General features: G+C 37.6%; 1 protein-coding gene across 5 annotated transcripts; it reads left to right on the top strand.

Annotated features, from left to right (window-relative positions):
- Positions 1-10,713: 10,713 nt before the first annotated feature.
- Positions 10,714-60,709, top strand: LOC122749652 (OX-2 membrane glycoprotein-like). 5 transcript variants are annotated; one of them, XM_043996115.1, is made up of 7 exons: positions 10,714-10,732; positions 21,074-21,155; positions 24,134-24,460; positions 36,030-36,308; positions 38,412-38,519; positions 43,876-43,926; positions 57,377-60,709. In XM_043996115.1, exons 2-6 carry the CDS (start codon positions 21,125-21,127, stop codon positions 43,881-43,883), a joined length of 753 nt encoding a protein of 250 aa, XP_043852050.1. In that variant the 5' UTR covers positions 10,714-10,732; positions 21,074-21,124; the 3' UTR covers positions 43,884-43,926; positions 57,377-60,709. The 5 variants fall into 5 exon arrangements, with proteins under 5 accessions (XP_043852050.1, XP_043852047.1, XP_043852049.1 ...); XM_043996112.1 differs by lacking the exon at positions 10,714-10,732 and adding an exon at positions 11,054-11,155; XM_043996114.1 differs by lacking the exons at positions 10,714-10,732; positions 57,377-60,709 and adding exons at positions 11,054-11,155; positions 44,525-44,591.
- Positions 60,710-60,948: the final 239 nt, after the last annotated feature.

The raw sequence follows: 60,948 nt of genomic DNA on the forward strand, positions 1-60,948 counted from the left end.
AAGACAATCTAGAAGAACAGAAGCAAAAAATAAGAACATTAAAAGAAAATGACACAGGGCTTAGGACAGGATAAACATATCAAGGAGTCAAGTGACTATTAAAGTTTAAACTGGCTAACTAGATATCAGGATGAACACACCTAAGAAGCAAGGGGAAATAAAATTCTATAGCAGGAAAATCAGTTAGGCAGGGATACTACCAGAGCTAGGAGACAGAGAAAATTCCAGAGGTCAGGATTATCATTCCCTGCTAAGAAGGTAAGTCTATGGTTTCCTTAATAGACACAGGGGTGACCTCTGTCACTCTCTCATTCAGGTCCCACTATTCTATCAAAGCAGTAGGTTGTGGGGAGAGGGGGAAGACCCCTTAAATGTAGTCCCACACTGCCTTTAATGTGTATGCATGAGGATCACAAATTCCATTATCCCTTCCTGGTTTTACCATCTTCACTTTGGCCCTTATTGGCCAAATGGAAAAGGAGTTGCAAAAGCTGAATGGGGAAAATATTTTAAGAATCAGGTTTGGGCAGATGGAAGCTAATGACTCAATGAGACAAGAGAAAGAAGTAAAGCAGAATCAAAAGAATACAAAAGAAAAAGAAAACATAAAATACCTCTTCAGAAAAACAACAGACCTGGAAAATAGATCCAGGAGGGACAATCTAAGGATAATTGGACTACCTGAGGACCATGATCCAAAAAAGAGCCTAGACAGCATATTTCATGACAGCATATTTCAAGAAGAACTGCCCCAATGCCTTAGAACCAGAGGAAAAGTAGTCATTGAAAGAATCCACCTATCACCTCCTAAAAGAGACCCCACAAGAAAAACTCCAAGGAATATTGTAGCCAAATTCCAGAATTATCAAATAAAGGAGAAAATACTACAAGCAGTCAGAAAGAAACCATTTAAATATCAAGGAATAACAACCAGGGTTACACAGGACCTGACAGCTTCAACATTAAAGGATCAGAGGGCTTGGAATATAATATTCTGGAAGGCAAAGGACCTGAAATTACAACCAAGAATGTACTTCTCAACAAAATTAAGCATAATCTTTCAGGGGAAGAGAAGGGCATTCATTTCCTAATGAAAAGCCCAGAAGTGAACAGAAAATTCAGTCTACAAATACAAGACTCAAGAGAAGCATGAAAAGGTAAAATGAGGAAAAAACAAAAGATGTTATTTAATAAGGTTAAAATGTTTACATCCCTACATGGGAAGAAGATATTTTTAACTCTTGAAAAATATGATTTATTAAGGCAGATAAGAGGAGTACACACAGAAAGAAAGTATGGGTATAAGTTGATTCTGATATGATGATATATATAAAAACATTAATGGGTAACAAAGGGAATTATACTGGGAGAAGAGGAAAGGTAAGTCAAAATGGGGTAAATCACATCACATGAAGAGGCACAAAAGACCTATTATAATACAGGGAAAGAAGGGAGGGTTGAGCAGTATTTCAACCTTACTTTCATCTGATTTGGTTCAAAGATTATACAACATACACACTTATTTGGGTATAAAATGTTATCTTACTCTGTAAAGAAAAGGGGAAAAAAGAGAATGGGTTACTGATAGATGGGAGGATAAAACTAGGAGGCGAAATAGGGAAGGGCAAAAGGGAGTTGGGACTGATAAAAGGGAGGGTACACTGAGGGAGAAGGTGGTCAGAAGCAAAATAGTGAGAAGGGAAAGGGGGGATGTAAAGAGAAGAGCATAAACAAGGGGAAAAATAGGATGCGAGGAAATACAGTTGGTAATTATAACTGAATGTGAATGGGATGAACTCTCCCATAAAACTGAAGTGAATAGCAGAGTGTATTAAAAATCAGAATCCTACAATATGTTGCTGAAAAGAAACACAATTGAAGCAGAAACACACACACAGAGTAAAGGTAAAAGGTTGGAGCAGAATATTATTATGCTTTAGCTGACATCAAAAAAGCAGACCTTATCTCAGACAAGGCAAAAGCAAAAATTGACCTAATTCAAAGAGATAAGGAAGGAAACTACATCTTGTAGTTTCTTGTAGGCACCATAGATAATGAAGTAATATGAATATTAAACATATATGCATCACATAGTACAGCATCCAAATTCTTAGAGAAGTTAAGTGAGTTACAGGAAGAAATAAACAGCAAAACTGTATTAGTGGGGAACCTCACCATCCCCCTCTCAGAACTAGATATATCTAACCACAAAATAAATAAGAAAGAAGTTAAGGAGATGAATAGAATTTTAGAAAAATTAAATATGATAGACCTCTGTAGAAAACTGAATGGGGATAGAAAAGAACATGCCTTTTTTTCAGTGGTACATGGTATGTACACAAAAAATTGACTTTGTATTAGGGTATTAACACCTCACAGTCAAATGCAGAAAGGCAGAAATAGTAAATGCACCCTTTTTAGATCATGATGCAATAAAAATTACATGTAATAAAGAGCCATGGAAAGATAGACTGAAAATTAATTGTAAAATAAATGATCTCATCCTAAAGAATGAGTGGGTCAAACAACATATCATTAAAAAAATCAGTAATTTCATCCAAGAGAATGACAAGGATACCCCTTATTACCACTCTTATTCAATATTGTACTAGAAATGTTAGTCTTATTAATGAGGAGGAAAAGAAATTAATTGTAGGAATTAGGATAGGCAAGGAAGAAACAAAACTATCACTTTTTGCAGATGATATGATGATATATTTAGAGAATGCTAAAGAATCAACTAAAAAACTACTTGAAACAATTAACAACCATGTCCAAAAGGCTATAAAGGTGTGCATATCCTTTGTCCCAGCAATACCACTACTAGGTCTATATCCCAAAGAGATCATAAAAAAGGGAGAAGGACCCACATATTGAAAAATATTTATAAATGCTCTTTTCGTGGTGTCAAAGAATTAGAAATTGGGGGGATGCCCATCAATTGAAGAATGGCTAAACAAGTTGTGGTATATAAATGTAATAGAATACTATTGTGCTATAAGAAATGATGAGCAGATGGATTTCAGAAAAACCTGGCAAGACTTGCATGAATTGATGCTGAGTGAAATGAACTGAACCAAGAGAACATTGTACACAGTATCAAAAACACTGTGTGATGATCAACAGTGATAGACTCTTCTCAGCAGTATAGTGATCTAAGACAGTATCAAAAGACTCATGATAGAAAATGCTCTCCACATTCAGAAAAAGAACTGTGGAGTCTGGATGCAGATTGAAGCATATTATTTTCATTTTGTTGTTGTTTATTATATTTTGTGTTTTTTCCCCTTTTGTTCTGATTCTTCTCTTAAATATGACTAATTTGAAAATATGTTTAATATGATTGTAATGTATAACCTATATAAGATTGATTGCTGGCTTTGGGAAGAAGGGAGAGAAGGAAGGATGGGAGAAAAGTTGGAACTCTAAATCTTACAAAAAATGAATGTTGAAAAATATCTTTGCATGTAATTGGAAAAAATTTAAATGAGAATGAAAAACAGTCATTGTCTACAGGGATGAGTTGGATTGGAGCTCCCTTTTTCCATACACCTTGTCCCTATTAGGTCTTCTTAAGGACTTATTTTCTACACATTGTGAAGGACTTTAAAAGCAGCCACAGACTGTTTTTCTCTTTCCTGTCTACTCTATAGCACTTCTATCTATGATATTTGAGCTAAATTCCTTTCTTTTTCAGAATAAAACTGATTTCCCTTTTGCTTCCATTGTTGATCTTTCAGAATCAATGGTAAAAATGGAATTTTCCTAGCATATTTCAAAGTCTTCTGATGAGAAATGGAAGGTTTCCTCTCAAGTTTTGTTTTTTTGTGTGTGTGTTTTTTAACCCAGAGGACAGAGCTATTATATTGTACTCCTTAAATAGTTTTCCATATTCCTTTTGCTGGTTAGGTTTTTTTTTTAATCTTTTTATGCTTCTCCCAAGGCATATATTTAAAAGTCAAATTTTCTATTCAATTTTTGTCTTTTCATCAAGAATGTCCAAAAGTCCTCTCTTTCATTGAATGCCCATTTTTTCCTCAGAAAGATTATACTTTGCTGGGTAGGTGGTTCTTTGTTGTAATCCCAGTTCCTTTGCCCTTTGGAATATCATATTCCAAGCCCTCAAATCATTTAATGTGGAAGCTGCTAAATCCTGTGTTATCCTGACTTTGGCTTCGTAATACTTGATTTTTTTTTTCCTTTCTGGCTGCATTCAATATTTTCTCCTTTGCCTGGGAGCTCTGTAATTTGGCTATGATGTTCCTGGGAGTTTTCATTTGGGGATCTCTTTCAGGAGGTGATTGGCGGACTCTTTCAATTTCTATTTTACCCTCTAGTTCTAGAATATCAGAGCAGTTTTCCTTGATAATTTTTTGAAAGACAATGTTTAGGCTATTTTTCTGATCAAATGGCATTTAGGTAGTCAATTAAATTTAAAATTACCTCACCTGGATCTATTTTCCAGGTCCATTGTTTTTCCAATGAGGTATTTCAAATTGTCTTCTACTTTTTCATTCTTCTGGTTTTTTTTTATTTCTTGATTTCTTATAAAGTCATTAGCTTCCATTTGCTCAATTCTAATTTTTAAAGAATTATTTTATTTAGTGAGTAAATTTTGTACCTCCTTTTCCATTTGGCAATTTTACATTTTAAGGAGCCTTTTTCTTTATTCAATTTTTGTGCATCATTTTTCATTTGACCAATTCTACTTTTTAAAGTTTTTTTTCTTCAATGAATTTTTGTGTCTCCTTTACCAAGCTATTGACTCTTTTTTTTCATGATTGTTTGCATCACTCTCACTTCTCATCCCAATTTTTCCTCTATCTCTCTTACTTGATTTTTTTTTTTGTGGGGAAATGAGTGTTAAATGACTTGCCCAAGGTCACACAACTAGTAAGTGTCAAGTGTCTGAGGTCATATCCGAACTCAGGTCCTCCTGAATCCATGGCTGCTGCTTTATCCACTGTGCCACCTAGCTGCCCCCTACTTGATTTTCAAAATCCTTTTTGAGCTTCTCCATGTCCTGAGATCAATTCATATTTTTCTTGGATACTTTGGAGGTAGGAACTTTGACTTTGCCTTGTTATCTTCTTCTGAAGGTATGTTTTGATCTTCTTTAGTAACTTTCTTTGGTCAGATTTTTTTCTGTCATTTGTTCATTTCCCTAGCCTATTTCTTGACTTTTAACTCTTTGCTAAAGTGGGTCTCTGCTTCCTGGGTGGAGGCCACATTGTCCCAAGCTTCAGGGATTTTGTGAAAAGTTTTCAGTTCTTCCAAGATGGTATAATCTAAGAAGACATGTGTTTACTACTCTCCTGTCCTGTGCTCTGGTCTGTGAGAGACCAAAAATACTCTTTTTTGCACTGGAATTGTGAGGAGGGTCCCTGCTCCACTGTGGCCACAAGCTCTGATATGCTAGTGCTCTTCCTCACTCTGGGATTCCCCCCAGGATTGCAGCCTGTATATGAGTATGGACAAAGCAACAGAGTACTTCCTCATTGCCAGCAAAGAGACCCCTGTAATATCCTGACCTGTTGTTTGTCCCCCTTATCATCTGTGGGCTGAGAGCTCTAAAAGGAGCCACTGCAGATTCAGAAGTTTCCAAGACCTGTTCCTGATTTGCTGGGGACCAGTCTATGCTGGCCCAGGCTATGCTGGAATGTCCTCCCTTCTCACCCAGGTACAACAGGCTTTTCTTGCCATCCTTCTAAGTTGTCTTTGGATGGAAAAGCATTTCACCCAGTCCTTCTGTGGGTTCTGCTTCTCCAGAAATTTCCTTTAGGCATTATTTAAAGGTATTTGGAGGGCTTTTGCAGAAAACTCAGGCAAGTAGCTTCTTTTCCTCTGCCATCTTGCCTCTACCCCTCCCCTTTCTAAGCTTTTTAATGTTTTTCAAAGGAATGAGCCTTGTTTGTCAAAGGCTTTTTCTGCTCCTATTGAGATAATCATATTATTTTTGTTGTTTTTGTTATTGATATGGTTGATTGTGATTACAGTTTTCCTATTGCTGAACCAGCACTGAATTCTTGATATAAATCCCAACTGGTCATAGTGTATGATCTTTTTTAGATGATATATTGCTGTAGTTTTCTTGCTGGTATTTATTTAAAATTTTTGAATCAATATTCATTAGGGAAATTGGTCTAAGTTTACTTTCTCTGTTTTTCTCTTTCTGGTTTAGGTGTCAGAACCATATCTGTGTCATAAAATTAATTTGGTAGGATTTCTTCTTTGCCGATTTTTCCAAATAGTTTATAGAGTATTGCAACTAATTATTCATAAAATATTTTGTAGAATTCACTTATCCTGTGGATTTTTTCTTAGGGAGCTCATTTATGACTTGTCCAATTCCTTTTTTCTAAAAAATAGATTTAGTTAACCATTTTTATTTCATTTGCTCATCTAGGAAATTTACGTTTTTATAAATACTCCTTCATTTCACTTAGGTTGTCAATTTTTCTTTGTCATATAGTTGGACAAAATAGCTTCTAGTAATTGTTTTTATTTCATCTTCATTGGTGTGAATTAACCTCTACATTTTTTATATTGGTAATTTGGTTTTCCTCTTTCTTTTTTAAAAATTAAATTAGTCAATGTTTTGTCTATTTTATTGTTATTTTTAATGTAATTTCTAGTTTTGTCTATTAGTTCAATTATTGCTGTTTTACTTTCAGTTTTATTGGTTCTCATTGTTTTTCAGTATTTCTATTTTGATATCTTATAGGGGGGTTGGTTTTTAGTTTTCTTTTTAGTAGCATGCCCAATTCATTAATTTGCTCTTATTATTATTATTTGTTTTTACTAATGTAAGCATTTAGATATATAAAATTTCCCCTGACTACTGCTTTGGATGCATCCCACAAAGGTAGGTGTGTTATCTCATTGTTCTCATTGGCTTTAATGAAATTTTTGTTTGTTTCTATGATTTTTTCTTTGACCTACTCATTTTTTTTTTAAGTGAGGCAATTGGGGTTAAGTGACTTGCCCAGGGTCACACAGCTAGTAAGTGTTAAGTGTTTGAGGCCGGATTTGAACTCAGGTACTCCTGACTTCAGGGCTGGTGCTCTATCCACTGTGCCACCTAGCTGCCCTGACCCACTCATTCTTTAGAATTAATTTATTTAGCTTCCAATTAATTTTTTTTTAGAAACTTTTTTTTTTATTTTAGTGAGGCAATTGGGGTTAAGTGACTTGCCCAGGGTCACACAGCCAGTAAGTGTTAAGTGTCTGAGGCCGGATCCGAACTCAGGTACTCCTGACTCCAGGGCCGGTGCTCTATCCACTGCGCCATCTAGCTGCCCCCCAATTAATTTTTAATCTGTGCTTTCAATGACCTTTTATTAGGGTCTGAAAAGAGTGCATTTAATATTTCTGCTTTCCTATATTGTTGTGTGAATTTTTAATGCCTTAATGCAAGGTCATTATTTATGAATATGCCAATACAACTGAGAATAAGTATGTTACTTTCTATTTCTATTTAATATTCTTCAGAGGTCTATCTTATGTTACTTTTAAAAAATTATATATATATGTATCTCTTTAAAATTTTTCTTCTTTATTTTATGTCTAGATTTCTGAGGTAGGAAAATTGAGTTTCTTCCACGATTATTTAATATTTTGTTTCCTCCTGTAACTCATTTAGCTTTTCCTTCAAAAATTTGGATACTGTGCCATTTGGTATATGCATAATTAGTATTGATATTAATTCATTTTCCATGATTTTTGTTTAGTTTTGTGACTCTTTGTGACCTTTTTTGGAGTTTTCTTGACAAAGATACTGGATTCATTTGCCATTTCATTCTCCAGCTCATTTTATAGATGAGGAACTGAGGTAAATGGGGTTAGGTCACTTGTCCAGAGTCACACAGCTAGTAAGGTCAGATTTGAACTCACAAAGATGAAACTTCCTGACTTCAGGTCTGGCACTCTATCCATTGTACCACTTAGTTGCCCTATTGTCTATAATACCTTGTATTACAATTTGGTTCGCCTATATTTTTGCTTTTTCTTTGTCTGAGATCGTAATGGTTACCCCTGCCTTTTTTTTTTTAACTTAAGCTGAAACATAATAGATTCTACTCTAGTCACTTCTTTTTTTTGGGGGGGGGGGCAATGAGGGTTAAGTGACTTGCCCAAGGTCACAGAGCTAGTATCAAGTGTCTGAGGCTGGATTTGAACTCAGGTTCTCCTGAATCCAGGGCCAGTACTCCATCCACTGTGTCACCTAGCTGCCCCCTCTAGTCGCTTCTTTTAAATTAGGGTATATCTTTCTCTTTCAAGGGTGTTTCTTCTAAGCAACATGCTATTGGATTCTAGTTTCTAATTCATTCTATGATCCTCTTCCCATTTTATGGGTGAGTTCATCATTGGTAACTTTTTTTTTTTTTTTTAGTGAGGCAATTGGAGTTAAGTGACTTGCCCAGGGTCACACAGCTAGTAAGTGTTAAGTGTCTGAGGTCAGATTTGAACTCAGGTCCTCCTGACTCCAGGGCTGGTGCTCTATCCACTGCACCACCTAGCTGCCCCTATTGGTAACTCTTAAGAAAAAAAAATCTACTTGATTTATTAAGCAGCTGACTAGAGCCTCCCACTCTACCTCTGAATTGACTACAATCAGTACTAGGCAAAGATTACACAAAACTAGGGCAGTTCATTAAAGCAAAGGAAAATCCCTATAAACTGGTCATATAGGTAATGATCCAGAAGCTAACACAACCAGGTCATCAGGAAGACTTGATGATGGTTAATAATTGATTGAGGTGGTACCTTGCAGCTTTTTAAAATTTGCATGTCTTTAATATTAGTGATTTCGAACATTTTTTCATTGACCATTGATAGCTTTATTTCCTTCCTCTGAAAACTGACGAACTGACAATTTTCTTTTTTTGAATCATAAAAGTATTCTCTTATTTTCCAGTTACGTGTAAAGACAGTTTTCAAAATTTGTTTTCATAAAATTTTTAGTTCGGAATTTTTTTCCCTCCCTCCCTTCCCTTCCCCCTCCCCAAGACAGAGAGCAATATGATATAGGTTATATATGTACAATCACATCAAACATATTTCTGCATTAGTCATGTTGTGAAAGAAGAATCAGAACAAAAGGGAAGAACCTCAAAAAAGATAAAAACAAAAACAAAAGTAGAAATAGTAATGGTTTAATCTGCATTCAGGATCCACAGTTCTTTTTTCTGGATGTGGAGAGCATTTTCCATCATGAGGAACTGATAATTTTCAAAAGAAGAAACGCATACTATTGACAACCATATGAAAGACTGCTCTAAATTATTTCTGATAATAGAAATTCAAATGAAAACAACTCTGGGGGTCACTTTATACCCATTAGTTTGGCAAAGATGACCAAAAGGAAAAAAAAATGATAAAAATCCAATAAGGCTTTTCTAGAAATGCCTCCTTCCCCCAACACACACACCCAAAACCTTGCATGTGTGAGCAGGTTAACAAAACATCTGAACTTTATCTGTTCCACCTGAGCTATAAATTGAATGGAGTTGCTTCCCCTGAGTTTGACAGCTCCCAAGTACTTGGAGTTTCAAGAGCCTAGAAAATGCAGGGCTTCTGACCCCTGGCTGAAGGAGGAACAGGTAAGGAAGGGATGAAGCAGAGACAGTTTAGGGGAAGAGGGCACATTACTGGGAGAGGGCACTGGAGATCTTGGAACTTCTCTAGCTTTTCATGGGCATGCTTTCCTAGGATTTAAAGGCAGATCAGTTCCATCTCTTGCCTCTGGATTAATTAATCACGAGGCTAGATGCTTGCTCGCTTCCTGCATTTGACACCTGAGACACTGCTTGGATTTTTACAGTGTGGGGCAGGGAAAGGGTAGGATTAGCTCTGGAGATACTGGGCTGAGGATTGACTCACAGAGCAACACAGCCTTACTTAAATCCAATTCTCCCTTAGGTCAAAACATCACCCCAAGATGTCATTGGTCCTCTTTGAATAGGAAGGGAGGAATAACAACTGGGAATGTTAGACCTGGAGTCAGGTGGGGGAGGGGAGGACCATGAAATTCAGCCAATTCAGCCTTTTTTAAGTTTACATATAAAAAAACTGAGGGTCAGAGAAGAACCAGTGGTTTTCTGTATATCATGGAATTTTTTGACTGGACAGAATGGATAAAATAATACTTGTACTGCCTGCCTCTCATGGAAGTCTTGGGAAACTCAAATAAAATAATGTATGGGAAAGAATTTTGTGGCTCTGATATGTTATATGGGTGACAATAATGCTAAAAAAAAAAGTTAACATTTATATAGCACCTACTATATGCCAAGCACTTCTGATTTTTATCTCCTTTTTTCCGGAGGGAAGTGCTATTATTCTCTCTCTTTATAGATGAGAAAACTGTGGCAAACGGGTGAAGTGATATGTCTAGGGTCACCCTACTAGTAAATATCTGAGGCCAGATTTGAACACAGGAAAATGAATCTCCTTGACTCTAGGCCTGGCACTTTGTCAACTGTACCACATAGCTGTTTGATAGCTACTTTATTGAACAGCTTTTCTAGAAACAACCTTGAGCTTTGTTTTAGAGAATTTCCCTGGATTTGTACTTTAGCATAAGGTTATAAAACAAGTCACAAATTTTGGATAAAAGCCTCAAACCTAGGATTGAGACCAGCCCACATAACTCCAGATTAGGAGTCTTATTCCTTTGTTCCAGGATATGTCCTGAGCCAGAATAACAAAAAAGAGAATTGTATATGAAACTGTAAGTACATTTTAACTTTATTTTTTAATATTTTAACATTTTTACTTAAAGTTTTGAGTTCCAAATTTTATCCCTCCTCCCTCCCCTCTCCTCTTCCTGAGATGGTAAGCTAGTTATTATTTTTTGTTGTTGTTTTTTTTTAATAAACAGGAATGGGTATTGTATTTTGTCAAAAGCTTTTTCTGCATCTATTGAAATATCACTACATATATTAAAACAACTCTTGGATCTTACTTCCCATCCGTTTTTCAAAGAAGACCAACGATGCCCTGGGGTCTTGTTAAACAATGATCTTCTGATGACGCCTATAGCTCCACCCTTTGAAGTTAGAGACCGGTCAGGAGGCTTTGTGTGGAAAAATCCCCGGAGCCGCCAAGACCTGGAGGGCAGAGGGCTTCCCTCCTCTGGCAGATGGAGCGGCAAGTAAGCCCACTTATACAAAGGGATGAAGCAGAGACTGGTGCGGGGAGGGGTTGGGGAGCTGGAAGAGGGGAGTTGGGTTGCGTAGAAAGCTGAGCCAGTTTGGCGTGGATACTTGCTGTGTGAGGCAGAGGAGGGGAAGGGGAGAAGACCGATTATCTCTGGGGACAGTGAGCTGAGGATCCACCCCGACCAAACTGCCTAAAATAGGGAATGCTAGATCTGGGGGAGCAATTTTTATTTCAGAAACCTGGGAGCTAGAAAGGGACGAGGGGCGTTCTCAGCTTTCCCAAAACAGTCTGTGGTAGAGAGCAGGGGCTGTTCTACAGAACAGAATCTCTTGATTTGGATCGAGTGGGTAAAATATATTTTTTGATGAAGCAAATTTCTATTAATGTTTTAGGAAACTTATAAAAGGAAAACATGTACATGAGAAAAAAAATGTACATTGAGTTCATAACCACTATCCTAAACCATCATGATAGTTGAAGATAATTGATTTGCGAGATACCGATTTGCAACTTAATCCAGGAATATAATGAAAACATGGTCAGTAGTACTGCATATATCTGTGTATTTTCTTTTTTACATTTTTTCATTTTATTCTGAAATTAAGAAGTAAAACAAGCATTTCCATAACAGTAGAAAAGAGAAAAAGATGATTTTGCACCAAACTGCAAATCTATTATGTAGCGCTTGCTATTCCTTTTAAATATATAATAGCTATCTTGTAAATTTCTTTTTTCCCCTTTTTTTCTTTCCTCCCCCCAGATGGTTACCATTAGACACAAGTATGTATGTGGGGAGGGGGCAATGCTCTTCTAACCTGTAGAAGTCAGACTGTGACCCCCTCCCCCAGAGCTAAGGGGTTGGGGTAAGGGAGGAATTGGAAATGGGGGAAGGTAGTCCTATTTAAAGATAAGAGGTGCAATTTTTAAAAAGCAGTAAACATGAATGTTTTTATATCTAGTTCTTGCTTTCTGTTAAAAACAATTTGTCTATTTTTGAATAATTAACATTAAGGATAGGACCAGAGTATCCTCCATACCAATCTTAATAGATAATTGCTTAATAAATACTTATAGATTATTGTTTAAAAAGCAGGATTGACACACACAGAACCCTGTACTAGGCTGAAGAAGATATACATATACACATACGCATATGCATATGCATACACATACATATACAATACACAAACAATGCATATACACACATACATTTATATACATATATACATATACACATACACGTACATACACACACACACACATACACATACACATATACATATATAAAATCTCCATAAACACACACAGGGGATATAATGTTGGCCCGACCAGTCATTGCCTCCCAGGAATTTAGCAAACTTACAAATTGTAAATTTGAAACAACAATCAAGAGTTTTATTTTTCTCCTGATTACATGGCTCATTTACATAGTTACTGATAGTACTTTTGAGGTGTTTTGTGTACTTTTTTAAGGGTTCTCTTAAAATATAATTGAGTCAAGAGGGAGCTCCCCCACCCCAGGTCCAATGCAATTTGCTTTCATGTTTAAAAAGTAAATTTATTTTTTAAAAAATTAACTCCCTTTATTTTTTAAGAAATTAGGATTATAAGTAAATATTTGTTTTCTCCTTCCTCTATAACGTGAACATTTCTTCACTGTATATTCCTTTCTGATTACCCCAAAATATTTACCTTCCTTAATTTCTCTTGATTTCTTTGTTTTCAAAGATTGTATTTAGTGTTTGTCTTTTCATCAGAAATGGAAATCCTCTAATTCATTAAAACTCTTTTTTTGTTGCCTGTAGGATTATATTCAGTTTTGCCACATAAATTGTTATTCTTTTAAGTCTTTATCTTTTGCCTTTTGGAATATCATATTCTAAGCTTTTCTGTTCTTTACATTGGTAACTGCCAAATCTTGGATGATTTTGACTATGCTTCCTTGGTATTTGAACTTTTTCTTTCTGTCTTTGCACAATATTTTTAACTTTTTACCTACACAAGCTCTGCATTTGGTCCATAATGTTCCTGAGAGTTTTCATTTGGGGTTTCTTTCAGGAGGTGACTGGTTCTGATGGATGTGGGCAGTTTTTATTTATGATTTCTTGGAACAAAATATCCAGATTTTTTTAGTCTGGTTGTTCTTAGATTAACTCTCTATGATCTGTTTTTCAGGTCAGTTGCTTTTATTAGGAGATACCTAATGTTCTCCTCTTTAAAAATTCTTTTCACTTTGTTTTAGTATTTCTTGTTCTTTTCTGGAGTCATTTATTTCTGTTTGGTCTATCGCCTCTATTCTTTTTATAGGTGTCTCCTGTTTGGCTAAGGTTTTCCAACTTCTGTTCGAAGCCACTCATTCTCATTTTGGGTTTTTCATTGAGAGCGCTAATTTTCCTCATGACCTCTTTCCTTGATTCTTTTACTAGCCCTTCCAGCAATTCTTAGGGTTGTTAATGTATGTTATATCCCCCTTTCTGTGATTCTAGTTATTACAGAATTTTTCTCTACCTTCAGATATTTCTCTTAGCATTTTCTTACCCTATACTGTGTCTTTTATTGCTTTACAAGTTTTCTTTGCTTGTTCATTTCCTAGGTTTCTGCTGGTTTTTCTGTAGGGATTTCTTCCTTTCCTCCTCTGGTAATTATTAATAATGTTTTAATTCCCTTAGTGCACTGCTGGATTATTTAAGGTCAGAAGGGAGAACTTGGTTATACATTTATGCTACTTTTTAACTGCAAGATACAAAACTGTTTTCTCTAGATATGTCTTAGTGTCCCATGCTGAAATATGAGTCTCTGATAAATAGATGTGTTCTCCCATATTAGAATACATTGAGCATCATCATGCCCCCCATCAGTCTGCCTGCTAGATACTAAAAGTACTTGTTGGCTCCATGTAACCTTCAGAATCCTGAATTGTCTTGTTTTAAGGGTAGGCTGGGGTTGGGGCCTGAAAGGGTTGTTACTAAATTGCTCTCTAAATAATATCAGCCTTTCAGACTTCTGGTGTCTACTGGATTTTAGCTTTGTCTCCTGCAGTAGCTGTCTTTCTTCATCATTTTGGTAATGTGCATTTTAAAAGAGGAGCTCATAAAAGCATATAGGACTGGATTGAGACAGCAATGAAAAAGGACCAAGGTTCTTGTGATTTGTATGGCCACATCCATGTGCTTGCTCATTTCACAGTCAATAATCAGCAAATGGAAGATACTCACGGCTTACTGTATGGCAGCTGAGTGACGATGAAAACCACTACTGCTAGTTGATCCCAGAGGGGCTGAGATTTCTTCATGTTGGGCATCTTGATAAATGTCCTGACAGTTATAGAATAGCAAACTCCCATTGTGAGAAAGGGGAAGACAAAACCTATGCAAATTTCCAGGATCTGAACTGATGCCCTAATTGTTGTCCCTAGATGGTATGAGAATATAACCAGGCATCTCTTCTTATTCCCTGTATTAAAAACTAGTTGAGGTATGTTCCACAGTATTTCAGTGAGCCAGATGCTGACACAAATAATCCAATATGATCTTCCAACTCTTTGATGACCTGGGTGTTTAGTTATCTCAGAGTACCTCTATGCTGATGCAGGCCAAAAACTGCATTGCAGAGACAAAGTTTACGGTGAATAAGGCTGAAGTTAGTTTGCACATTGGGTCCTTAGTAGCCATCCATGCACTGTGTTCATTGCTAAAAATTTGCAAAAGCAAATCAGCCACTGCCAGATTCATAATATACACATCAGCCATGGTTTTCTGTTTCTTATAGTAGATATAGACAGCCACCACTGGAATTTCTGCAGTTCCAGCAATAAAAGCTACACTGTGCAAAAGGCAGGCAGGAACACTTTGACAAAATTTCTGACCTCCTCTTTGACAGAGAGTATTCCATACTGACTATAATCCTGAGCACTTAGGCCTTACAACTGGATTTTAGAGTTTATCTAATCCATTGCTCTCACTTTTAGACGAGGAAGTTGAGGTCTGAAGAGACTAGTAAATAGCAGGGAATGCTCTTTGCATCACATCATGAACACATTGGGTGACTATTAATTGTTTGTTTAATGTAATCCTTGAATTGAAGTGACTTGGTGTTGTTCAGTCATTTCAGTCATGTCTGACTCTTCATGACCCCATTTGGTTTTTTCTTCCCAAAGATACTGGAGTGGTTTGCTATTTTCTTCCCCAGCTCATTTCACAGATGAGAAAAGTGAGGCAAATGGGGTCACACAACCAGCTAGTGCTGAGTCCACATCTGAACTCAGGAAAATGAGTCTGAATGCAGGCTCGGCGCTCTATCTACTGCATCACACAGCTAGCCAGGACTTGGTAAATAGATGACAAACATAGGTGGAGAAATCAAGCATGACACAAAGTTTTAGTATCTAGGAAAGAATGATACAACTATGGAAGCAAAGAAGGAACTGATGTTCTTAATTTTAGACATGTTCAAGTTGACGTGATTACTTACCATCTAAGGATAAGAGGGCCTGTGGATTAAATCCTGTGGGAAGCCAGCTTCAGATAGCTCTCAGTTTCTTCAAGGTCACTTCTGACTAGTTGTATCACTGTGTGTATGTGTCCTCACTTTGCTGGGCTTCAGTTTCATGATTTGCAAAATGAAGGTGTTGGACTAGGTAACGTTCAGAGCACTTCCAGCTTTAATGGCCTGTTTGGGAACATGCCAAAGGTGAGGAAAGTAGTCACACATTACTGATATTACAGCTTCTATGCAGGTCCTTAATTGCCTTCCTGAATTGTCTTGTTTTAAGGGTAGGCTGGGGTTGGGGCCTGAAGGGGTTGTTACTAAATTGCTCTCTAAATAATATCAGCCTTTCAGACTTCTGGTAAAAAAAAAAAAGAAAAGAAAATTGAAAATAGTGTGAAATTTCCTGGGGATAAAGTGTCATTGAGAAAGAGTCACTGGGAGAGGGGGGCAGTGAGGGGGAGCCAAGATGGCAGAGGAAAGGCAGTGACTTGCCTGAGTTCTCCCCCAAACCCTTTTAAATACCTTCAAATAATGGCATGGGGCAATTTCTGAAGTAGCAGAACCCACAAAAAAGACAGGATAAATCAGCAAGTATTATATGCAATGGAGATAAATTTTAGGCCTTCCCAATAAGATCAGGGGTGAAACAGGGATGTCCATTATCACCCCTATTATTTAATTGTACTAGAAATGTTAGCTTTAGCAATCAGAGAAGAGAAAGGAATTAAAGGAATTAGAATAGGCAAGGAGGAAACAAAACTATCACTTCTTGCAGATGATATGATGGTATACTTAAAGAATCCTCAAGAATCAACTCAAAAATTACTTGAAACAATTAACAACTTTAGCAAAGTAGCAGGATATAAAATAAATCCACATAAATCATCAGCATTTCTATACATGACCAACAAAGTTCAGCAGCAAGAGATGGAAAGAGAAATTCCATTTAAAGTAACAGTGGATAATATAAAATACTTGGGAGTCTACTTGCCAAGACAAACCCAGGAACTCTATAAACACAACTACCAAACACTCTTCACACAAATCAAATCAGATCTAAATAATTGGAAAGATATCAATTGCTCATGGATAGGCAGAGCTAATGTAGTAAAAATGACAATACTGCCTAAATTAATTTACTTATTCAGTGCCATACCAATCAGACTACCTAAAAATTATTTTATAGAGCTAGAAAAAATAATAACAAAATTCATCTGGAAAAACAAAAAATCAAGAATATCCAGGGAAATAATGAAAAAAAATTCACAGGAAGGTGGGTTAGCAGTACCAAACCTGGAGCTCTACTATAAAGCAGCAGTCATCAAAACTATCTGGTACTGGCTAAAAAATAGAGTGGTAGATCAGTGGAATAGGCTAGGCTCAGGAAAGGCAGTAGTAAATGACACTAGTAATGTAGTGTTTGATAAACCCAAGGACTCCAGCTTCTGGGATAGGAACTCAGTATTTGACAAAAACTGCTGGGAAAACTGGAAGATAGTATGGCAGAAATTAGGCATAGACCAACATCTTACACCTTATAGTAAAATAAGGTCAAAATGGATACACAATTTAGACATAAGAGGTGATACCATAGGTAAATAAGGAGAGAAAGGAATAGTCTACCTATCAGATCTTTGGAAAGGAAAACAGTTTATGACCAAACAAGAGATAGAGTATATTATAAAATGCAAAATGGATGATTTTGATTACATTTAATTAAAAAAATTTTGTACAAACAGAAGCAATGCATCCAAAATTAGAAGGGAGGCAGAAAGCTGGGAAACAAGTTTTGTGGCCAGTACTTCTGATAAAGGCCTCATCTCTAAAATATGTAGTGAACTAAATCAAATTTATAAGAATCCAAGTCATTCCCCAATTGAGAAATGGTCAAAGGATATGAACAGGCAGTTTTCTGATGAAGAAACCAAAGCTATATTCCCATATGAAAAAATGCTCTAAATCTCTAATGATTAGAGAGATGCAAATTAAAACAACTCTGAGGTACCACCTGACACCTATCAGATTGGCTATAATGACAAAAAAGGAAACTAATAAATGTTGGAGAAGCTGTGGGAAAATTGGAACACTAATTCATTGTTGGTGGAGCTGTGAACTGATCCAACCATTCTGGAGAGCAATTTGGAGTTATGCCCAAAGGGCGATAAAGCTGTGCATACCCTTTGACCCAGCAATACCACTTTTGGGTCTTTTTCCCAAAGAAATCATGGAAGGGGGAAAGGGACCCACATGTCCAAAAATATTTATAGCTGCTCTTTACATGGTGGCAAGGAATTGGAAGTTGAGGGGGTGCCCATCAATTGGGGAATGGCTGGACAAGTTGTGGTATATGAATACAATGGAATACTATTGTGCTGTAAGAAATGATGAGCAGGAGGAGTTCAGAGAAACCTGGAGGGTCTTGCATGAGCTGATGATGAGTGAGATGAGCAGAACCAGAAGAACATTGTACACAGTATCATCAACATTGAGTGTTGATCTACTGTCATGGACTATATTCTTCTCATCAATGCAATGGTACAGAAGAGTTCCAGGGAACTCATGATGGAAGAGGATCTCCAAATCCAAGAAAAAAAAAAAAAGAACTGCGGAGTATAGATGCTGAATGAACCATACTATTTCTTTTGTTTTTGGTGCTGTTGTTTTTTTCTATTTTGAGGTTTTTCAGCAGTGCTCTGATTTTTTCTCTTATAACATGACTAATGCAGAAATAGGATTAATGTTATTATGTGTATATATGTATATATTATGTATACATATACATATACACATATACATACATATATATATATATATATATATATATATATATATATATATATATATATATATAAAACACCTATATCAGATTACCTGTTGTCTAGGGGAGGGGGAAGGGAGGGGAGGGAGGGAGAAAAATCTGAAATTGTAAAGTTTGTATAAACAAAAGATGAGAACTATCTTTACATGTAACAGAAAAAAGTAAAATACTTTATTAATTAAAAAAAAAAAAGACAGGCTAAAATAATTTTCCAGCCAAAGACAATTTAGAAGGTTAGCAGGAAAGGTCTGTTGTACCAGGATGAGAGAGGAATACAGCCAGTGCAGATCTAGCCCCAGCATAGGCCCAGCCATAGCCACAGCAAATCAGGAGCAGGCTTTGCCAGCTTCTGAATCAGCAGCAGCAGCAGCAGGAAATACTTCTGGAACTCAGCCCAGAGATAGTAAAGGGATCAAACAGTTGGCCAAAAGGAGATTACAGGGTTCTCTTTGCTAGCACTGAGGCAGGACTCTGTTGTTTTGCCCATATTTGGATCTGGGTCACAGTCTTGGGTGGTGGTCCCAGGCAGAGGGGGAGCACAAGCACATAAGAGTTTTTAGCCACAGTGACAGAGGAACAGGATTCTATTCATAGTTCCAGGGCAGAAAAGCAGACCTTTTGTTGCTTGCAGACCAGAGCACAGGCCAGGAGAGTAATAAACATACCTCTCCTTAAATCACATCACCTTGGAAGAACTAAAAACTTGCAAATTCCTAGAAATATTTCTGAAATCAGCTGAACAAATCCCCTGAAGCTTGGGAAAGTGTGTCCTCCACCATGGAGGCAGTGCCACACTTTAACAAAGAAATGAAAAACAAGAAATAGTCTGGGAAAATGAGCAAACAGAAAAAAAAATTCTGACCCTAGAAAGTTTCTATGGTGACAAGGAAGATCAAAATATACCTTCAGAAGAAAGTAGCAAAGTAAAAGCTCCTACATCCAAAGCTTCCAAGAAAAATATGAATTTGTCTCAGGCCATAGAAGTGCTCAAAAAGGACTTTGAAAATAAAGTAAGAGAAGTAGGGGGGAATGGAAAGAGAAATGAGAGTGATGCAAGAAAATAATGGGGAAAAAAAGTCAATAGCTTGGAAAATGAGACACACAAAAAAACCTGAAGAAAATAGCACCTTAAAAAATAGACTAGGCCAAATGGTAGAAGAGGTACCAAAAGTCAATGAGGAAAAGAATGCCTTGAACAAATTGGCCAAATGGAAAAGGAGATACAAAAGCTCTCTGAAGAAAATAACTCCTTAAAAATTAGGATTGACCAAAAGGAAGTGAATGACTTTATGAGAAATCAAGAAATAATAAAACAAAACCAAAAGAATGAAAAAAAATAGAAGACAATGTGAAATATCTCATTGGAAAAACAACTGACTTGGAAAATAGATCCAGGATAGATAATTTGAAAATTATTGGACTACCTGAAAGCCATGATCAAAAAAAGAGCCTAGACATCAAAGAAAATCCTCTTTTACCTGGTCAAAAATAAATTAAATTTAAAATACATGCATCATCTTCCAAGAAATTGTCAGGGATAATTGTCCTGATATTCTAGAACCAGAATAGAAATTGAAAGAGTCCACCAATCACCTCCTGAAAGAGATCCTAAAATGACTCCCAGGAATATTATAGCCAAATTCCAGAGCTCCCAGGTCAAGGAAAAAATATTGAAAGCAGCCAGAAAGAAAGAATTCAAGTATTAATGGAGGCACAGTCAGGATAACACAAGATCTAGCAGCTTCTACATTAAAGGATCAGAGGGCTTGGAATATGATATTCCAGAGGGCAAAGGAACTGGGATTACAACCAGAAAACTGAGTATAATCCTTTTGGGAGAAAAAAAAAGAGAATTCAATGAAAGAGGGGACTTTTAGGAATTCTTGATTAAAAAAACCCTGAGCTGAATAGAAAATTTGACTGTCTTGTTTAAGACTCTAGAGGAGCATAAAAGTAAACAGGAAAAAGAAATCATAAGGAACATTAAAAGTTTAAACATGGGAAGATGATATTTGTATCTCATAAGAACTTTCTCATTATTTGGGCAGGTGAATGGAGTATATTTAGACAGAAGGCACAGGTATGAATTGAATATGAAGGGATAATATCTTTTAAAAAAATAAAATTAAGGGATGAGAGAGGATTGCACTGGTCTGTTTTCTTTTACAACCTAATGTGGAAATGTTTTGCATGACTACACATGTATAATATATTGAATTGCTTGCATTCTTAATGGGGGGCCAGGGAAGGAGGAAGAGAATTTGGAACACAAAGTTTTAAAATTGGATGTTTAATTTGTTTTTACATGTAATTGGGGGAAAAATAAAATTCTAAATAAATGGGAAAAAAGAGTCACTGCTACTCTCTGCTTGGCTGGCTCTTGTCCTTACATCAAAGCAAGCTTTTGTGAAGTCATAGTTAATGTATTTGGTTCAAAATCATGGTCTCTGGTGCACTGACTGTAAAAATAACACAACATTCTGTGGCAAACTAGTAATTGCCTGATATCTGGAACATTCCCTGAAATAGCTCCTGGAATAAACAGGATATTGTGATTTTTACTGAAACCCAGAGTTTCATCTGAATTTTCTTTTTTATCTCCAGGTACATGACAAATTCTTCCGTCATCATTTCACATGCAGTTTGATTTGGGGCATGACTCTTGTGATACAGTGCTGGGCACAAGGTAAAGATGTATTATGCCTTGCTATTTTTTAGGAATTATCAGCATTCAGATAGGGCAACTAGATTCCTGGATACTGTTTTGTGTTATATATTGTCGTTGTTGTGGTTGTCGTCGTCATCGTCATTGTTGTTGTTTGTCCATTCTAGAATAGGACCATGACATTGGAGAGGTGATGTCATGACTTGCAGTAAATTGGATTTAAGTGAGGAAGGGCTGTTCAAAGTAACCAGCCTCACTCTCTCCTCCAGAGCCATCTGGGTCCTGTGGGAAGATATTCAGGAGGACTGGAGATGACCCTGGATGCAGTGGGAGACCTTGGCCTTTTTAAGCTAAGGCCTTTTACACGTCTCAGTTGGTCTGAGGCAATGCCCACTCAGTGATTAAGATTAGTTAAGAAAAGAAGCAAAGAAAGCCCTCTTTTACCTGGCCAAAAATAAATTAAATTTAAAATACATAGATTGAGTTCACAAATGGCAAATCCAGTCACGTCATTAAGATGAGCAATTGAGCTGGGCTATTGTGACTTAGTTGATAACTAGTCAAGTGAATAGAACCAACTCAATGACCCATTCTGCTGTTTGGTACATGGTTTGTTGGTGGTTAAATTAATATACAACGTAGACAGGAGAGGGAAAAGAAAGGAAAGGAAATAGGATAACTTGAGTTGGAAGAAAGGGTAAACACAGACAATAGTAATTTTTAAATCTTTTGCCCAATTTCACTGAAGAGAGAATAGAAGAAAATGGATTGAAAGTGAACACAGGTTATTTCAGTTTTTAGACAGTGAAGGTGAAAAACCATTAAGAGTTCCTAATGGTTAAGAATTATACTTGGAGGGAAATGTTACTAGAAAATTATAACCCTGTGTAGGTTAGTCATTGTTGTTAGGACCAGTGACATCAGGAGGGTGATGTCATGACTTGCAATGAATTGGATTTAAGTAAGGCAGGGATATGTAGTCATCAGCCTTACTCTCTCCTCCAGAATCATCTGAATCCAGTGGCAAAACATAGGTCAGGATGACTGACTCCTAGGTCATTCATACATTCAGAGTGTTAGAAATGGAGGGAAACTTAGAAATTACAGAGATCAACTTTCTCATTTTATAGATAAAAAGGCTCAGAGAAATTAGGTGACTTGCCTAAGATCATTCTGCTAATTAGTAGGAGAGCCACAATACATCATTTCTCATAGATATGAAACAATTTTATGTTTTCATCAGTGATGTAAAGCACTAGACCTTTTAGAGTCAATTCAATTCAGTATAATTCCTCAGGTATTTATTAAGATAGCTAGGTGGCAGAAAAGTGAGTATTCTGGGCCTGGAGTCAGAAAGTTGTTTGTTGGTCAGTCATGTCTGACTCTCTCTGACACCCTTTAGGGTTTTCTTGGCAAAGATACTGGAGCTGTTTGTCATTTCCTTCTCCAGCTCATTTTAAAGATGTGGAAAGTGAGGCAAACAAGGTTAAGTGACTTGCTCAGGGTCACACAGCTAGTAAGTGTCTGAAGTCTGTATTTGAAGTCAGGTCTCAACTCTAGGCAGGCCTGGCACTCTATCCAGTGTACCACCTGTTCCCAGAGTCAGGAAGAACTGAGTTAAGACCAAGCCTCAGACACTTACTAGCTGGATAACCACAGTTTTCTGCAGTTGTAAAATGAGGATCATAATAGCACCTGCCTCACATGGTTGTTGTGAAGGTTAAATGAGATAATATTTATAATGCTCTATCATGTTAAAGGTGCATAGTAGGTGCTTGTTTCCTTCCTTGCTCTGAGGTAAGGAATAGGAGAATTTGAAAGGAATTTGGAGATCAGCCCGTTTAAATTCTCACACAGTTTTGTTTTGTTTTGTTTTGTTTTTTGCAATATCCCCGACTGGTGGTCATCTGCCTTCTCTTGAATGCTAACATCAGGTCAGTCCATTGCACTTTAGGGATCTCTAATTGTTAGAAATTTTGTCTTTCAATTGATCGAAAGAACTGTTATTTATTGTGCCTAATTCTGGGTACCAGTCCTTCCTGGAGCTCCTTAAAACAGTGAAACCTCTTTTTGCATGCCAACCCTTCAAATATTTGAGGCTAGTTATTATGATTCCTCTATTTACATGAATATTGGAACAAGAACATGCTTAATGAATTTTCAAATAATCCAAATGGAACATGCAGAAAACAATGTCAAGCTTGAAAGATGCAGTTTTCTTATTCCTGGAGAATAGGAGATTGAAAGGCAATATGTGGTTTTCAAGGACTTGAGGGATAGCAACACAAATGATGATCATGAACTATTTATCAGAGAAGTAGCATCACTTAGTGCATAGAATGCTGGACCTCCAGTCAAGAAGACCTGGTTTCAAATCCTCCCTCGGATATTTGCCAGCTTCATGATTCTAAGAAAGTCATCTCTCTGAAACTCATTTTCTTTGTCTATCAAATGAAGACTGTAATAGCATTTACCTCACAAAGTTGTTGAGAGGACCAAATAAGATAATATAGGAGGAGCGCATTGCAAACCATAAGGTAGGACTATGAATATTATTATCTCCTTTTTGTATAAAAATTGAGAAAATTATTTAGATTATAGTATCCAGAGGTTGAGATTTAGGGTCATAATTCTAAAATTGTAGAGTAGATCAGAAGAACTGTGAACATCTACTTTGGGACCTAAGATTCTTTTAGCCTAAGGTTTCCATTCTGTTTTATTTGCATTTAGTGCTATGATGCTCTTTGCTACCAAAATTATAGATTCAGAATTGCGTGTGTAGAGGGTAGAAGAGGCTAGGGTTTTTTCTGTTTCTAATTTTCTTTCAGTTAAGAAAAAAAATCTGTTAGGGGAAGCAGATTGTGGACATAAAAGGGCTATAGGAATATAAGATCTCCTCCAGGCAAGCATTTGTAAAGCAGGACTCACAGAAGTAATTGCAAGTCAAGGTGATATTGGTCTCATACCAAAAAGAAAAACAAACTCTTCTGATCCCACAGGAAATGTGGTGACTGAGAATGAGACAGTGATGCTGGAGAGACCTGCTTCCTTAAAATGTACTGTGCAGACTACTCATGAGCCCTTGATAGTCACTTGGCAAAAACTCAGAAATGAAAGACCAGAAAACATGGCTACTTTCAGCAAACAACATGGAATAGTGATCCAATCAACTTACAAGAGCAAGATAGAAATGAGTCAGCCAGGGCTCAGGGAATCGACCATCACCTTCTTGAGAACTGCAGTTGAGGATGAGGGATGCTATTTATGCATCTTTAACATCTTTGGTGTTGAAACGGCCTCAGGAAAAACCTGCCTCATTCTTTATGGTGAGATTTTGTGAATATTCATGCATGCCTTCAGTAATCTGGGAGAATTCTTATTTCTTTTTGCTTGTTTTTTTAAAATAAATATTTCTTTTTATATTGTTTTTACATGTTGTTTTGAATTCCTCCCAGTATACTTTCCTCTATTATCCCTCAGAGACTCATATGTTATAACAAATAATATTTTTTAAGAGAAAAAGAGGAAAAAGGGAAAATATAAACAGATTTGACCAATACATTGAAAAAGTGGTGGAGTGGGGAATGTGGTGTTCCACACTAATGAATCTATTATCACTGCAAGGGAGTGAATTGAGAATATCTTCTCATATCTCTTCTTTAGGATCATGTTTGTTCTTTGTAATTTTGTAACATCCAATTTGTACTGTTTTGTGCTTGTTCCTTCCATTTATATTGTTGCAGTCACCGTGTATATTGTTTTCTTTGTTATGGCGACATTTCCTTGTATCAGTTCATATAAGTCTTTCCATTAATTGTGTTTGTCATTTCTTACAACATAGCAATATTCCATGTTTGTTCATCCATTTCCATATTGATGGGCATCTACTTTGTTTCCAGTTCTTTGATACTACAAAATGTACTGCTCTGAATATTTTGGTGTATGTATGTATAGGGACTTTTCTCTTATCAGTGACCTCCTTAGGCTATGTGACCAGTAGTGGAATCTCTGGGTGAAAGACTATGGATAGTATAGTCACTTCATTTGCATAATTCCTAACTGCCTTCCAAAATAGTTGTAATGATTCGCAGCTCCACCAACAAGGCAGGATTATACCTACATACACTTCAACACCAAATATTTCGCTCTTTTGTTATCTTTGCCAATTAGCTGGGTATGAGGTGAAATCTTAGCATTATTTTGATTTACATTTCTTTTGTTATTAGTGATTTGGAGCATTTTTTTCATGTGATTGCACCACCTATATACACCATATATGTGTGGATGTTTTATGTATCTGGTCAAAAACTATATATCTGTATCTTTCTATGGAAATATATTTACATATACATATATGTGTGTGCATATTTATATTTTTATACAGTAGCTTTTCAATTTAATATAATAAAAATGATCTATTTTATCTTTTTAACTGTTTTTATTTATTTATTTAATTTTTTTTTTTTTTACGGAGCAATGGGGGTTAAGTGACTTGCCCAGGGTCACACAGCTAATAAGTGTTAAGTGTCTGAGGCCGGATTTGAACTCAGGTACTCCTGAATCCAGGGCCGGTGCTTTATCTATTGAGCCACCTAGCCGCCCCCTTTTATTTATTTTTTATTTAGAATTTTTATTTTCCCAAATTACATGTAAAAACAAATTTTAAGATCAATTTTTTTTAAATTGTATTCCAAATTCTCTTCCTCTCTCCTTCCCCACCCCCCTCTTACACACTCAAGCAATTCAATATGTTATACATATGTAGTCATGCAAAACATTTCCACATTAGGTTCTGAAAGAAAACAGACCCAAAAAAAGCTTCAGAAAAAGGAACAAAAAATCATGTCGTACATACTCTCTGTATTTCTTATATTGTTTAGTTATTTACATATTGCCTCCCCTATTGGAATTTGAACTTCTTGACAATTAGGGACCTTTAAAAAAACCCAACAACTCATTTTTTTCATATACCTAGTGCCTAGAATGTGCTGAGATCATTTTCCAACCAAGAATGGCTTGGAAGGTCTGAAGGAGGGAGCTGCTATGCTCAGATAGGAGTGGATCATATTAAATGCTTAATAGATGTTTTTTGATTGCGGGTTTAGATTCTTCCCTCACCCCAGGAGGTAAGTATACTTTCAGCACTGCTGAATAATTAATACTTTCCCATTAGACCTATATAGTCTGAGTAATTCACTAGCTTTATTCTCCAAGTAGGACACAGTGCAGGAGCTGATGTGAATCATTTTGTTCTGAGGCTCATAATGCATTAGGAAATCCTTTTCTCTTGCTAAAAGATCTACTCCTGGGCTTCTAAAGTTGGAAATTCTCAAATTAGACATTATACCTGAGGCAACTCCCAAAGCTAGCACTGCCCGAAATACGCCTTCTCTGTCCAGAATGTCAGATTCTGTGATTATGCTGTCTCAGAAATTAAAAATTCCCCCTCTTTCATATGAGGATGTGGGCTTCAATAACACTGGCCATGAATTATGTCTCAGGCTCTGTGCAATTATAAGTTAACTTCTGTTATGTCCTTTTGCCACAACTCACTGTTAAAGAGACAAATGTGGAGTAGGGGCTAGAACACTGAACTTGGAGTCAGGAGGATTTAGTTTTAACTCCCACCTCAGGTACTAACTAGTTATGTGACTCTGGGCAAACTATTCAACTTCTCTGATCCTTAGTTTCCTCATCTGTAAAATTATGGAGTTATACTCAGTGGTCTCTAAACTCTCTTCCACCTCTAAATCCATGATGCTGTTAAGTTCTTTTTAGATTGGGTGGGACTGGGCATTGAAAATAAGGAGGGAACCCCTCTGCCACAGTGTAGTTAGTTCCCTTATTCTAAATATTGGTCTATCTTTTTTTCAAACTCTAAGAAAGAATGATAAATCCCAACCTTGTCTCTACAGTAACTTTTATAATTCATGGAAAGAGGCAGCTCCTCTGAAATTAGTATCAATCAGCCAATCAACTTGAATGTGTTATATGTCTTATTAGCAAAGCACTATTGGGCATTCCCAGTGGTCCCATTGGGAATCTCACCCTCAGTTGCCTACAAAGACCTTTACCTTGTGATATCATCAGATTGATTGGGGGACATCACTATATAGTTGATCAGGGATTTCTCCCAATCACTCCTGCCTATAGTAGGATATCTTCATCCTCCAACACCCACCTTCCATCTTAGGAACCAATAGCCTGATCAATAGCTGATGAAAATTCAATTATTGTTGGCATCATCTTAACAGACCCAATTAAATAAAAGGCCTTTCATAGGCCTCATTTCTAAAATATATAGGGAACTAAATCAAATGTATAAGTATACAAGTCATTTCTCAATTGAGGAATGGTCAAAGGATATGAACAGTCCGTTTTCAGATGAAGAAATCAAAGCTATCTATTGTAATATGAAGAAATGCTCTAAATCACTATTGATTAGAGAAATGCAAATTAAAACAACTCTGAGGCAGCAGCAAAATCTACAGAAGAATGTGCTGAGATCATTTTCCAACCAAAAATGGCTTGGAAGGTCTGAAGGAGGGAGCTGCTATGCTCAGACAGGAGTGGAGTCCAACCCCACAGTCATGCTGACACAGATCCAGTCCCAGGAAGGCCTTGCCAGAGAAAAAGACCCCCAGAGCCTTTGAATAAGCTGCAGTGCCAGTGTCATCTGAAAGTAAGCTCATAGTCTGGTGAGAGGGCTGAGCCCTTGGCAGGGGGAGATTACAGGGGTCTCTGCTGGCGTTGAGGCAGAACGTGGGTTTTTCACCACTGCTGGGAACCAGGAGGTTAGGCTTGAGTAACAGTGGACCAGGTGGGGGAGGGGCACAGGCTCATCAGAGCTGACAACCACAGCACACCAAGCTGGTTGATCAGCAAGTTGGTCTAGGCTCATATATGGACCAGAGAACAGGCCAGGCAAGTGAAGAACCTGCCCCTCCTTAAATCATAGCACCTGGGACCCCCTGAAGCTTGGGATACTGCAGCATGGAAACAGTGCCCCACTTTAAGGAGCTAAAAGGCAAGCAGAAGAAAGGCAAGATTAGAAGACAGAGAAAGGTGATGACCATAGAAAGTTTCTTTAGTGACAAGGAAGATTGAGGTGCACCCTCTGAGGAAGATGTCAATGTTAGGGCCCCTATATCTAAAGCTTCCAAGAAAAATATGAATTGGTTTCAGGCCATAGAGGCACTCAAAAAGGACTTTGAAGATAAAATTAGAGAGGTAGAGGAAAAAATGGAAAGAGAAATGAGGGTGATGCAGGAAAGACATAAGAAAAAAGTCAATAGCTTGAAAAGCCAAATGGAAAAGCTCTCTGATAAAAATAACTGCTTAAGAATTAGGATTGAACGAATGGAAGCTAGTGACTTTATGAGAAACCAAGACACAGTAAAGAAAATCCAAATGAATAAAAACAATAGAGGGCAATGTGAAATATCTTCTTGGACAAACTGCTGACCTGGAAAATAGATCCAGAAGAGATCATTTGAAAATTGTTGGTCTAACTGAAAACCATGATCAAGGAAAGAGCTTAGACATCATCTTCCAAGAACTTGTCAAGGAAAATTGCCCTGGTATTCTAGAAGCAGAAGGTAAAATAGAAATCAAAAGAATCCACTGATCACCTCCTGAAAGAGATGCCAGAAGGAAAACTCCCAGGAATATTATAGCCAAATTCCAGAGCTCCCAGGTCAAGAAGAAAATATTGCAAGCTGGCAAAAAGAAATAATTCAAGTACTGTGGAGCCCCAGTCAGGATAGCACAAGATCTAGCAGCTTCTATATTAAAGGATTTTAGGTCATGAAATATGATATTCCAGAGGGCAAAGGAATTGGGATTACAACTAAGAATCATGTATCCAGCAAAACTGCATATAAACTTTCAGAGAAAAAAAATGGGACTTCAATGGAAAAGGAAGACTTTCAAGTATTCATGATGAAAAGACCTGAACTGAATGGCAAATTTGACTTCCAAATACAAGACCCTAGAGAACCATAAAAAATTGGAGTTGGGGAACATACCTGGGGTCGTGCAGTGGGTGACTGTCTTGTGTCTGAGGCTGGGTTTTGGCTGAGGTCCCCCTGGGTCCATGGTGGATGCTTTGTCCACTGTGTCACCTAGCTGGCCCATCATAACATTTTTAGGGTAAAATTGAGGGATATGGGGAATGCACTGGGGGAGGGGGAAGGGCAGAGGTAGCATGGGATGAAATCCCACATGAAAGAAACAGGAAAGGGCTTATGGAGTGGGGGAAGAAATGGGGGAGGAGCAGGGCAGTAAATGAATTTTACACTCATCAGAATAGGCTCAAAGACCTTAATCTCATCAGAGTTGCCTCAAGGAGGGATTAATATACACATCTAATTGGATGGAGTAATCTATTTAATCTGGGCAGTAAATGAGCCTAACACTCATCAGAATTGGCTCAAAGACCTCAATTTCATCAGAATTGGCTCAAGGAGGGAATACCATACACACTCAATTGGGTGGAGTAATCTATCTAACCCTGCAGGAAAATAGAAGGGGAAGGGGATAAAGAGAGAGGGGCAGAAGAAGGGAGGGCAGATTGGGGGAGGGGACAGACAGAAGTAAATCCCTTTTGAAGAGGGATAGGGTGAAAAAAGGATAGATAATAGATTAAATATCATGGGGAAGGGAATAGGATGGAGGGAAGCAGTTAACATTAGTAATCACGAAAAAGGGAAAAGGGGGGGAAATTGTACAAAAAATAATTATAGCAACTCTTTGTGGTGGCTAAGAATTGGGAATCAAGGGAATGTCCATCAGCTGAGGAATGACTGAAGAAGCATTGGTGGTATATGATTGTAGTGGAATGGTATTCTGCTATCAGAAATGACAAACAGGATGATCACAGAGAAACCTGGACTCATATGAACTGATGTATAGTGAAGTGAGCAGAACTGGGAGGACATGGTGCATAGTGACAGCAGTATTGTTCTATGAGCAATTGTGAATGACTTAACTACTCTCAGCAATACAATGATCCAAGACAATCCCAAGGAACTAATGATGAAGCATTCCATCCACTCCCATAGAAAGAACTGATAAAAAGAGCACTTGTGGATTGTATATATATAACCTATATCAGATTGGTTGCTGTCTTATGGAGGGGGAGGAAAGGGATGGAGGGAGAAAAATTTGGAACTCTAAATCTTATGAAAATGAATGTTGAAAACTACCCTTACATGTTACTGGAAAATATAAAATAAATGAAAAAAAAACCCAACTCTGAGCTACCACCTGACAACTATCAGATTGGCTAATATGACAAAAAAGGAAAATAATCAATGTTGGAGAAGCTGTGGAAAAATTGGAACACTAATGCATTGTTGGTGGAGTTGTGAACTGATCCAGCCATTGTGGAGAACAATTTGGAACTATGTCCAAAGGGCTATGGGGCTATGCACACCCTTTGACACAGTTATACCACTACTAGGTCTTTATCCCAAAGAAATCATAGAAAAGGGAAAAGGACCCATATGCACAAAAATATTTATAGTAGCTCTTTCTCTTTGTGGTGGCAAAGAATTAAAAATCAAAGGGATGCCCATCAATTGGGGAATTGCTGAACAAGTTGTAGTATATGAATACGATGTAATTCTATTGTGCTATAAGAAATGAGGAGCAGTGGTGTCAGCTATCTATCTTCTTTCCCTAATATAATAAGGCACATTCCTCAACAGATAAATGGTCAAAGTGTGTGAACAAATAGTTTTCAAAAGAACTGCAAAGTATTCACAACCCTATAAAAATGCTCATAATCACTTATTATAAGAGAAATCAATGTCAAAGCAACCCTGAGGTTACATCTCACACCCTGCAAATTATCAAAAACTAACAACAATCATTACTATAAGGTTGTGAAAAGAGAGGCACAGTAATGTATTGTTGGTAGATCTGTGAAATGGTTGTACCATTTTGGAAAGCAGTTTGAAATTATGCAAATAAAATGACTAAAATGTCCATAGCCGTTGAACCAGAGATTTCATTAATGCAATTATGCCCTAATGGAGCCATTGGTAAGAAAAAAGTCCCCAAATACTGTAAAATATTTATAGCAGCACTTTTTATGATAGCTGAGAATTGGAAACGAAGTAGATGATCATCGACTGGCAATTGGGAATGGCTAAACAAATTGTGGTACATGAATGTAATAGAATATAACCATTTTGTAAAAAATAATGGGTGTGATGAATATATAGAAACATGGAAAAATCTATATGAACTCATTGATGCAGAGTGAAGTCAGCAGTCAAGAATACCATACACAGAGCTAAAACAATGCAAATGGAAAGAACAATAACACATAAAAATCTCAAAACTAAATGTGACAAAATGATAAAGATCAAGTATGACTTAAATGAAGAGATATGAGAAGAGAGACCCAATCCACCCCTTCATGGTGGTGATAGGTCCACAAGTGTTATACATTGCACAGTTTTTGGACTCTTTCAATATATTGATTAGTCGTGCTTGCTTTTTTTTCCTCTCTAAAAAATACTATTTGTTGTATGGCATGGCCTTCTTGGAAGGGGAAAGGGAGGGATACACAGGATACTATGGTAATGTAAGAAGCAGAAAATAACAAATAAAACTTATTTAAAAATGCAACGTGGATGGGGCAGCTAGGTGGCACAGTGGATAAAGCACCGGCCCTGGAGTCAGGAGTACTTGAGTTCAAATCCGGCCTCAGACACTTGACACTTACTAGCTGTGTGACCCTGGGCAAGTCACTTATCCCCCATTGCCCCGCAAAAAAAAAAAGAAAAGAAAAGAAAAAGAAGAAAAAAAATGCAACGTGGCACTTTGTTTCAAATCCTTCTGGGAGTTAGGGTAACATACACACAAAGGAATTTTCCAATTCTGTTTTGTACCTAAAAAGACTATTTATTTAATCTTTTCTTACACATCAAAAAACAATTATCCCTAGGGGCAGCTAGATGGCGCAGTGGATAGAGCACTGGCCCTGGAGTCAGGAGTACCTGAGTTCAAATCCAGCCTCAGACACTTAACACTTACTAGCTGTGTGACCCTGGGCAAGTCACTTAACCCCAATTGCCTCACTAAACAAAACAAAACAAAACAAAACAAAACAAAAACAATTATCCCCTCAGTTCAGAGGGGAGCATATCCTCCAACTAACCTACAATAATCCTTGTTTTAGGGCAATAGTGTTTCCTAAGCAGTCAGATGCTTGGGTTTAGCTATTAGCTCTGGGTGCTTCTGAAGAGGCAACAGCTGGTCTATTGCTAAGCCCCAACAGCTGGTCTATTCCTAAGCTCCCGTAGTCTCCAGGAAACATGAGAGAAACAATACAGTGTTTGAATAGGATTTTTTTTTCTCCCAGCCATCCTTGCAGGTTAAGCCTGCAGAATGGCAAATAGTTATGAATGCCAAACCAGTCATTAATCTCTATGTTACCCAAACTGAACCCATTCATCAGCTTAGTACAACATGATATAGGAGGAAGGTTATCAACGAAGAGTTTCTCATTGCTTGAGTACACTATTATCTTTCTATGCTGTTGTTCTCTTCTTTTCTTTTCCTGTGCCCTACCTCTCAGTAACTGAGCTGCTTTGTCAAAATGTTGCTTGCTTGAATTTGACCCTTCTATTCCATTTGTCCTGCCACCAACACTGTCTAGAAGCCTAGATGGAATGATGCACGTTGAGTGTGGACTTGGGGCCAGGAAGATTTGATTTAAAATCCTGCCTCAGACACTAACTTTGGGCAAGTTTCTTAATCTCTTTTCACTTTTCCCTCCTATAAAATGAAAATAATAATAACATTATGTACCTATTACATGCCACCTCTGCTAAGTGACTTATGGTTATTATCTCAGGATAGATCTGAGTTTGGGTCTTCTGAATTACAATACCACCTACCTCATAAAACTGTGGTAAAGCTCAAATGAGGTATTATACATAAAGTACTTTGAAAACTTTAAAGCACTATATAAATATTAATTATTATATTATCATTTTAAACCAGATCCTCATCACTTCATACCTGGATCATTATGACAGAATGCTTACCATCACCCCTATCTCCAGGGTCTCACTGCACTGTGGATTCATTCTAGATTCTCTAGTACTGTCTCAGTAAAGAACAGAATTCACCTAAGGGTGTTTGATGGGGCTACAGTCAATAACTTGGGGCTGAGGGTCACCATTACTCAACAAAGCAGGATAAAAGAACAGAGCTCCTTTACTGCTTTAGCAGGAGGAATAACGTGCTTCTCTCTCTCTCTCTCTCTCTCTCTCTCTCTCTCTCTCTCCACATACATGCATATACATATACACACATATACACATACACTTACACATACATATGTGTGTGTTTGTATTCTTAGTGGTGTCACTTTTGCTGCTTTATCTCCTGGTCTCTGCCTATCTGCCTAAATCTTGCACCAGTTTGTTCCTGCCTGCATTAGCTGACGTTGTCCAACCTGACTCATTACTTATTGAATCTATGATATTTGTCAGACTGCTTATGCTATGCTAGATTCTCAGTCCAGGTATCCATTAACTAGCTCTCTCTTATTGCCATCAAGTTCTCAGGGATGACTTCCTTCAATGCTTCTAGCTTCTGGCTTCTTGACAGATCTCCATAAAATATGATTATCAATACCCATTACTCAGGATTGTATGGCAGCTCCCTAAAATATCAAGTCTCAATTTCTAAATGATTCAAGTTCTCCATAATCTAGCCTTGTGCTACCCATTGGACATCATTTCTCACTATTCTCCAGTGCAAACCTTTTGTTCTAATTATTCCTAGATTCACCATTGTCTTCCTCCCAAACACAAATACATCATAACACCATGTTTGTTCCTAGTTCTTAAACTCCTTTTTTATATTACCTTATATACCTTATTTCTTACTCTCCCCCCCTTCCAGATCCTAAGCATATTTCAGGGCCCTTGTAACACTCCAACAAGATAAATACAAAATCTTCTGTTTGGCATTGAGAGCATATTATAACCTGCTCCCTTCTCTCTTTTCCAGTCTTCTTACCCTTCACTCCCTTCATGCACTTCATGATCTACCTACACTGGCTTTTCTTGCTATTTCTTCTATGTGACACTACATCTCCTTGTCTTTCATGCCTAGGATGTTCACCTTTTTGCCTCCACCTCTTAGTTTTTCCTGGTTTCTTTCAAGATTCAGCTTAAATCTTACTTTTTGTAAGAGACTTCTGTTGGGGCAGCTAGGTGGCATGATGGATAAAGCACTGGCTCTGTATTCAGGAAGACCTGAGTTCAAATCTGACCTCAGTCACTTGATACTAGCTGTGTGACCCTGGGCAAGTCACTTAACCCTCATTGCCCTGCCCCCACCCCCAAAAAAAGGCTTCTGTTGATCTCAGGATAGTCTACAGTATTTCTTACCTTGTGAAATTGTCTTCCATCTACTCTGTATAAATCTTATATGTCCCTAGTTATCTAGGTATTGTCTCCCCATTAGACTGTAAACTCTTTGAAGACAGGGACTGTCTTTACCATTTTATTTTTTAATCTCAGCATTTAGCATAGTGCCTGGCACATAGTACATATTGAATAAATGCTTTTAGAGTGAATGACACTTTGCAAATCTTACACAGTACAATAAAAATGTTAGCCCTAGTCATATATAAGCCCCACCTCCATCACAAGATGCTCACTGACTCGTCTAGCCCACAATAATATATCTTGAATCCCATTGAAAAGCCACTTTAGCACTTTCATTATTCTCTACTCATTATACACATGGTGGTTTTATTTCTCCAACTGAGCTCAATTTCTTTTTTTTTTCTATATTTTATTTAGAATTTTTTATTTTCCCAAATTACGTGTAAAAACAAATTTTGACATCATTTTTTAAAACTTTGTGTCCCTTGTTTTACATGACTGCTCATGTATAGCTTATATTGAATTGCTTGAGTTCTTTGGGGAGGAGGGAGGAAGAGAATTTGGAACACAAAGTTTTAAAAAAAAATTTGATGTCAAATTTGTATTTACATGTAATTTAGAAAATAAAATTCTAAAGTAAAATTTTGTGTCCCAAATTCTCTTCTTCCCTCCCCTCCCCCAAGAGCTCAAGCAATTCAATGTAAGTTATACATTGGTAGTCATGCAAAGCATTTTCACATTAGCCAGGTTATGAAAGAAAACAGACAAAAACAAAACTTCAAATAAAGGAACTAACAAAAAAATTATGCTTCTGTTTGTATTCAGATACCATAAGTTCTTTCTCTGTAGATGGATTACATTTTTCATAAGTCCTGAGCTCATTTTTTTTCTTTTTTCTTCCTTTTCTGCTTCCCCCGCCCCCGTGAGGCAATGAAGATTAGTTAAGTGACTTGCCCAGGGTCACACAGCTATTAAGTGTCAAGTGTCTGAGCCTGGATTTGAACTCAGGTCCTCCTGAATCCAGGGCCAGTGCTTTATTCCACTGCACCACCTAGTTGCCCTCTTAGCTCAATTTCTTAATGTAGTAGCATAGTATAGTGGAAAGAATGCTAGATTAGAAGGCAGAAGATATGAGTTCAAGTAGATCGGCCATTGACAACCTGGGTGACTTAACATCTGTGGACCTTGACTTCCTCATCTGGATAATGAGGAGTTGGATTAGAACCTGTCTAAAGTCCCTTCTAGCTAAGCCTATAAGAGTATCTACCTCACAAGGCAGTGAGAATAAAATGAGATAATAAACAAAAAGCATTTGTACACTTTGAAACACTATACAAATGCCAGATATTATTATTTTCCTATGAACCTATATTCCAGGAACCATTTCTTATATGTTTTTTTTTTAATCCCTTATAGTTCTGGCCACCTAGATGCTGAATCCATATTGATGAGAGTCCACTATTGGTTTTTGTCTCAGTACAGCCTACGGTATTCCTGAACTACCAATTCTCTGAAGGCCACCTGAATGTCACCTGCTCTGCCACCGCACGGCCACCCCCTGTGATCTCCTGGAAGGTCGGGGCAGAGGTGCAGAATAGCACCGAGAAGACCCTTCATCAAAATGGTACCACATCAGTCACCAGCATCCTCTACATCAAAGACTCTGATAACCAGGTGGGGAAAAAGATATTCTGTAATGTGAAGCACATGGAGAATATGCTGGAATACAGTGTGGATCCCAACCAAAGATGTGCAGGTAAAGTAAAGATGTCCATGCTGTGTTTGTGTGACATATAACCTGTTAATATCATTCTTTGCCTCTTTCTCCCTCATAGAAAATTAGAAAATGGATCCCATAGGAAACAAAAAAAGAGGGAAGAAGATGAAGAAGTGTGGAAGGATACTTTGAAGATACTTTATGATGTGTGATTATTGTGCCCAATACTACCAACAACCTTTTGGTGTTGTTGAGGTTGTTTCAGGTCATGTCAGACTTTATGACTCCATTTGTTATTTTTTTTTTGGCAAAAATCCTGGAGTGGTTTGACATTCCTTCTCCAGCTTATTTTACATATGAGGAAACTGAGTAAACTGGGTTAAGTGACTTGCCCAGGGTCACACAGCTTCTAAGTGTCTGAGGCTGGATTTGAACTCAGATCTTCCAGACTCCAGGGTCAGAACTCTGTCCACTGAACCATTTAGCTGCCTACTGGTACAAAAAAAAAAAAAAAAGGTTTAGATTATTTTGTGTAACAGTCTCTCAAGGGGGAGATATTATGGACATTTACAACTATATACAAACTATATGCAAAATAAATGCAAAGTAATTTGAAGGGTGAGGCACTAGCAGCTGGTAGGATCATGAACATACCCTGGAGGGAGAGGTAGGCCTCCCTCCAGAAAAAATAACACAGGATGTTGGCTCTAGGTACTCTTTCAGACTAACACTGCCTAGCACTTCTCCAAAGCAGAAGGACCCTTTAGACATTCAGAATGTCTCCCCTACAGGGATTACAAGTGCTTCTCCTAAGCCATTTTCTTGGTCCCTGGGGCTAAAATAAGGATTTCTTTCTGGCATTTAGAACTGACTTCCAGAAATCATCAGCTCATTGTGTATCTTTATGTGGATAACAGAGCTTCCTGTTTTGTTTCAAACTATAAAACTTGGAACAAGATTCCCAGGAACCTCCATATATTCACAAGGGCATATAGGACAGGAAGGGATTGTCCCTCCACCTCCATTTTACAGATAAGGAAACAGTCTTTGAAGAGAAAAGCCATTTTGTCCAAGGTCACATAACTAACGGAGTGATGGAGGCATGATTTGAATCATTTCTGGTTTTCATTCTGGTTTGCATGGGGAGTGACCTTGATATCCTGGAATGTCATTCAGGGAGTCCCTAAGCTTCGCTTTGCTTAAAATGGATAATTTGAGAATTTTTGCCCTGATTCATTCAGGGACAAAGCAAAGTATTAGAACTGGGCAGTAGAATGACCACTTCAGTCACCCCAGTCAAATAGTGCTTTAGCACAGACTTCTTAAGCTTTTTCCATTCATGATCCCTTTTCTTCCAAGAAATTTTTATGTGACGCTGGGTATATGGGTATATACAATACATTTACATAACCTTTTAGTGTTGCCATATTTTTTGCACCCCCCGACATTGTTAGGAAACCCCATGTGGCATCTCAACCCACAGTTTAAGAAGCTTTGCTTTAGAGTAAGAGTATAGAAAAAAAATCTTCGTATATCAGAGTACTAAAATTGTATCTTGTTCTCAGTAAATTTAAATTTGAAATAAAAATAGACCCCCAAAATGTCTAGGGTGGGCCAAAAGTCACAAAAGGGTTTCAATGTTTAATAACTCCTTTATTTTTTTGCTTTTAAATTACAATACCATAGCATTATATACAGCATATGTAGCAAATAAATTTATATTATGTGTGAAAGATCAAATTTCATAAATGGCAAAAAATAAAGAAAAATAATTTTTAAAAAAGTTATTAAGGGGCTGATAGGTGGCACAATGGATAGAGCACCAGCCCTGGAGTCAGGAGGACCTGAGTTCAAATTTGGCCTCAGACACTTAACACTTACTAGCTGTGTGTCCCTGGGCAAGTCACTTAACCCCAATTGCCTCACCAAAAAAAAAAAAAAGTTATTAAAACATCACAACTTTAGGCGCACCCTGTACCTATGTTTGAAGGGAAACAATTTTTGAGTTAGAGGACAGAGCATATGGTGAGGAAGGAAATGTTCTCAATAAAACTGAAACGTTTCATGTGTACCCTTCTCCATGTTTTGTTTGAATATCTGACTCTTGTTTATTTTATTCTCTCTATTACCCAACCCTTCCAGCCTCTAATTTTTCAGTGCCTATATTTGTGGGTATCCTTGTGCCCGTAGTGATCCTGCTGACTTTGATTACTATCTTACTCTACTGGAAATATCGGCGCCAGAGTAGAGGTGAGTTGTGGGGGAGGGGTAGCAGAAAAGGAGACTGGAAAAAAAAGTAGAACCAAATTGTTTTCTGAAGTTGTTGGGGAAAGAATGCTATTGGGCATATATTCAAGAGATGGCAAAGTCCTATTTTTCGTGTTCATTTCAAAGTATATCAATGAGACTTCTGGGTCATATAACCAATGAGTTAGAAAACTAAACATTTGCTCCAATCCTCAGGACCTCTCAAAACTGCCCCAAATAAGAAATATATGCAAGAAGCAAAATAAAGTCTCCACAGGCCAAGACACCAAGAAATTTAATTTAAAAACAACTCAATTAGCTAATAGCAGAGAAAGCCCAACCTCTAATACTGAATATGCTCACTTCAGTGTCTTGTCCTACCAATTCCATGCCCTGCAGTCATCCCCCCACCATCCACTCTCTGCCCACCCTCACCACCATCTGTAGCAGCAAGCAACATTACTCTACTCTGTCCCTCCTGACTGACTGCCTAAATCAAAGAATAAGTTTTAGAATAGATGGAAAAGGAAGAGCATCAATGCAGAGAATGAAGGGGAAATAATTTTTAGGAAAAAAATGCAGAAAATGAAAAAAAAAACTAACAAAAAATGTTGAAAGGGAGGAGAAGGGGGATTTTAATTAGCTACCTGAGAGAGGAAAAAGAAGGGTAGAATTAGGTAACTAGATAAAAGGAAAGAAAAGAAAAGGAGTAATGCAGTAAGCAAAACTACAAAACTAGGGAAAGAGTTATCAAATGGGAGGATTAAGGATGAAGGGAAGAGAGACTGTGGGGGTAAATAAATAGCCTTAAATGTAAATATAAATGTTAATTGTAAAATGTAATGTAGATGTAAAAATGCCTCAAAATAAATAGATTTTGCACTTGTCCAGGAAGCAGAAAGCTTGCTGGGCTCAACATCAGACAGTCTATGCCTATAGCAGGAGATATCATAATTTAGGAGGAAAAACACTGCATTGGGAGTGAAAGGACCTGGGCTTGAATTCTGCCTTTTCTGCTTCCTCCTGATGTCACCTTGGGCAAGTTTTCTTAACCTCTCTGGGCTTCAGTTTCTTCATTGTAAAATGAGGACATTGTATTAAATGACCCACTGTAGTTTTCTCCCTGCTCTAAAAATCCTGTGATCTTGAGTCACTTTCTCACTTGTGGATCTCAGTTTCCTCAACTATAAAATAGGAGGAAGGATTAAATTGTGGTGACAAACATTAAATATTCTGTTGCCCTCCAAACCAGATTTCCCCCTCTCCCACTGAGCACTAGGCAACCATATATGCACTTGACTGTCATGATTTATGCCTCCTTTTCACTCAAGCTTTCAGATCAAGACTGACATGCAGACATAAAGATGCGGGTCAAACGATGTACTATATACAGCAGTGCCTTATTTTACTATTCACATGGCTGCTGCTATTTGTCATCAACTTTTAAATTGTACATACAAGTGACCAAGACATCCCTAAAAGAGAACTGTTTCAAAATGTCTATTTTTTTAGAACTTCAATTAATCAAGCTGCTAAAATTCTAGGTGATTTCCATTAGAAAGGGAGAATTGGAAAGGGAATTAGAGGCTCCACTAGAATCTGTCATTCAAGTTATGGGTTTCCTATGGGGAATTTTAATGTTTCAACAGAAAAACCAAGGGCTGCAAGACTATGTAGTGGAAGGGGCATTGGACAGGAGAGTTAATAAACCTTCTTTGAACTTTGGTAAATCACTTCCCTTCTTGGGATCTAGTTTCCTCCTCAAAAATAAAATAATTGTATTTTTTCTTGGAATATGGCTAATATGGACATATGTTTTGCTTGTCCTGTACATATTTGAAATGGGTTTTATTTTTCTTGCCTTCTCAACAAGTTGGGGAGAAGGCGAGAGAGAAAGGATTTGGAACTGAACATAAAACAAAACTAATTTTTTTTTTAAAAGAAAAAGGAGTTGCACTTAGATGCTCCCTAAGATCCTAATGTATGGGCCTAGCATACCCAGAAGTTCTCTGGGTAAATCAAAGAACCTTCTCCTTGAGAAACCTTAAACCAAAGGACAAGGCACACCTAAAGATATAAATGGCACCAGATAGGACTGAGCTAGCTCCAGGACCACCACCCTTCATTCCAGTCCTCCCCCACCTCTGGGGAGATAAGATTAGGTGTGGCTGCTGCCTTTGTGGCATGAGGAGGGAGAGAGATGGTTTTGAGAAATCCGCAGCCACCCCTTACCCAATTCCCCAGCCACCACCAGTGGGGGATGGTCCTACCCCAATAAGGGAAACTTCCACAGTCAGATGATCACCCCCCCATCAGTCCTCAATAAAAGTATCTGCCTGTCTCCTGCTCAAGGAGATAGGTATCTCAGAGCCATGCCTCTGTGCCACACCTTCTCCCCCTGAGAAGAAATCAAGGATTTCTCTCTTGGATTCCTTTCCCCTAGCACCTAAATAAACTATTATTTTATTCTAATTGGATTTGTGTGCAAGAGGGTGTAATTTTTTAAAGAGGAATTCCTAAGAACCCCTACCCCAAACCCCCACCTAATTTTCCCATAACACTTTCAAGCACTAATATGAGAATAAGAAAGATTTTTTTTTTTGAAGGAGGGGAGTTGGCTTCAAGCCCTCTTTTAGTCACCTCCACAATCTATTATTTTTCCACTAATCAGACTTTTTGGATGTCAAGAAAAATTAAACCAGTCTTAGTGATTAGTTTATCAAAAGTGTGTGTTGCTGGGGCAGCTAGGTGGCACAGTGGATAGAGCACCAGCCCTGGAGTCCAGGAGGACCTGAGTTCAAATCTGGCCTCAGACACTTAACACTTACTAGCTGTGTGACCCTAGGCAAGTCACTAACCCCAATTGCCTCACACACACAAAAAAAAAGTGCATGTGCTGAGTTCTCAAACCACTTATATTCTGGCTTTGACCTCAACATTCAACAGAAACTGCTTTTTCCAAGGTAACTAAGGGGGTTTTTAAAACAGTATTTTTTTTCCAGTTACATGTAAAGATAATTTTTAACATTTATTTTTTTTAATTTGAGTTCCAAGTTTTTTCCCTCTCTCCTCTCTGCCTCCCTAAAATGGTAAACAATATATGTGTGTATAGGTGTGTGTTGTATAATTAAAAATGTAAAACATGTAAAAGATATTTCCATATTAGGCATGTGTAGAAGAAGAAACATAACAAAAGGAAAAATAAACATAAAAAAGTGAAAAAAGTGTGTGTTGTGTGTGTGTGTGTGTGTGTGTGTTGAGGTGACAAATGTCCAGGTTCTGAGGAATTAAAGGACAGATAGTGATCAGTTGCTTCAATCACGTCTGACTCTGTGACCCCATTTGGGGTTTTCTTGACAAAGATATGGAGTGGCTTGCATTTATTTTTCCAGCTCCTAATTTACACATGGGAAAACTGAGATAAATCAAGTTAAATGATTTGCCTAGCATCACCCAGTTAGTAAATGTCTGAGGTCAGATTTGAACCCACATTCAATATTTAAGATCCCAAAATATTTAGGTTACTAAATGTCCAGGTTCTGGGAGACTGGAAGGCAGATAGCCAACAAGAACCAGCCTCATCGTATTTCAGGGTTTTCTGGCGTTTTTGTATATCTCTTCCTATTTCTCATCTGAGAGTACCTTTCTGGCTCTTTGTTCTTGGTATAATCCATGGTACTTGCCCGAGGTGTAAAAACTTTTACTTTTTTTTTGAGGTGAGAGGGAGGTAAAGTAAAAGGCATTATAGGGCAGTGAAGGAGGCAGTGGATTGGGATTCAGAATATCCCTGGTTTCAATATCCTAGATATTCACCTGCAGATCGTGGACAAAATCATTTCACCTCTTTAGTCACCACTTTTCTTTATCTATAAAAGGAAGAGGTCAAGTGCAGCTAGGTAGCACAGTGGATAAAGCACCAGCTCTGGATTCAGGAGAACTTGAGTTCAGGTCTGGCTCAGACACTTGACACTTACTAGCTGTGTGACCTTGGGCAAGTCACTCAACCTTCATTGCCCTCCCCCTTCCAAAAAGTGATCATTTATAGCACCGATATAATTTTGTAAGTCAGATGTACATTTCTTCTGACTACTAATTGAAAAGTTTCAATTTGTCCACAGCCTTTTGTAAATTGTAAAATTCTAACATGCCTTCTATGAGAACAAAATATAGAAAATTGCTACATTTTTCAGAAACATGATTTTCATTTCATGATTTCAGTATTTTACTAAGCTAGACAGTATTTCCCTAAACAGAATTTTCCCTGGGGATTTTTATAGTACTTTACTGTAACTTTTTATTTCAAACTTGATCAATTTTAGTTACTTAATCACATGGGACTGCATACCACTGAGATAATGCTTACTTTTTGCAGAAACTCTACCAGATCATGTACTTCTGGGAAAGAATTAAAGAGAAGCTTCACATAGGAAAGTCAGATGATTTTTTTCATTAAAGATGGTTCCAATTTTTTATTTTTGTTTTGTTTTTAGTTTCTTTATATATTGATCTAGGAGTCACAAAACCAGAATCCAATCCTGCCTCTGTTCCTTACTGCTCTGTCCCTAAAGTCACTTTAGGCCTTAGTTTTCTTCACATAAAACATGTTTGGTAGAGTCATTTTTTCTCAGTTTTTGAGAATAATTTGTACAGTGTAGATTCTCATTTTTTTTTCTTCCAAATTTGATAGAAGTATCTTGTCAATATATTTAGATCAGACCTCTGTTTTTAGTAGTTCCTTTACAACTAGTTTAATTTTCTCTTATGAGGTTAATAAAGATGCCCATTCATGTTCTATTTATTTGGCTGTTTTAGTAGCCATAAAACCAATATAATTTTATAGTTTTGTAGCGAATCCTCTCTTTCATTTGAATTCGCAGATTTGTTGGCCTATAAATATGTTTAATGGGTTCTGATAATTCTATTGTTTCTTCCTTGTGGTTGCCTATGTTCTATTTTTAGTTTTTGCTAATTTTATTTACATTCTCCTTCATGTTAGTAAGGTCAGCTAAAATGTTACCAAGTTTTTAGATTTTCAAAGAACCAGTTTTTTAATCTTATTAGTTCTATGGTATATTTTTTAGTTTCTGATTTACTTATTTCTCTTCTAATTTTCAAGGCTTCATCTTTTGTGCTTTTGTTTTGTTTTGGTTTTTTGCAAGGCAATGAGGGTTAAGTGACTTGCCCAGGGTCACACAGCTAGAAAGTGTCAAGTGACTAAGGCAAATTTTGAACTCAGGTCCTCCTGAATCCAGGACCAGTGCGCTTATTGTGTTTTATAAAAATTTGTTAGTTATCTAATTTTAACATATTTAGTTCATTAGTCTTTCTTTTTTCTATGTTGTGAATGTATGTTTTTTAGGGATATGACTTTTCCCTTGAGGACTGCTTTAGATATATCACAGAAATTTAGGTATGTTGCTTCATAATTATTATTTTTTCTCATATAGCTATTAATTTTTGTTTTTTGACTTATTGTTTAGGCTTCCATTATTAAATTTCTATGTTGATATCTTTTGCTCATGTACTCTGTATTACTATTTATTTTCATTTTGCTCTGTAAAGAATTGTTTATTTAAACTTTATTACAATTATTTGCAACTTTTCTATATATAATGTATATTTGTAATGGTGCCATGTAGTGCTTAAGAATCTATATCTATGGGCAGATAGGTGGCACAGTGGATAAAGCACCAGCCCTGGATTAAGGAGGATCTGAGTTCAAATCCGACCTCAGACACTTGACACTTACAAGCTGTGTGAACCTGGGCAATCACTTAACCCTCATTGCCCTGTAAAAAAAAAAAAAAAATATATATATATATATATATATATATATATATACACACACACACACACACACACACATATATATATATATACATACATATATATGTGTGTGTGTGCCTGTGTGTGTATGTATGTATATGTATATATAATATTAAATATGTTTTACTGTATTTGTATTTATTCTGTTAAATATTTCTCAATTACATTTTAATTTGTTTCAGGCTGCACTTGGGAATTGTGAGATCCACATGTAGTGCTGTGTTTGATACCTACAATCTGATATAAAGTGTAAGGGCCAAATTTAGTATGGGGAGAGTTAATTGGGCAGCTCACCATAATATTGGGTAAGAAAGGAGATTTATAGCCTTTTTCAAAAAACAAAACAGGGTTATTAATAGGAACAAATTTAAAACACCAGTAAGGTTAATAAAACTAGGGACAATGAAAAAGGGAATAGGGGAAGGAAAAATATGACCTGCAAACTCACTACCACCTGGAATCAGCAGTTCCAAAGAGAACCAGCTGCACAGTGTCTCTCTCCCTCTCCCTCACCAGAGTCAGCTGTCTCCTCCCTGGTTTTCTCCCAAAAGCCCCCTCTCCCACAGGAAACAGAGCCGTCCACACACACAGCCCACAAGCTAATTGGCTGACAGGCCTGATTGACAGACCTAACAGGCAGCTCTACAAATACAAGTAGGCCAGCTTCTGGATGCTAAAGTCACCTGGCTGCCACCATTATAATTTGGCCAGGCCCTTGTAGGAGTGTGGGTGTCCAGCATGAGGTCAGTGCAACAGGCGCATGCCAGGGTTTCTAATTTTAGCAAAAGATGGGGTCATAGAAACCCCAAATTGCAATTAATTCCTTAGAAAGGGAAACTCTGTTCATAGATCATAGACACAGAAGAAATGATAAATAAGCCAGCTCTTCATTTGACACATGAGGAAACTGAGGCTGAGAGAAAATGATTTGTTTAGGCTCAGAAAGGTTTTTGTTGTTGTTGTTCAGTCTTTCGGCGATTTCCAACTCTTTGTGACCCCATGCACCATAGCACACCAGAACTTTCTACCCATCACTATCTCTCTAAATCTACCCAAGCTTATGTTCATTGCTTCCATGATGCTATCCATTTGCCATCCTTTTCTCTTTTTGCATTCTGTAATGATTAGAATGGTGCCACCTGCTGGAGACTTACTGTAGGAAAGCTCAGCCATGAGGAGAAGGTCCCTGAGGGCAAGAAATGTGGCTTTTCTTTGTCATCACCTGACGTTTGCTTGTGGGAGGAAGAGGGAGCAAGGCTGGTGCTCTCCATCTCTTTAGTGAGTACTCTGGTGGAGAGCGGAGCTGAAGATGCGCTCTCCCTTTGATAGATAGATGCATCTAGGCCTTTCTCTCTCTCTTCACCAAATTCTTATTCTCCTTAATAAATGCTGGAAAACTCTAAACTATTGCTAAAGCTTATAATTTATTAGGGACCACTCATTAGATATTTTAGACAAACTAGCTAGAATTTTAGCCCCTTACGAGTCTTTCCCAACATCAGTATCTTTTCTAGTGAGTCCTGTCTTCTCATTATGTAGACAAAGCATTTAAACTTCAGCTTCAGTATTTGTCCTTCCAGTGAATTTGTTGTTGTTGTTACGTGCACGTCTGAGTTCAGTTATGTAAATGTCCAAAGCCAGAATTCATCTCAGGAAGATGAATTTTCCTGAATCCAGGTCCAACACTCTGGCCAAGAAGCACTTTAGCCTCATCAAAATATTTTGGATGTATGCCCTTTACAGAGGAAAAAACAACTGGAATTATTTAGATAAGTGCTTCAATTTTCTCTTTCACTTTGCTAATCCAGTTACCTTCTCTCTTAGAACTTTCATGTTTGTATTTAAAAGTTTCAAACCCAGCTTGCTCCACAAAGATTGAGTTTTAATGTCTACTGTATTATGATATTTGATTCTGGAAGCTGGTTGAAATACATGCTTTGTAATCTGAGTGCAGCTCTCACAGGAGACTATTCATTTTCAAAAAATTTAGAATAGTTGTCTTCATTTTCTCTATTTTTTAACAGTAACAATGCAGGTGGTACTGGGGATAGAGCAATGGAGTTTTCCTGGTGTCAGGAAGACTTGCATTCAATTTTGGTTTCAGACACTCAGTAGTTGTTTGACCTTGGGCAAGTGAATTAATCCATTTACCTCAGTTCACTCATCTGTAAAAATGATGGGGAATTAATAGCACCTGAATCTCAAGGTTGGTGTGAGGATCAAATGAGATAGTATGCCTAAAGCACTTTGTAAACCTTAAAGCATTACATAAACACCAGCTATCATCATCATCCACAATAATACCAAGATTTACTTTCTGGAGAATAGTACCTTCTGTAAAAACTAGAAATCCTTCTTTTGAGTTGGCCTCAGCAAGAGCTATTTTTTATCTACTTAGGGAATCTGAGGGAGGGAACTGGGAAGTCATTTCTCCAAATTTAGTTAATGACCTTTAGCCCTTTGCCTTACATACTTAGATTTCTTGTTTACTGACCCAAAATAAATGACAACCTTGTTGGTGCCATTCAGGAAGTGTGGGAAAGTTGGGTAATTTACAGAAGTCCCAGATACAAATTCTAACATACAATATATTCATTTGGTTATTCCCTCTGGAAAGGGTTCATTATGCAACTACATATTTCTCATAAGCTCTTGAGGATTTTCCCACTTTCAGAGACACAGATAAATGAAGCATCCTGTTTATTAGAATTGTGTGTGTGTGTGTGTGTGTGTGTGTGTGTGTGTGTGTGTACACTTTTGATGCCTCAGAACCTCAAAGATCTATGAGGTTCTTTCATAAGCATAAGTCAAACCCCTTTGACTAATGGTATAATACAAAGTATACAGGCTCTGTGTTAAAATCTTACATCTGGTGGTCACTACCCGTGTGAGCTTGGACTAGTCACTTAGCTTCCTTGGGCCTCAGTTTCTTCAACTGTAAAATGAAAGGGTTTGAACTAGATGAGCTTTGGGATCCCTTCCTGCTTTAGATCTGGGATTTTATTACTTCACAGATAGTCTTTGAGACTATCTGATAATGAATCTCACTGAATTTATTCAGCTGGTCCTGAGACAATGGACAGGTAGTTTTTCATTGGGCCTAGAACTGAAACCATTCCAACTTGTTAAGACCTTGAATAGACCATCAAATCATAAATCTACAGTGGATCAGGACCCTAATACCACCCAGTCCAACTTTCTTCCTTAACTATGAAGGAAAGTGAGCGCCGTGAAGGAAGCTGAGCGCCGTGAAGGTGGAACTTGCATCTGAGTTCTGTGGCTCTGGGAATCTCGCCAGCATACCATAATAACGTAGCACCTCACCAACACAAGGCAAAGCAAAAACAAAGAAACAAAAATCCTCAACAAGCCGATTGCAGTTTGGTCCCCAAGAAAGTGAAAGCCTCAGGTTCGAGGCATAGAGACCACATTCCCAAAATGGTAGCTCATTAGTAATCCTCTTCCAACTCTCAATCCCCACACCCTGTTCCCTTTAATAGTCTTTAATAATGCAATGAGCTCAAAACAAAGGTATGGACAGTGTAATAAGGAGCAGTGATAACAAAATATTCCACACGTAAACCCTGAGAACACGCTTACTTGTGCAAACTCTGCAGGTGCTGCGTCGATGGGAAGGACCCACACATTTCTAGGGCATGCAGTTAAAGGAGGCACCCTTGAAAGAAATGCTACAGCCAAAGCAACATTTGTTTATAGCACTGAGAGAGGTCTTGCTGTCCTTGCTCTTTTCCAGAGGTCCTCAAGCTATCCCCTCCCCCAAGCATAATGTTTTTGTTGAGTATCACTGAGCCTGCTTTTCTTCTCATCTCTTCTCAGACTGCCAGGGCTAATCTCTCTTGAATCTATTACTGTCTTTCCCTGAGGCCAGGAGGCTTATTCTTCAGAGCCCTCTCTTTTTTTTTTTTCATAAAAGTATTTTATTATTTTCCAGTTACATGTAGAAATAGTTTTCAGGGGTGGCTAGGTGGCAACAGTGGATAAAGCACTGGCCCTGGATTCAGGAGTACCTGGGTTCAAATCCAGCCTCAGACAGTTGACACTTACTAGCTGTGTGACCCTGGGCAAGTCACTTAAACCCCATTGCCCCACCCAAAAAAAAAAAAGAAATAGTTTTCAACATTTGTTTTTATAAGATTTCTAGTTTTAAATTTTTTCCCTCCCTCACCCTCATCCCCCCTCCCCAAGACAGCAAGCAATGTGATACAGAGTTTATGTATCTACAATCACATTAAACATATTCTGCCATTAGTAATGCTGTGAAAGAAGAATCAGAGCAAAAGGGAAAAACCTCATAACAGAAAAACAAAAAAAAAATAGAAATTTATGGTTCAATCTGCATCTACATTCCATAGTTCTTTTTTTCTGGATTTGAAGAGCATTTTCCATCATGAATGGGATCCTTTGAACTAATCTTGGACCATTGTATTGCTGAGAAGAGTCAAGTCTATCACAGTTGATCAACACACAATGTTGTTGATACTGTGTATAATGTCCTCCTGGTTCTGCTCATCTCACTTGGCATCAGTTCATGTGAGTCCTTCCAGGTTTCTCTGAAATCCACCTGCTCATTGTTTCGGAGCCCTCTCTTTTTAACTTCATCATTGCTGGTCCTAAGATAACAAGCAGAGAGTCCTTTCACTGGGGCTACAACTGACACTTTTCCAACGTGGTAAAGATCTTGAATAGATATAGGAGATGGGACCTCAGAGACAATCAGTACTTCCCTGATTCTTTTCTTATCCCTGCTGGGTGCAGGTCTCCTACTGGGTGAATAACTCTCTGCAAAGGTGACCTGGCTTGGTGTGAGGAGGGGGTAGAAGAGAAATCCTTCCTCTCTCTCTCTCGTCTCTCTCTCTCTCTCTCGCTCTCTCTCTCTCTCTCTCTCTCTCTCTCTCTCTCACACACACACACACACACACACACACCACCCTTTAGTTGAAGTATGAGAGAAAAGACAAAGAGTGATCTCCTCTCAAGTTGAGTTCATCTTCTATCAGCAGCTCCCATCTCTGAGGCCAAATGTCCTCCTGCTCCTCATAGCTTTCCTCCTTCAACAAGCTTTTAAAGAGTCATTTGAGGGGCAGCTAGGTGGCATAGTGGATAGAGCACCAGCCCTGGAGTCAGGAGGATCTGAGTTCAAATCCAGCCTCAGACATTTGACACTTACTAGCTGTGTGACTCTGGGCAAGTCACTTAACCCCAATTGCCTTCCCCCTCCCCCCCAAAAAAGGCATTTGAGAGAGGGAGGAATAGAATTTGGAACTCAATTTTCTCAATGTTAAAAAATTGTCTTAACATGTAATCAGGGTAAAATTATATACACATACATACATGTATGTGTGTATGTATGTGGGTGGGTACATACATACATTTGTGTATGGCAAATTTTCACCCAGTCAATTGCAAGCTGCCCTCCAATTCCATCAAACTGAACTTCACATCTCTTTTTTTTAAATAAAAGTATTTTTATTATTTTCCAGTTAGATGTAGAGATAGTTTTCAACATTTGTTGTTTATAAGATTTCCAATTTCAAGTTTTTCTCCCTCCCTTCCCTCCCTCCCCCCTCCCCTAGACAGCAGGTAATCTGATATAGGTTTATATACATATATACATACACATATATGTATACATATATGTATATATATGATAACATCAAACATATTTCTGCATTAGTTATGTTATACGAGAAGAATCAGAGCAAAAAGGAAAAACCTCAAAAAAGAGAAATGACAGCACCAAAACCAAAAGAAATAGTATGGTTCAATCAGCATCCATACTCCACAGTTCTTTTTTTTTTCTGGATTTTGAGATCCTCTGCCATCATGAGTCCCCTGGAACTCTCCTGTAACATTGCATTGGTGAGAAGAATCTAGTCCATCACAGTTGATCAACAAACAATGTTGATGATACTGTGTACAATGTTTCTTCTGGTTCTGCTCATCTCACTCATCATCATGAACTTCATATCTCTTAAAGGCATAACAGTGAAAAAAGATTTGTGGCCATATTTGGGAATTTTGTACTCACAGGACTCCAGAAATTACTAAGAAACCTACAAAAATATAAGTGGGAGAAAGGGAAGGGCAGGGAAAGCAGGCTCTTAGCTGGGAGCTTACATATCTTCAAAGGGAGAGTGCCTTATTATGGTTATAACCCAGACTAAGCTCTGACTAAAATGTCTGCATAAACAATCTGAGTGTTGTTTTCCTAGTGTGCTGAACAGTTTACTGACTTTCATATTTAGTCATGGAATATTTTCAGAGTTGGAAAAAAAGCCATTTGTCTAAAGTTTAAAAACAAAAATTTCTGGACATTTCAACAAAGGCAGATTAACCTATTTTCCTGGAATCTGAAAACTTAAAAAATAGATGGAGGGAGGCTTCTTTTTTTATCCCAATGTTCAAGGAAAGAGTAACTTTCTACATAGGTGCTAGAATTCCATGATTTTTGAGTTACAAAGGGGAGCAGGCAAAACCTTTTTCCACATATCACAGACAATTCTTAATGGTCCCCCAATCATGTCCCTTTTCTGTCATGTCTTTTGGAGAGTCTTCAAGGAGTCTGCATCCAGCAGCCAATTTTAGCATATCAGATCTTCCACTTCCAATGCACTTAACCTCTTTTTTTTCCTGCCTCATATACTAATTATAGCTAACATTTGTTTAGAGCTTTAAGGTTTGCAAAGCATTTGACTACTCACTTGATTCTCACAAAGAATCTTGCCTCTGAGGTAAATGCTATTGTTATCCCCATTTTACAGATGAAGAACTGAGGAATAGAGGAGGTAAATGAGAATAGTGAGTGTCTGAGGCAAGATTTGATATCAGTTTTTCATGCCTCCAAGTTCAATACTATGTTCACTAACCTGTCTCGTAGATATACAACAAAGAAAATGGTGATGTATCAACATTAGTATCTCCCCCTCTCCCAAAGTACCATTTAAAACTTTGTCTTTCAAAAGAGTAGGGTCAAATGAACAAAGGCCTTCCCTGATCTCCTGAAACCTGTAGCATAAACAAGCTAGGGACAATCAAAAAGGAAAGGCAATTAACATAAACCAAGAGTATGTCCTCAGAATCAGAAAAGAATAAGTGAGTAGGCAGAGGGGACACTATTGGAATATACTAATTTAGAAAATGTCAGGCTTCCAGGAACTCCAGAATGATCACAGGATCATAGAGGTGAAAAGGGCCTTAGTGGCTATAATAGTGTCAAATCTCCTCACTCCACAGACAAAGGAAGTGAGTTCCAAGAGAGATTAAGTGATTTACCTCAAGTCAGTAAGTGAGGCAGTATCTGAGGAAGGATTCAAACTTGTCTTGCTGGCTTTCAAGTCCTCTATCTTCTCCTCCAAGCTCCCTCACTTAGTAAATTGGGGGAACAGAGGTCAGAGAATATTTGGTAGGGAAAAGAAACTAATGTGAAACAAATGGAACATGGCCCAGGATGCCAGCATGAGGTAGGGGCTTCCTCCCTTTAACAAACAATGTTCTCCATCCCTTGCGTCATTATTTTCTAGTGTTAGGCAAAACAAGTTGGCCATCACTTCCAGCATACTATAATTGTGACCTTCCCTAAAGTCCTGAACTCCCACAGGAATGAAGGGCAATCTTTCTGGGGCTGTCCTCCCTCCCACTATGACTACACTGACCCATCAGACTGTTATCTGCTCATCTTTTCCCCCCAAATGCCTTTGCCTCAGAAGCTAGTTATTGATCTTCTGGGGAATAGGATACCCCATATTCACACTATTCCCCAGAAGATCAATAACTAGCATCTTACCTCTGTCCAGGGAGTATACCACCTCCTGATGCTGCCTCATAGCCAGCCTCCTCAGGTAAGGATACCTCAGACTGTAGTTGTACTCATACCCTGAGCTCTTCATTTCCTGTTGAATGTAGCATGTTCTCTAAGGAAAAACTTGGGACCAGGATGACCAGCTTCCATCTACCCCAAAGCAATTACTTCTATCTGTACTAGCCCAAGGCATTTTCCACTTCCTTCTGCCAGCCAAATCTCTCAACTGGGATGTAAAGAACCTCCATTGTAAAGAAGAGCAACCTTCCAGGAAACAAGATGGCGGGGTAAGCAGTAAATCACTGTAACTCTCCCATAGTCATCTCCAAACCCTGGAACAGCAGAACTAGCAAAAAGATGGGGTAAAACAATCTTTTAGCCCAAGAACCATGGAAGATCAGCTGGAAAGGTAAGAGGTGTAGTGCACTTGGATAAAAGGGGACTGCAGTCCAGGATAGGAAGTGTTCCAGCAAGCCCAGTGGGAGATCCTGAACTCCAGTGGGTGGAGCAGGCAAACCTCAATACCAGGACCCCCACATGCCTCAGCACAACCAGGAGAACCTGAAAATTCCAGCTCTGAGAACCATGAAGTGCTTCATCATAGCTCCAGGGCAAACAGGCAACTTCAAGTGGCCAGATCTCCACTTGCTTCAGTGTATTCCTGGGGAAGTACAGAAATTCCCACTGGCCTCAATATAAATCAGACACCAGTACTCACTAGGAAGCCGGCTCAGCATCAGGTAAGCTCAGCTCAAATAAGCTGGCAGACCCCTAAAGCCCCCAGCAGCACCAGCCACCCTCTTCCCCAGCCCCTCAGAACAGCACCAGACACTATGGCAACATCAATGCAGCACTAATAAACAGCCAGGGCCTGCAGCCCCTGGCAAAAGAAGCCTGATTCAGTGACCCTACCACCCTTGGAGCAGAGCTCAAATTTAATAATGAACATTTTTTTAAGTTTGGAGTTCCAATTCTATCCCTCCTTCCCTCCTCCCCTCCCATCTTCCTGAGGTGTTAAGCAAATCATACATGGGTTATAACATATACAATTATGTAAACATTACCATATTAGTCATTTTGTATAAGAAAACTTGAATGAAAGAAAAAAATGAAAGTGAAAAATAGCATGCTTCAGCCTGTGTTCAATCAATATCATTCTTTCTTTGGAGGTGGATAGTATGTTTCATTACTAGTCCTTAGGGATTGTTCGTAGATCGTTGTATTTCTGAGAATAGTTGTCATTCACAATTTTTCCATCAATGTTGCTATTACTGTATACGCTGTTCTCCTGGTTCTGTTGATTTTACTTTGTATCAGTTCATGTAAGATTTTCCAGGATTTGTTTTTCTGAAAGCATCCTGCTTATCATTTCTTTTCCATCACCATCATATACCACAGTTTGTTTAGTCATTACCCAACTGATGGGCATTCCTTTAATTTCTAATTCTTAGCTACCACAAAAAGAGCTGCTATAAATATTTTTGTACAATAGGTCTTTTTCTATTTGGGGGGGATATCTTTGGATATAAACCTAGGAGTGGTATTGTTGGATCAAAGGGTATGCATAGTTTGATAGCCTTTTTAGACATAGTTTCCAAATTGCTCTCCAGAATGGTTGGATCAGTTCAAAACTCCACCAACAGTGGGCTAGGATCCAAGTGTTCCCAACATCCCCTCCAATCTCCAATATTTTCCTCTTTTTGTTATATTTGACACTCTGATAGGTGTGAGGTGATACCTCAGAGTTGTTTTAATTTGCATTCCTCTGATCAATAGTGATCTAGAGCATTTTTTCATATGACTATAGATTAGCTTTGATTTCTTTTCCTAAAAACTGCCTATTCATATCCTTTGACCATTTTTCAATTAAGAATGACTTGTTTGTTTTTAATATAAATTTGACTCAGTTTCTCTATATATTTGAGAAATGAGGCCTTTCTCAGAGATACTTGTTTTAAAAATTCTTTCCCAGTTTTCTGCTTCCCTTGGTTACAGTAGTGTTGGTTTGTGCAAAATCTTTTTAAATTTTATATAATCAAAATGAATCTAGTGTACATTTTGTACTGCTTTCTATTTCTTCTTTGGTCCTAAGTTCTTCCTCTGTCCATAAATCTGACAGATAAATTATTCCATGCTCTCTTAATTTGCTTGTGGTATCACCCTTATGTGTTAATCATATATCCATTTTTACTTATTTTATTATATGGTGTGAGATGTTGGTTAATACCATCAGTTGGGTAATGACTAAACAAGTATCTGCCATACTGTTTTCCCAGTAGTTTTTTTCAAATAATGAGTTTTTGCTCCAAAAGCTTGGATCTTTGGGTTTATCATATACTAGATCACTATAGTCATTTACTATAATGTAATTTGTACCTCTTCTATTCCACTGATCTACTCCTCAATTTCTTAGCCCATACCAGATTATTTTGATAATTACCACAGAACTCAAATGTAAAAGAAAGGAAAAAGGCCAAAACGATGAGTGAAACAACAACAACAAAAGAATCTGACCATAAAAAGTTATTGTGGTGACAAGGAAGATCAAGACACAAACTCAGAAGAGGACAACAATGTCCAAAACACCTATAGGCAAAATCCCCAAGAAAAAATGAAAAATTATCTCAACCCTAGAAAGAACTCATGGAAGAGCTCAAAAAGCAGCTTAAAAATAATATAGAAGAGGTAGAAGAAAAATTGGGAAAAGAAATTAGAGTGATTCAAGAGAATTTTGAAAAAAGAGTCAACAGCTTGGAAAAAACGAAAACAATTTGCTTCAAAATTAGAATTGGCCAAATGGAAAAGAAGATGCAAAAATCCACTGAAGTGAGCAGCTCCTTAAAAAGTACAATTGGTCAGATAGAAAAGAAAGTGCAAAAGCTTAATGAGGAAACAATTCCTTAACGGTTATAATTGGTCAAGTGACGCTAATGACTATGAGACATCAAGAATCAATCAAGTAAATTTAAAAAACATGAAAAAATAGAAGAAAATGTAAAATGCCTCATGGGGAAAACAACTGAACTGGAAAAAACAGACAGAGGAAAGAAAATGTCAGAATCATTAGACTAACTGAAGCCATAAACAAAAGGAGCACTTGGACAGAATCTTTTTAATAAATTATCAAGGAAAATTGCCCTAATATTCTGGAACCAGAGGGCAAAATAGGCATTGCAAGAATTTACCATTAATCTCAGGAAAGAAACAATTGAAATACTGAGGAGTCACTTTCAAGATTACACAGGACTGCATACCCTTTGACCCAGCAATTCCACTTTTAGGTCTTTTGCCCAAAGAAATCATGGAAGGGGGAAAGGGACCCACATGTACAAAAAATATTTATAGCTGCTCTTTACGTGGTAGCAAGGAATTGGAAGTTGAGGGGGTGCCCATCCATTGGGGAATGGCTGGACAAGTTGTGGTATATGAATACAATGGAATACTATTGTGCTGTAAGAAATGATGAGCAAGAAGAGTTCAGAGAAACCTGGAGGGTCTTACGTGAGCTGATGATGAGTGAGATGAGCAGAACCAGAAGAACATTGTACACAGTATCATCAACATTGAGTGTTGACCTACTGTGATGGACTATATTCTTCTCACCAATGCAATGGTACAGAAGAGTTCCAGGGAACTCATGATAGAAGAGGATCTCCAAATCCAAGAAAAAAAAAGAAAGAAAGAACTGTGGAGTATAGATGCTGATTGAACCATATTATTTCTTTTGTTTTGGGTGCTGTTGTTATTTTTTTCTATTTTGAGGTTTTGCATCACTGCTCTGATTATTTCTCTTGTAACAGGATTAATGCAGAAATAGGATTAATGTTATTATGTGTATATATGTGTGTGTGTATATATCTATATCTATATCTATATGTATAGAGATATATAGATATAACCTATATCAGATTACCTGCTGTCTAGGGGAGGGGGAAGGGAGGGGAGGGAGGGAGAAAAATCTGAAATTGTAAAGCTTGTATAAACAAAAGTTGAGAACTATCTTTACAAGTAACGGAAAAAATAAAATACCTTATACATTAAAAAAAAAAGATTACACAGGACTTAACAGCTGCAACATTAAAAGGTCAGAGGTCATGGAACATGAAATTCCAGAAGACAAAGGAGCTAGGACTGCAACCAAGAATCACTTACCCAAGAAAATTAAACATAATACAGCAAGGGAAAAAATGACCATTTAATGCGTTCATAAAGAGAAGACTTTCAGTCTATGTACAATAAATATCAGTCCTTTCTTTGGAGGTGGATAGTATGCTTCATAATTAGTCCTTTGGGATTGTCTTGGATCATTGTATTGCTGAGAATAGTTAAGTCATTCAAAGTTCATCAAACAATATTGCTGTCACTGTGCACAATGTTCTCCTGAGTCTGCTTACTTGACTATACATCAGTTCATACAAGTCTTTCCAGGTCTTTCTGAAGTCATCCTGCTTGGCATTTCTTTTCTTTTCTTTTTTTTTTTGTTGCCCTTCCCCCACCTGGGCCACTGCTACTCAAGCCTACCTCCTGATTCCCAACAGGGGTGAAAAACCCAAGTTCTGCCTCAGCAACAGCAGAGACTCCTGTAATCTCCCCCTTGCCAAGGTCTCAGCTGTCTCAGCAGACCATGAGCTTAGTTCCAAATGACACTGGTGCTGCAGCTGATTCAGAGGCTCAGGGGGTCTCTTTCTCTGGTGAGGCCTTCCTGGGACTGGATCTGTGTCAGTGCAACTGGGAGGTTGGGCTCCACTCCTTTCTCAGCACAGCAGCTCCCTCCTTCAGACCTTCCAAGCCATCCTTGGTTGGAAAATGATCTCAGCATGTTCTTCTGTGGATTTCATTGCTCCAGGAATTGTCCTGTGTCATTATTTGGAGGGTTTTTTGAGCAATTGTGTCATGAGTTCAAGAGATCACTCCTGCTTGGCATTTCTTATAGCACAATAATATTCCATCACCATCATATATCACAGCTTGTTTAGTCATTCCCCAAATGATGAGTATTCCTTTGATTTCCAATTTTTTGTTGCTTTCCTTTCAATTATTTTGGCTAATCTGGTACATGTAAAATGGTATATCAAAGTTGTTTTAACTTGCATTCCTCTAATTAATAGTGATTTACAGCATTTTTTCATATAACTATAAATTGTTTTGATTTCTTCATTGGAAAATTGCTTGTTCATATCCTTTGACCATTTATCAATTCTGTCCTTTGTTACAGTGTCATAGAAAATAATAGCAATATCCCAATGTGACTCAGAAGCAAAAGAAGAGTCCAAGACCAAAGAGAATCTGAAAGAGGGAAATAAATGGATCAAGAATGTGGAAGACACATAGGAACTTCTGTTAACAACTGATTCTACTGCATTCTGATTTTTACAAGTATGCCATGTTCATCTCCAGGCTACGTAGAACTTGTTTTTTGGAAGAACTAAGAAGAAGATAGATTAGCCTTGTGTTCATACAGCACTGATCTGGAAGTTAGAAGAGCTGGCTTCTTGTTCTAGTTCTGTCACTACCATGCTATGTGATTTAGGGCAAGACCTTTCTGGATCTTAATTTCCATTTCTGTAAAATTCTTCACTTGAACTAGAGGAATTAAAGTTTCTTTCCATTTGTAAAACATATATATTAAAAAAAAAAGAGGAACAAGCAGAGTGAAACAAAAAGAAAAGTGGATAGGAGAGCATCAAGGACCAAAAGAGACATGTTTTTGTTGTTGTTCCTCTTCAGTCATTTCAATCATTTTGTCCAACTTCATGACCCTATTTTCTTGGCAAAGATATTGGAGTGGTTTGCCATTTCCTTCTCCATTTCAATTTACATATTAGTAAACTGAGGCAAACAGGGTTAAATGACTTGCCCAGGGTCACACAGCTAGTGTCTGAGGCAGAATTTGAACTCAGGTCTTCATGACTGCTTGCTTTTGAATTATTTGAGGCAGCCAGGTGTGATATAGTGGATAGAGTTCTGGACCTAGAGTCAGGAAAACCTGAGTTTGAATCCAGCTTCAGACTCTTAATAGCAAGTCTCTCAACCTCAGTTTCATCTAGAAATTGAAGGGGTTAGATTTGTCAGCCCCCAAGGCTCCTTCTATCTCTAAATCTATGATGCTGATATAGTTAGTCACTTTTGGCTTATCAAGCTCATATTCTGAGAATTTCCCAGAAGTTTTTTTGTATATTATGACCTTGCCAGCCTGCTGTTTTGTAAATAGATTTTAATAGCATGCCCAGTTCCTTTAGTTCCCAAATCATGTACTAACTAGTGTGCTGTTTGTTGGCACTAGAATAGGGTCTAATTAATTGAAAAAAGTATTTTTCTCCTTACCTAAGTCAATTCACAGTCTCAAAGATGGAGCAGAAGAGATATTCTTCTGAATTAGTAGAGGACATTTGGCACTGGGAGTTTTCTATATCTAATAAAATCACAAGTCCAGTCCAAAAAAACCCATATTAAATCTACTTGAAAACAACAGCAAACAAAAGCTTAGTTGCCAATTTGCTCTACTTATAATTAGAAAAGTCTTTTTCTTTAAAGAATGGACCTCCTATTCACAATATCTATTATAACCATTACAAAATCAGCCTCAGTACTATGAAACTGCATCAAGAAAGTGCCAAGTTAGATCTAACTTGGCACTTTTTCACATATATAAATATACATATATATATATATATATAAAATATCTATAGATAATCTGGATGTATAATGTTTATTGCTATCATTTGTTTTTTATATAATTTATATTCCCCATTATATTCCACCATCCCACCCCCCACCTATTTTCAGAAAGTCTTTCCTTATAGGAAATACTTTTTGGAGAAGAAGAAGAAAGAATCACCCCACCCAAAAAAATTTTTTTTTGGTAAAACTAATCAAAATAATGAAAAGTTTGATGTTACATGCAGTAAAACACACTTATGATCTCCAACTCCTAAAGTAAAACTGTGGGAGATATCTTGACATAGGGGTCATGCTTGGTTACTATAATTTCAGAGCATTCAATGTATTCTCTATAGGACCATACTTCTATCTCCATGTAGTCAAACTTTCACTGGAAAGAGATTTATTAAGGAACTCAGAATATGTTAAATTTTATTTTCTGCTACACTATTAACACTACAGATGCTTTATTATAAATGCAAAATATGAATTCTGTAATGAATTATTTATTCTATGACCTCATGACTTATTACTTTGCTTTCCACATCAATTGGTGAACAAAACCTTTGTTCAGTCTACGGTTGACTCAATATTTATCTTTTGATATCTTTGTTCAAATGTTATTTAATTTGTAAGAGAAGCAACATGGGAGAGAACGGATTCAGATACACCTGGGCTCAAATCTCACCTCTTAACTTTACTAGCTATAAGACCTTGGACAAATAACAATCTCTTATAGTATATGAAATTACAAGAGCCAGAGTTCTGGGTAGGAAAAATAGATTTATTAATTAGGGCAACAAAAAAATCAATACATTGAGGTTGCTAATCTGTCACGGTAGTCAAAGATTAAAAGAAAATCTCTTGGCCACCTTAAATCCAGTGTCTTCCTTCTGACAGAAATCTCTCCTACCAAGCAAAAGGCAACTCTGATTGTTTTTTGTTTTTTCTTTTTTCTTTTAAGGGGCAATGAGGGTTAAGTGACTTTCCCAGGGTCACACAGTTAGCAAGTGTCAAGTGTATGAGTCCAGATTTGAACTAAGCTCCTCCTGAATCCAGAGCCAGTTCTCTATCCACTGTGCCATCTAACTGCCCCCCTAATCCGGATTGTTGTTTAGTTCTTTCATTCATAGCCAACTCTTCATGACCCCATTTGGGGTTCTCTTGGCAAAGATACTGTAGTAGTTTGCCATTTCCTTCTCCAGTTCATTTTACAGATGAGGAAACTGAGGCAAATGGTGTTAGGTGACTTGTCCAGGGTCACATAGCTAAGTGTCTGAGGCTGGATTTGAACTCAGGTTTTCCTCCCTCCAGGCTGGGCACTCTATCCACCGCACCACCTACCTGCCACTCTGGTTAGTGATCATTCAATGAGGAGGAGGGCTAAGAGGTCTCAATTCCTTCTATTTGAGGGGAAGAATGAAAGCTGAGAATGTGGACTAATCTTGAGATTCAGCAGCCTCAAGCAATCTGAGCAAGGGAATCCATCTGGATCATGCTCTACCTGGTCATTTCTTCTTTGAGCCTGGTCATCCCAAACTTTTAATGAGGGAAACAAAGACACAGGAGTCACTTTTGGTGACCTGGACTAGTTCCAGTTGCTTTCTGTTTATAGAGTAAACAGAAAGCAACAGCAGGAATGTTAGCATAACATTCATTTTCTGGAATGAGAGGTCTCTCTAAAACCTAGACCAAAAGGTATGTATGGGGGGAGGGAAGGAGATATTATAATTTAATTTAATAATCAAATGATAAAAGTTATTAAAATTCATTTTCTTTACTCTAAAGCCTCAAGTAATTCTCTAAGACTAGGAATCATAGATGATCTGTGTCAATGAAATCCTAGATCTGTGATATATAATTTATAATAAAAATGTTGTATGATATCTAAAACCAAAATAATGTTGCTTCTTGAAATGTGTAGACTTCTCAGATATATATATATCTCCAGGTCGAAACCATAGTTGAAGTCAAATTCTTGTCACCTGGCAAGCCCCGTTTCTTGTTAGCTAAATGCTAATTGGGATTTTGTGTGTGGTAGAGAATGGAGGGAAGAAAATAAGACCAATAGACATAATGTTACGTTATTCCTTTTCCAGGGGACACTCCCTCAGAACTTGGGTCAGT

This window comes from Dromiciops gliroides, chromosome 3, assembly GCF_019393635.1.
Source record: "Dromiciops gliroides isolate mDroGli1 chromosome 3, mDroGli1.pri, whole genome shotgun sequence".
Lineage (NCBI taxonomy): Eukaryota > Metazoa > Chordata > Mammalia > Microbiotheria > Microbiotheriidae > Dromiciops > Dromiciops gliroides.

Bases quoted from the DNA above. Each gene is read 5' to 3' on its own strand.
- LOC122749652 (XM_043996112.1), top strand. The intron at 21,156-24,133 runs GTAAAGATGTAT...CTGATCCCACAG, and splicing joins GATACAGTGCTGGGCACAAG to GAAATGTGGTGACTGAGAAT. The intron at 36,309-38,411 runs GTAAAGTAAAGA...CAACCCTTCCAG, and splicing joins TCCCAACCAAAGATGTGCAG to CCTCTAATTTTTCAGTGCCT.